Source organism: Amaranthus tricolor, chromosome 16, assembly GCF_026212465.1.
Source record: "Amaranthus tricolor cultivar Red isolate AtriRed21 chromosome 16, ASM2621246v1, whole genome shotgun sequence".
Lineage (NCBI taxonomy): Eukaryota > Viridiplantae > Streptophyta > Magnoliopsida > Caryophyllales > Amaranthaceae > Amaranthus > Amaranthus tricolor.
In genome coordinates, this window is record NC_080062.1 from 3867576 (window position 1) to 3938502 (window position 70927).

A 70927-nucleotide genomic window follows, 5' to 3' on the forward strand; every position below is an offset into this window, starting at 1 on the left:
ATGGTTACTATTTCCGCACGAAGAAATATGCTTCGATTCATCAAGGTTGCCTTTCTCATATCATTCTTCATGCGTGGGGCTAACTGTCATGGTTTCATTTATTTATTTATTTATTTAAATTATTTACGTCATATTACCTTATTGCCCCTTGACCTTTCGCGTTGACTTTGACCTTCGGTCAACGGGCTTTTGCCTGATTTCTCTCCTCCCTTGAAAGGCCCAAAGGCTGTTTACCTCTCAATACCCTAACTCCCTTTTAGTAAAGTAACTTCCCACTCTCCCTCATTGTTTGGCTATCCTTCTTCCAAGGCTAGCAACTACCCATACCTCCCATGATCTTCAACCTCTCCTTTCTGAAGTAACTCCCTTCCCCACCATTATAAATAAGGACTACCATCAGAGAGGAGGGGGACATTTGAAAATAATCCTCCTAAGAATCCTTGCTCATACTCCACTTCATTAGCCTACCAACATTCCAATAACATCACCCACTGCATCTTTTTGTATTCATTCTGTAATCACTTACTCCATATTCTCATATTCACGTTCTAACTTGAGCATCGGAGGGGCTTTCCGAGAGATCACCCCCCAGACAAGGCTAACGTGTTATTTTGCAGGAATTCAAGCCGCTTCCTTCCACGAGTCGCTGCTCTTGACAACGCTTCTGCTAAACGGTATTTCAAGCGTATCTCACTTCCTCTCCAAACCCCGAAATATATTGCATTAATTGTTAGAGTATATAGCATATCATGGGGCCTCAACTATTATCTTAAGCTTTTGGTTGAGTTGGTTTCTTGACATGGTATCAGAGCCAACATGACAAGAGGTCACGGATTCGAATTTCAACCGCCTCCACTTAAAGTAGAATATTCAGCGCTTATGTTTATCGACACTTCTAGCCCAATGGGCTCTCGTGTGAGGGGGCGTGTTAGAGTATATAACATATCATGGGGCCTCAACCATTAGCTTAAGCTTTTGGTTGAGTTGGTTTCTTGACATTAATTACCATAACTTTTAATTTATAATTAATTTTTAATGTAAAAGTATAATTTATACTTAGAAGAGATTTCATTTAATTTATTTCAACACAAAGATTATTGATAAAAAAATTTTTATAGTTTTTTATAAATATTAAAAATTTAATTAATGGATAGGACATAATTGATAAAACATATTCTAACATACTATATAGAAAAGCTCAACGGTCTTAATAGGACTGTTTACACAATGAACATATTACTCAAACAAATAAAAATTTAAAGGGAGTTGCTAAATTTCGCCACCCCTTTTCATTTTATCGCCACCCCCTGTAAAATTACATTTTTGCCCCTGTATTTAAAAAAATTACAAAATTGCCACTATACTTAAAAATTAATTAATAAATGTAAATCACGCTTAATAACACTAATAAGAATTTAATGCGTAAGATTTGTCTATATATATGGAATTCTGAGATGCGTATGAAGTACGAATTCAAACACGGTACTATCTCTCTAAAAACTGGTACTATCTCTCTAAAAAGTGTTAAAGAAGTGGTAACCCGTAATTGGTTAAATATGGCTAACGAAAGCGACTATGAGTCGGATGCGGTACGTAAAGTTGTCGTTGAAAATTAAAAAAAAAAGGCGCACAAATCTGGGCGGCTGAACCATGGTTCAGGCGCACAAATCTGGGCGACTGTGATTTTTTTTTTTTCCGTATTAATTTTTTTTAAATTATTATTATTATTGTTGTTAGTACTATTTTTTATTTTTCATATTAATTTTTTTTATTTTCCGTATAAATTTTTATTGTTGATAAATTTAAATTTTTAAGATTTTTTTATTTACGTAATATTTATATTATTATTAAAATTGTTACTTAATCTTGTCATTATTATAATTTTTATTGTTGATAATTTTAAATTTTTTAGATTCATTTATTTACGTAATGTTTTTAATTTGTTGTTGTTGTTGTCATTATTATTATTATTATTATTATTATTATTATTATTATTATTGTAGTCATTAATGTACTTAATTTATATTATTTATATTTCAAATTTGCAGGAGTTTGAAAACTTTGAAGACAACGTAGACTACTCCAGTAGCTTTGTTACGGATAGAGAATTTATCTCCTTAGATGAGTTACATAGTTGGGCCGATGCGATAGCAATAACAATCGGTTTTCAATTTACACGTGCTTCTTATAAAAAGAAAGAAGGACGTTCTAGAGTTAGTGTCTATTTAAGATGTCACCGCTATGGTAATATTAGGGGTGATGTACATAATCTAGATAATAGTGCCCGACCTGGTTCTAAAAGTAGAAGTTGCGGGTGTAAATTTATGATTGTAGGAAGTAGTCGTAAACCACCAGAAAGACCTTGGACGGTAAGGGTGTGTCCTGGTGAAAAGGGAAAACATAACCACCCGTTCTTGGTGTACAGAGATGGTCATGTAAGGGCAAATAGGATTAATGTAGACATTCGGGAGCACATACGACAGCTTAGTGCAACCGGAATGCAACCGGCCTTTATTATGAATTCTATTAGAGATAATTTTCCTGGTTTTTATGCTAGTATGAATCAAATATATAATATTAGACAATCAATAAGGAGAGAAGAGATGGAGGGTAGGACTCCCCTTCAACACTGTCTTCATATGGCCACAGAACTTAATTATGTGGTCTGGACAGACTTGGATAACGAAGGGCAATTGAGCAGACTATTAATTGCAAATCCTACCTCTATCCAAATGATACGTACGTGGCCGTATGTTGTGCTGATAGATACAACGTACAAAACGAACAAACAAAAGCGGCCACTATGTGAAGTGATCGGAATGACGCCAACCAATCACAATTTCTTGGTTGCGTTTTGTTTGATGCGAGATGAGGCGGCTGTGTCGTATTCGTGGGTGCTGCAGGGATTGAGAGATATTTTCGGCACTGCTCAGACTCCTAGCGTCATTGTAACCGATCGAGACGAAGGTTTATCTGCAGCTATTCGTGACGTCTTCCCAGGTAAAAAGGCTTTGCTGATTCATTATTGTGGTTATATCTAATGATAATGTCTTAATTACGTTCAATGTTTTGTTTAATGTAGATGTGCGGCATTTGTTATGCATCTGGCATATTGGCAACGACGTTGAGAACATGGTGGACAAGTTGTGTGGCGGCAAGAAAAATCAACAAGGGCAGGTATTCAGGAAAAGTAGATGGAACCCCTTGGTTGAAAGTTCTACGATCGAGGAATATGAAGATAAATGGCAAGTGATCGTCAGTACGTGGTCGGTTAGGAACAAAAAGGTCGTTCGGTATTTGACTGGAACATGGATTCCACTGAGAGAGAAATTTGTCCGTGCGTGGACGAATGATTGTTTACACTTGGGTAACCGGACTACCAGCAGAGTTGAAAGCCAACACTCGTCTTTTAAGTATTACCTTGGTAGCGGTAATAGCTCATTCGATACCCTTTTCAAAAGGGCGCACGCACATATTACAAATCAGCAAGCTAGAATCCGACAAGCGCTACAGGAATCCATGTCTTCTGTACCAAGATCGATGCGACAGCATTACTTTAGACCTCTATATCGCCACGTATCTCTCTATGCCTTGGAGCAGCTCCAGCTTGAGTATAACCGCATGTTAGAACTCGGTGATTTTGTGTTTAACAAATGTGGTTGTGTACTTCAACAAACCCATGGATTGCCGTGTGCATATTATTTACATATGTCCATCGGATCACATGGTGCTTTGTATTTGGATGACATTCATGAATTCTGGAGTACTTTGAGGTACACAGAGGTAGGAGACGAAACTGATGAAGGAGTACGATACCCGAACGCCAATGACAAAGAGTACTTTCAATATCTGGTCGATGAAGTCGTCAAATCTGATCCCGCTGTTGTTCGCCGAATGTCTCAGTTACTTGAATATGAACTACACCCAGATGGCGCGGAAATACCTGAGCCTTACGCTAGTCCACCGAGAAAGGGAAGACCAAGCACAAGTAAAAACATGAGAAGGAGAAAAAGTTCATTTGAATATAGCAGATCATCTTCTCGCAGATCAACATAATTAGGTTCAGCCTCAAAAGGAACAGAAGCTCGACGAAGTCCCTGCTCAACAAGGCGGGCACTATAGGGGAACCTAATCCATGCCTCCAAATATACAACAGAAGAAGGAAAGGTCACGTAGTAGGTACCGTGTGCCGGTCGGACAGCCTTGGCTGGTCTAATAGGAGCGGGAGGAATAGCCTGCACGAACCCAATCTGTCGCAATGTCCGCTCCGGCAAATACACCTCCACAACATCAAAGCACGTGATACCCCCGATTACGGTGGTGCGTGGGTGATCATTCAGCAACGCACCAGTAGCAGAATTGTAGGGAGTCCATTCAACCTGCATACAAGCGAAGTTCACAAAAAAATACTATAAATTGAAAACAACATGCATGACAAAATGTAATGTACAGTACCTGAGTCTCCGTCATTGAATCAAGAACCTTGTGGCAGTCCCTCAACCTGTCCAGCTCACGACATGGTTTTTTCGGTGTCCACATCTCCGCCCTAGTCATGTTTGGCACATCTTCTCGGCGAGCATGAGGGCGGAAAGCGGGAAAGTACTCATAGATCCATGTCTGGAGCAATGTGAGGCATCCAGCAATGGTCTTACAACCAGCCCTAGATGCCATTCCGAGCTGCCTGTACAAGAACGCCAAGGTCACCGCACCCCAGGCCACGTCCTGCTGATCGTCGTTCACGGCAAGTATCGGGTGAGGTCGCATGCCAATTCTGGACTTATCCGCCAACAAGGTAGAGCCGATGACAGCCATGTAGTACGCTGTCTTCTAGGTATCCATGGCCTGCGACCTATGACACAGCCGCATCAATTCAGCAACGGTTATGCATCCGCCGGTGAATGAACCTTTACGCCGAAGCTCAGACAGAGGCTCCCCGAACAGATTGGTGATACCAACCTCCCACTCCGCCTCCGAAGGCTCAGCCGGCAGAGAACCTTCAATAGAAATACCCAATATGCGTTGCACGTCGTGCAACATAATCGTCATCTCTCCCCAGGGCATGTGGAAGGTGTTCGTATCCGGCTGCCACCTCTCGACGAACGCAGATATCAAAGCACAATCGATGTGCTGGTGCATAATGACCGGTAGTCGGCCGTGGGAAGTGGCAGGTAGAACATCGTTTAGCGCATCGGACATATCCTTCAGTCCGATGATGGACTCCACCGGTCTCTTCCTAATACGGCAATCTAGAATCGGAGGCGTACGCTCGGAGCCGTCATAAATAAGTTTAGCTATGTGCCCGCCATAGCTAGGGATCAGTCGCGTATCTGTCGGCCCACCGGGCTGGGGTGATGTCACTAACCAGTCCGTGTTAGTGGACTGTGAGGGCCTGCTCTCCTGTGGCGGCTGATTATCTACAAAACTACGTCATGCGCGCTCAGATGCGGCAGAAGAACTCGGGCCGCCCCGGGCAAATCTGCCGTCGGGGCCGCGAACAACAGCCCAGTCCAATTGGCGAGACTCAGTAGCTTGGAACTGAACATCATCAGCATCATTATCATCATCACTATAAACCCCCCAACTACTCTGGAGGCTGTCAGCCTGGTCATCAATAGGAGTACGCATTTGGTTCAGCGTACTCGACCTTTGGGCCTCACTGTGTCTGACAGCCTCTTCATGCCTAACCCTCCTAGCAAAACCCGTCACCCCCCTCTCATGCGGGTCCCCTCTAAGTAAAGTAGGCCTTGAACTATTACCTCTCAACAATTGCCTAAAAAAACCTTTTCCTTTTCCTTAATTACCAGCCATTTTCTACAATTTTTACAGTTTTATTCAAAGATAAATAATAATTTAACAACAAAAAAATTAACATACAAATTTACACTAATAACTTATAAAACAACACATGAACATATTTTTAATAATAAAAAAAATAACAATCACATTAATAATAACATAATTAATTATAATAACATTAACATATATTTAATAAAAAAAATACAATCACAATAATAATAAAAATAAAATTAATAATAATAACATTAACAACAATAATAACATACTTCAAAATTTAAATTAATTATTCCTAAATATACCGGAAAAAAAAAATTAAAAAGGAGGCGCCCAGATCTGGGCGCCTCCCTTTCATTTTTTTTTCTTTTGCATTCAAAACAATATATAAAATTTACTAAAAAATATAAAAATTACACATTACAACATACAAATTTACAATAATAATTCAAAATTTATATTAATTAATCCTAAATACACGAAAAAAAAAAAATATTTCAAAACAGTCGCCCAGATCTGGGCGGCTGTACCCCGGTTCAGGCGCCTAATTTTGGGCGCCTGAACTGGGGTCCAGCCGCCCAGATCTGGGCGCCTCCTTTACATTTTTTTTTCTTTTGCATTCAAAACAATATATAAAATTTACTAAAAAATATAAAAATTACACATTACAACATATAAATTTATAATAATAATTCAAAATTTATATTAATTAATCCTAAATACACGAAAAAAAAAAAAATTCAAAACAGTCGCCCAGATCTGGGCGGCTGTACCCCGGTTCAGGCGCCTAATTTTGGGCGCCTAAACCGGGGTCCAGCCGCCCAGATCTGGGCGCCTCGTTTTGAAATTTTTTTTTTTCTTTTGCAAGTAATTAAATTAAAAATAACTTACCTCGATTAATAATTTGGGGATTGTACTTAATTTTTGCTCCGAGATTTAGCTTTAGTGAGTTGTATTTAGTTGTAGTGAGAATAATTTTAGTTGGAGTGTGGTATATATAGGAATTTTACCCTTAATGGCAATGTTGTTAATTTTTTATAAAGTAAGGGTAAAATGGTAATTTACTCAGAGGTGGCGATAAAATGAAAAGGGTGGCGGAATATAATGATTGGGAATTTAAATGATTAAACTGATAAGATCGTCCAATATCCATTTGATCAGTGATAGAACTTCTACCGCCCCAAATTTAATTTTATGTCGTTGAGTTTATTTAACACAAAAAATTAGGAACCAAACACAAAGAATTATTGTAATATTAATTATTTGCTTGCTCTTTCACCTTCTTTTGAAGAAAAACAGAAGTCAACACATTTCGATTTTCCATAAATGCTTTTACTATTGCTAGTCCTTGCAAACACACACAAGACACAACGCTACAAAATCCAAGTATTATTTTTCCGTAATGATTATGTTTGTAAATTTATTTTATTTGCAAAATTTTAAAATGACTAAATTTAATATTTGGTAAATTAAAAATTTAAATATGAATTTAATCTAATATTAATTTTCAAATTATATTTTAAAAATAATTGAAGCTAAGAATTTAAGAATGATCCAAATATTTATTATTCTCAAATACCTTGTTTATAATATTATTATTAAAATTTATAATTAAAAAGGAATTACTTATTCGAAATACACCCTCAAAGACTTTATAAGAAATTTTATAGTATTTGGTTTGTACTATTTGTAGTTATATTTCAAAACAAATATTGATTTAATTTGAATTTCCATCGTTTTAAAAAGTAATTTGCTAGTATTTTTGAAACTTTGATTCCATTTTGATAATCGTTATTATTTAACTAGACTTGATAAACCCAAGAAGCTAATAGTTGTGCAACATATGATCAATTCAAATAATTATTACTATTTACTCCGTATTTTGAAGAAATAAAAGTACTACTTAAGAATAATTCAACTATTAGATAAGGTAGCTAATTTAAATAGCACTATAACAGTGTAAAAATCAATTTTCACAACGTTACTAATAATAGCTTTATTTTTGTATATTCAATTTCAGATCAGATCAAATCCAATTTAATAGGCGAGCTTAGCCCACTTTCCTTGTTTAGTAAATATAATAATTTAAAAAAACAGTTGTTTTAAAAAAAACTGCTGTTTTTTCAAAAAAAATGTAGAAAATTGCTTTCTTTTTGGGAAATGAAAAGTTTTTTGATTAGTTGTCTATTCCTAAGCAACATTATTAGCAATAAAACAGATTTTTTCATTTTTTAAAAAAAAATTAAGGATCATTATTGGTGGAAAACTGTGATATTGAAAATGACAATTATGGTTAATTTTTATGATTTGGGTTAAAATAATATATTTGGGGTTATAGTATAATATATTTGGGTTATAACTTAATATATTTGGGGTTATAACAGAATATATTTGTAGTTATAACATAATATAATTAGGGTTATAACTCAATATATTTGGAATTAAAACTTAATACTAACATAATATATTTGCTTGTATTATTATAATATAAATTTTGTAGTATTATATAACAAATATATACTGTTATAAACACAAATCTATTACGTTATAACAACAATTATATATTTTGTTTTAACCCCAACTATATTATGTTATAATATCGTTATAACCCAAAATATATTATGTTATAATTACAAATATATGATATTATAACTCCCAATATATTATGTTATAACCACAATTGCTTTTAGTAATTTCCCGCAAACAGTAGACATTATTGTCTTCTTCAACATCATTATTTACACTATTGATGAAGCTTAATTTAAAAAAAATTAGAAAATTGTAAATCCAACTAATATATAACACAATCAACCCCAAAAAAATGAAAATAAAAGCTTTAAAAATGAAAATGATGAAGTATAAATACTTAACTTTGATGGTTTTGCAAATGTTGAAGAAGATAAAAAGAGAATAAATAGCAATAGAGTTTGAGAGAGGAAGATAGATATTGAAAACCACAAATAGAGTTTGAGAGAGAAAAAATAATTTTGTCAGGAAAAAAAAAAACTGAAAATAAAAGTTAAAAATATTGTTTAAAAAGTTTAGTTATTTTTTTTTTAAATTTAAAAATTAAGCTGGTCAAAACTTGAAACAACTTTTGTAACAATGGTCTCAAGTAAAAATTTGTGTTAAATAAATTTGTTTAAATAAATGTTGATAGTTGGATAAATAACAAATACTACTAAAAAATACAGTATTTGCATGTGGACCATTTTGAACTTGTTTCTCCAAAAAAAATTGAACTTGTTTGAAGAGCATTTCTATAGGTTTTTTTAGTTGCAATCAAACAATTTTTATGCTTTATTCACTGTTTATATTTAGAGTTATATACAATTAATAATTAAAATAAGATCTCAAATGACTATATTTTTCTTATATAATAATCATAATTTGTAAAATAAAAATAAAATTTCAATTAAACAAGTTAAATTGGGTGAAGTGAGTGAGGTACAAATAATTAACTCTTGTCATCTTGTGGACCAACTTGAACTTGTTGCTCCTCCAAGTAATCCAAGTCTTTGACAAGCGACATGACAAAAGAGACCGACAAGGGCTTAACTTCCATCTTATTTGTCACCACATATGCTGCACCACCCCATCTTATTTGTCACCACATATGCTGCACCACCCCTTACATATTTTGCAAATGTAGACTTCAACATGTTGGAAGTTGTTGGACTTACATATGCCGCCATGGAAGTTAAATGGTCATTTACGGCATATAATGATACTCTTTTAAGTTATTTTGATTATTAATGATAAATTGATTCAAATTCAGACTTTTAGTTTTTCAATATAGTGAATTGATTTTACAATTAATTAATTTACATTTATAATGCTTAAAAAAGCTCAATTAGTAAATTGGCTGTTGGAATTCTCCCTGAAACTCAATCTTTTCTTATTATATATATCGACATAATTCAATCTTCAACAATCAGCAGTGAAAAATCAAAGAAAAAGAAAAAAAATGGAAGATGAAGAGAATGAAACGGTAATTTTAAAGCTTCTGATTGATTCAAAAACAAACAAAGTATTATTCGCAGAAAGTGGGAAAGATTTTGTGGATTTCTTATTCCATATAATGTCTTTACCAGTTGGTACTATCATCCGACTCTTAACTGCCAAGGGCATGGTGGGTTGTCTAGGATCGCTTTACAATAGCATCGAGACTCTCAGCACTGATTATTTTCAACCAAATCTGAACAAAAACACTTTATTGAAGCCAACTGTATCTGTCAATGTTCCTTTACTTTCATTAAATGGTGCGAATACAGCATCCCACAAGAAAATGTATCTGTGCTGCTATTGTCGTCGAAATTATACAGACTGTTCAGGGGTAAAATGTAAGAGCTGCAATCAGCAAATGTCGACTGAGCTGAATTATATCGCGCCCCCAGCGGATTCTCAGAATGCGTCATCAAGCATTGGGATTGGAAGTGATGGATATGTGAAGGGAGTGGTAACTTATATGGTTATGGATAATTTGGAGGTTAAACCCATGTCTACCATTTCTAGTATTACTCTTATGAATAAATTTGGTGTTAAGGATGTTTCTCTTTTGGTTGAGAAAGAAGTTCAAGTTCGCCTTAATGAGGTAATTTTTTCATTTAACAATTTTTTAATTATGTAGTATTCTTTCTGTTTTTTTTTCTTTTTTGTTTATTTTTTATAGTTTATCAAAGTAAATTTTAAACTTTTCATAAAATTTTTTTAAAAATACATAGTAAAACATTAAATATATGTTAAAGACGAATTTAATAAAATCTCATATAAATATTTCTTATTAGTTATATATGTTTTAAATCATAATCAAATTTCTCCCTTTAAAATAAAATATTAATATTCTATTCTAATTATGTGTTTAAATAATCCAATTGTCTACTCACTTATTTGTGATGTGTTTTTATGGTTTTGTATGTAGGGATTAGCGATGTTGAAGGCGTCGATGGAGACCAACATTGTATTGACCACTGTGTTCCTTCGTAAGAAGCGTTCCATCTAAAGCTTTGATCTTCCGGTTATTTTATAGTAGCAGGCAGCACCCTAGCAGGAATATATTACTCTTGTAATGCTTTTATAAATTGCAATTGAAGTATTATTATTATCTACTAATTAATTACAAGTTTAATTAATGATCATGTATGATGTAATGAACTATCGATATGAATCCTATATATTTTACAAATTAAATTGTCATGCAATATATGATCTTGGATTTCCTTCACTCCAACTTGCTTCTTCTCTTTGTGTTTCTTTCCCATTATTTACTTCCTCCTTTTATTTTCATTTCTTTTTCCCATTTATCTTGTTGAGATTTCAATGTAAATTTAAAACTTAAATAATTTTAATTATGAGTTAATAAAAATTCTATAAATTTTATATTTATATTGAAATGAATCTATCAAGATCTCAAATAAATATTTTTTTTATATATTAAATAAATTAATTTAAGTAAATTAATTTGATAATATCCTAAGGTTACAAAGTTTGTGTCTTTAGCAAAAAGTAGTGTTCACGAATCGTGAAACAACTCGCGGCTCGCGAGGAAGGAAATAAAAAGTTAATGTTTGAGGGAGCAGCAGGTTGCGGCTCGCGAGTTCCCTTCTGTTTTGTTGATTTTCTTTTGCAAAGTTAGTTTATCCGTTTTGTTGTTTTTAATATAACTTCCAACGGTTAAATATGGTTATATTAACCAAATATATTGGGATTGTTTGGTTCGAAGACGACATTAGTTCGTGAACCAATCTTGTGTTTCATGGAGTAACATGTTGCTTCGTGAAGTGGTGGGAGCTATTTTATAAATATAGAAGGCTTGTGTGATTTTTGGAGACATCCAAATTTCTGATTTCTTTTTTCTTCTCGAGCACTTTATATAGAGAACTTGCAATCTTCGATTGTAATTTTCCGTATCTTTTTTCATTTAAGTTTTCCTTACATCGTTCTAGATTCCGTGTGCTAGGAATTAGTATACTTATTTGTGTATAAATTTTAAGTTTTATAAATTTTATTTGTGTATAACTATAGATAAAAAATTAAAAATAATCGGATAAACATATTAGACTGCATAAAAATTATATGGGTGCAAGTAAAAGAAAATCGGAGAAAACATGCGACAAAACGAAGAAAAATACTCTAAGTTGAGTCTAATTGAGTCTTCGCAACTGCGGAACATCAAATGTATACGAAGAAAGATCGCAGATACTAGAACTAAATTAAATATTAAGAATTATTTAATACTTATAATATTCATACGTATTTTAATGTAAATTTTTAATTTTAAGGAAAAATTAAAATTAAAAATCCAATCTTTTAGCTATCTATCGTGAATAATTTCAACTTTAAATTATTTTTTAATAATTTAATTTTTGCCTTTGATTTGCTATCACCATACTAATAGAGTATGCTGATAACAAATTAAGGGTAAAAATTAATTTATAATAAAATAAATGTTTGTGTTGATAGAAAACTAAGAGCAAAAGATTAGATTATTAAAAAGGGAGTTATTAAACATCGACACCCTTTTCATTTTATCGCCACCTCTAATAAAATTACGAATTTGCCCCTAGACTTAAAAAAATTACGAATTTGCCACTGGACTTAAAATTTCTTAACAAATGTAAGTCGCACTTAATAACATTATTATCACTTTAATCCCGAACATTTTTAATGTAATTCGAAATTCAAAAAAAAAAAAGAAAAAGAAAAGAAATTAATTATTTTATTTTTTAAGTTATTGTTATTTAATAAATGTTGTAATAAATTATTTTATTTGAGTAGATTATTATATTATGATAATGTTATTATAATAATTAGTGTTGAATTTAAATAATTTGAAAATTAAAAATAAATAAATAAATAAAAATTTAAATAATCTGAACAAAAGATAAATGGGAAAAAGAAATGAAAACAAAGGAAAGAAGTAAATAATGGGAAAGAAACACAAAGAGAAGAAGCTAGTTGGAGTGAAGGAAATCCAAGATCATATACTGCAAGACAATTTAATTTGTAAAATATGATTCATATCGATAGTTCATTACATCATACATGATCATTAATTAAAACTTGGAATAATTTAGTAGATAATAATAATACTTGCAATATATAAAAGCATTACAAAAGTAATATAGTCCTGCCAGGCTGCTGCCTGCTACTATAAAATAACCGGAAGATCAAAGCTTTAGATGGAAAGCTTCTTACGAAGGAACACAGTGGTCAATACAGTGTTGGTCTCCATCGACGCCTTCAACATTGCTAATCCCTACATACAAAACCATAAAAACACATTACAAATAGGCGAGTAAATAATTGGATTATTTAAATACATAATTAGAATAGAATATTAATAGGCGAGTAAATATGATTTTATTAAATTCGTCTTAACATATATTTAATTTTTTACTATATATTTTTTAAATTTTTTTATAAAGCGTATTTAGATATATTAAAGTTTAAAATTTACTTTGATAAACTATTAAAAAGTAAACAAAAAAGAAAAAAAAAACAGAAAGAATACTACATAATTAAAAAATTGTTAAATGAAAAAATTACCTCATTAAGGCGAACTTGAACTTCTTTCTCAACCAAAAGAGAAACATCCTTAACACCAAATTTATTCATAAGAGTAATACTAGAAATGGTAGACATGGGTTTAACCTCCAAATTATCCATAACCATATAAGTTACCACTCCCTTCACATATCCATCACTTCCAATCCCAATGCTTGATGACGCATTCTGAGAATCCGCTGGGGGCGCGATATAATTCAGCTCAGTCGACATTTGCTGATTGCAGCTCTTACATTTTACCCCTGAACAGTCTGTATAATTTCGACGACAATAGCAGCACAGATACATTTTCTTGTGGGATGCTGTATTCGCACCATTTAATGAAAGTAAAGGAACATTGACAGATACAGTTGGCTTCAATAAAGTGTTTTTGTTCAGATTTGGTTGAAAATAATCAGTGCTGAGAGTCTCGATGCTATTGTAAAGTGATCCTAGACAACCCACCATGCCCTTGGCAGTTAAGAGTCGGATGATAGTACCAACTGGTAAAGACATTATATGGAATAAGAAATCCACAAAATCTTTCCCACTTTCTGCGAACAATACTTTGTTTGTTTTTGAATCAATCAGAAGCTTTAAAATTACCGTTTCATTCTCTTCATCTTCCATTTTTTTTCTTTTTCTTTGATTTTTCACTGCTGATTGTTGAAGATTGAATTATGTCGATATATATAATAAGGAAAGATTGAGTTTCAGGGAGAATTCCAGCAGCCAATTTGCTAAGGTTTTTAAGCATTGTAAATGTAAATTAATTAATTGTAATCAATTCACCATATGGAAAAACTAAAAGTCTCAATTTGAATCTACAGAGATTTTACAGTTTTAAATTTTTACACTTTATTAACGATACTTTAAAGTTTTTTCGATTATTAATGGTTTCTTCGTGTTATTGGGCGTTTTACAACTGTAACATTTTAAAATTTTTTCAGTTTAAAATCGTTCAAAACCATTAATTTTTTTAATGTTTTGGAGATTTTGGACAGAAAAAAATTAAAAATGTTACGATTATAAGACGCTCAATAATACGAGGGTACCATTGATAATCAAAATAACTTAAGATTACAATTAATAATAAAGTGTAAAAATTTAAAGTTTAGTAATTTACGCATGAAAACAAAAATTATTACATCCACAAAATTAAAGCAGCAAACAAATGGTTCGTTTTCGTAGATTAGAGTATTGTGAAAACTGAAACGTGTAGAGAACAGGCAAAATGGACAGTCGCCAAAAGTATGTTCTTGCAATTGTATGTGTAATAAAAAATTGTAATAATTATAATTATTATTATATATTAAAAATCTTTGCATTAATATGAATTATATTAAATAACATAAATACTCCTACATATTATCTTCAATAAATATTTGAAAAATATAATTAATTTTTTTTTTAAATTGAAAAAAACTTAAAGTGAATAAATAAAAGAGAATAAATAGAAAAATTCCTATTGACCAGACCATATCATGGTAATTGGCTTCATTCGTATGCACCCAAGTGCGATGAAAGAATTTGTGTAGATATGTGTGGTCAATCTATAGTCTTCACAAGTAGTGATGGGCGGAGTGTTATAACTGGTATTAGAACAACCCCGCGATTGTGGCTATTATTGTGTTAAGTGGACCTAGCAGGGAAAGATCCTAAAATTAAGGTGCAACGAGGACATTGCGTTCTTAGGTGAGGGTGATATCTGAGATTAAGTTTGAAAAAAGATTTATAGCCTACACATCTCAACAAGATGGAACTTCTTTTCAAAGGACCAATTTGTTAAGAAATCTAAGTTAAACGTGTTTTCCGGGGAGTAATCTTATGATAGGTGACCTCATGAAAAGTTTTTTCGGAGTGCGCACAAGTGAGGTCAAAGTTTGCTCAATGTACTTGAATTGGAATTCATAATTATTTAAAATGCATATTTAAAGATATTGAAATTCAAGGGAAAGAACGAAGTAATAAATCGTATCAATTCTTTGGTTTGTCGGACGTACACAACTTTATTTTTGTTAGTTATAGGTTGTCAATTATTAACCTTTAGTAACAAATACCATATGTAATTACAGCCTGTCTTATATGAGACCGTCTCATGGTGAGACGATTTCAAAACAAGAGCCCATAAATTAAAAAATTTTATTATTAGACTATTAAACCCAAGTATGAAGCATGTTTCACAATAAAACCGTTTTATACAAGAACTTGCGATCTAATTAACATAAATAAAAAGTGAATTTAATGTATTGCATCGTTCAATTTTATCTATTATAATAAATAATAAATAAATAAATTAATTAATTATATATATTTTTCCCATGGAAATAAAAGACGGAACAAAACAGTATTTTTGTTGGGTACTTGTTTATTTGTTAATTAAAAAGTCATAATTATATGATTATTCCCTTAAAATTATCTTAACCAACAAGGAGATGCAACCATAGGGCTTGAACTACATTCGATAATCGATACCTCTTCATTTTCCAGTCCCTTCCTTCACCCTCCTTCCCCTTCCCCTTCCCCTTCCCCTTCGGAGAAACAAAAATGGTGAAGGGTCGTCAAGGAGAACGAGTCAGGTATTTCTCTTTACTCATTTCACTCTTTCTCTCTTATTTATATTATCCAATTATAACATCTTACATCTTCTTTTTTCATTTCAGGCTCTATGTCAGAGGCTCAATTTTAGGTTACAAAAGGTAATCCCCAGTGTCTTTCTGTCATAGGACAAATAGGAGAGTTTGTCCAAGAGACTAGCCTATTAGGTGAGGGGCTCATTTGCCTATAAACTCCACACTAATTGCACTTTACAACTGTGGTGAGACAAGCCCCATACCTTGCAATGGACCATAACACTTTCCCCTTTAATTGTATTGGGAAATTTCTTTTTTTGATTTTGGTTTTAAATTTGATCTATTTTTAACTGTTAAATTAGGTCAAAATCAAACCAGTACCCAAACACATCTTTGATTCAGATCGAGGGAGTTAATACCCAAGAAGAAGTTGCTTGGTATTTGGGAAAGAAATTGGCTTACATTTACAAGGCCAACACTAAGAAGAATGGCTCACATTATAGATGCATCTGGGGTAAGGTTTGTAGGCCTCATGGTAATAGTGGTGTTGTTCGTGCTAAGTTTAAGTCCAACCTTCCTTCTAAATCAATGGTATATACTTCTCTCTGTTTCTTTATTGTTTTGTTTTAAGGGCTATGATTATTTGGTGTAAAGTTGATAATGTTTGGATTTTTGTTTGTAGGGTGATAAGGTTAGGGTTATAATGTACCCCAGAAACATTTAAGGTAACTCTTGCTTTCATTTTGATTTGTGATATTCCATTTGTTGGGTGTAATTTTGTAGCTTGATTGATTTTGATCTTATGATCTATGTACAATTGGAATTGTGATGCAGTATATACAAATGTGATGGTTGCATTTGTGATAATTTACCCATATCTTATAATTCGAGGAATTTTAGTTTGGGATGATTTACTTTTACCCTAATGTTCTGATGAGGAGCAGTTGTTGACTTGCTGTAGCACAATGTTGCCCAGATTTCTCTGTAGTATGATTAAGCTCGTTATGTCTGTCAATGTTCATATGGAAACTCTAATGCCATATTTGGTTGTGTTATTTTCTTTGGGTTTACAAAGATGGAACAAAATGTTGTAATGTTTATGCTAAGTCTATGTCAAATACTCTTGAGTCTTGATGCTTGGTGAGAGCTTGTTAGGATTGAAAGTGTTGGATATTGAATAATTCACAAGTCTTTTAAATTGGAGTGGGGCTGCTGCTGAGTAATATTCGTAAGTTTTACTGTAGTCAGATGTTTTGCGTACACCCTTTGTCCCGTAACTTTTGCTATAAATACAAATTCTGAGCAACATAATGAAAGAGAGGAAATTTCTTTTATGGGAGTTGATAGAATGTGTAGAAGAGATGAAAAGATCAGTTAACTGTGTGGATTTGAATGTATTAGTGTTTAGGGGCCTTGCAATACCTTATGATTTGTTAAGGTAAACACTAACGTGACATATGAGTTCCATGAATACGAAGTTATACACTGAGTAGATAAATGAATTCCATCTAAGAACCTTAATGACCAGAAATCCAATATTAATAGAGATCAAACAAGAATAATATTGTTTGAATTGTAGATATTACTAGAATATCGGAAATATTTTTCATGCTATCTCAAAAAAAAAAAAAACACAAAGAGTACTTCATTTAAAGTGAAGGAGACTCCAAAATTTATTCTGTATTAAAATGAAGCTTTTGATGAAGGGAGAAAAACATGGAAACAAGTACAACTGTAACAGTTACAACTAACAAGTCATAAAAGTAATTATGCTGACATTCCTTCCTGGAAGAGAGGGGTAGTGTGCAAAATCTAGAGATATTTGGAGCAAGGAGAGTGAGAAGAGGAGGCAAGAGCAAAAAGAGGCATGAGTTTAGGTTTAGAAAGACGAGATGACGCTGGCATGTCTAAAGAAGTTGAATGATAGATTTGAATGTGATTTGAACGTTAGGTTTTGTTTTGTTTGGAGATACAACTGAAGGTTTATTGTTGCCTGAGAGTTCATTCTTCATTTTTTTGGGGATTGGCCCAAAACTACAAGTTCTTTGTTTTTAAAAGCAATTCAAACAATTTGAATAATCTGTCATCTTTATGAGTTCTGTATATTCGTATTCGTATGTTCGAATATTCGATCCGTATATCCGAATTCGAAAGCTTGTACAAAATATCCAAATTTGAAAGCATGTATGAAATATTCAAATTTGACACCACATGATCCAAAAAATATGAATTTTAAAAACAGGTAAGAAATTTGCTGCCAAATTTGGATTTGATAGTGGATTTTTGGGATCATTGCACCCTCCTAGTTTTGTTAGTCCTGCAATCTGCATTTGTGTGCTTGAATTATATACTTATTGTTACCTCTGAGCCTGCTGTACTGGTTTCAGATTGTGCATATCTAAAGTATCAATTTTGAGTTGATAGTACGTCTAAATTTTTTTGCAGAAGCTACGTATGCAAGTTGGTAAACCGAGGAATTTGGAGTAGACCTATTCACCGGAGAGCTACAAGGAGCCATTTTCTTTTACTTTTCTGGCCTGTTGTAAGTTGTATCTTGGTGGTCATTTTTTGTTCTGAAACCCGAAATTTTGAATCTTTTTTTCTATGACGAATGTAATGCTGGTTTGTCTGTCTGATATCAAACGGTAATTTTCAATTTTTCGATGGTTTTCTGCAATAGTCTCAAAATGTTGGTGTTCATATATCTTAATTTGTTACGATACAAATCTACAGTCTAGTAATCATAGTTTGATGTAGAAAAGAAATTGCGATTTGATGAGAATAATGATGAATATGGCTTGGCTGTTGAGTTCGCACCACTGTGAAACTATATGGATTTTCATACGCAACTGATTGAAATTTCAGTTTTGTTTTTCGGGTTTCAAAGAGGAGCACGGCCATTACTTCAGAAATCCGAGCAAAAAGGTTGGCTATTGTGGATTAACATTTGATTTTTTTCATTGTCCATCGTTGCTCACTTTGTTGGGGGAGGGAGAAGAAACGAACTTGAACTATCTCGAAGAGTTGCACTCAAGATGGATTACCAAGGTTTCATTTCAGTGATCATTTGCATGAATTCATCTTTTTCATTCATTTTGATTTTCTACTATCTCGACTTCTACTCGTATGCATTTCAATTTGTGTACGGTTTTTCTTTCTCTCTTTTCAAGTCTCCTGAGTTTTGCGTTGTTATTTTTCTTACTGGAACAATCTTAAACAATTTTTTATCTTCTCCTCAATATTAGATCGATAAAGTCGAAATTTATGCGGACGAGCCGCAGGTTGGAAAGTGAAGATGCAAGTACTAGACCAACGGTACAATTGGTACAAATGGCATGAATAAATGTGTAGTTAAATAGTAAGCAGCTCATTAATATAATGTGCATCTGGGTTAGTTGTTACGAATAGCACGATTATAAATTATATGCTCACCATTTTGCGTCATTGTGTATTTGTTGTTTGTGCACATTGCATGCTTTTCTTATCCTTACATGTCACTAATTGCATGCTCTCCATCATCACTGAATATAAAGTGCGACTAACAAACGTTATTAGGTAGTGGATGACATAAATTTGAATTTTCTGTGTGGATTATACGTATTTTAACTTAATTTGTGCGATAGGAATAAAGGTGTTTAAAACAGATGTAATAATTTAATATTTATTAGACTTTGTAACTAAATTTGACTTTAAGTTGATTTAAAAATGAAATTAAAATTATGTACACACTAATGTGGACATAAGATTCGATTTTAAACCCATTCAAAATACCTAATTTAAAATTGTCATGATGACCAAATGAAAACCTTTAGATACGAGCCGAAAGTGAAAGTAAACGTATTTGATCAAAGCATATACCTTATTTTAAGTTATTCCCTTTGTTAAAGTGATCTCAAGTTGGCATTTATTCTATACATAATGTGAAGTAGAGCATTTCTTTCGTGTACTATCGAGTATTTTTCTAAGGAACTTCGTACAAATTATTATGATACCATGTTTTTTTACTCAATTTCAAGACCATAACTAATTAATGAAACTAAAGCAAATGTAAATTATCTTTCAAGCTCTTTAATTTAAAAAGCTATATTGATTGGAGCGCCTTTTTAATGCTCAAAACCATGATACTTGGTACTTTTATATGTTATCTTTATTTTTTAATATTTACCACAATTTTGTAAAGAGTAGGCGATAGACTTAAAAGAGAAGTTCTAGAAGTATTATAAAACAAAATAATCATAACGTAAAATTGCTTTAAAGTTTATTTTGTTACTTTTATTGAAGAGATTAAGGGAGTAATAGTGTAATAACCAAAATCTTATATAATGAGCTAGTGAGCTATCCCATTAAAAAAATATAGTTATAGACTTACATTGTTTGATTAACATTTAAATTTACTAATTTAGATATACTTTTTTTTTTGGAAATAACTTTTCTCATGAAATATCTAGAAAGTTGATTTTTGTATTTGGCAGACCATAAAATATGCAATTCACTCATTTCCAGTTAACGAGGTATCTTGGTGATTATATTTTTAGAAGTTGTATGAAAGTAACATTCATCGAAATTTTAAATTTCTGTATTAATTGCTAATTAAATAAAATTTATTTTGATATTTTTTTAGAAAGCTCAAATTCATGTGCTTATTAGTGTTAACCAAATAAGTTATGAAATGGATAATTTTGAAAAAAAATTTAAACATGGTATATTTTTTCCTTTTAATATGAGTAAAGTGCATACTTAACTTTGAGTGGATATTCATCTTTGTTTCACATGACTTTATTTTATATTAATAATTAAGGTAAAATCTCATTAAAGCAAACAAATTAGTTGTAAACTCACATGGAGGTAGACCCAACCCAAATCCCTTAAGGCCTTAGATAGTGGAGGAATAGTAGAAAATTTAACCAATTGTTCAACTACTTGGTTTTTCAACGTGAAGACTAATCGCTAATTTGCTCTGGTTAACTTTTATCAACGTTATATTTGAAATTTGATTATCTTTTTTGAATTGAGTTGTGATAAGCTTATTCTATGTAAAAACAATCATGAATTAGTCTAATTTTTATTTTTCTCTTATTTATAGAAGATAAAGCTTTTGCCATTCATTAAGCTATACCACAATTTTAATAATATATTATTATAATAATTACTAATCTAATCTCTTTTATTTAGCTAGGTGTCTATCATTTGACATCATATATTGATCGCGATTAGTATTTATTTTAAGACAAAGTCAAAAAAGCTTATGTTTGATTCATCTCAACGTAAATTTTTTAATATCAATTTTTTATAAATATTAACAAGCAGATTAGCTATGTACTCCCTTAGTCCCACGATTTTACAACATTTTTTACTTATTCTGTCCCATTAAAATTAGAACTCCCTCCGTTCTTTTTTAATCTTCCACTTTGGGTTTTCACACATATTAAGGAAGATAGAATCTTTGGGTTGTAGTGGGTATTATTTTAATTAAATAGTAGTGTGAAGTAATGATTGTATTGGAAGTATGAGGTTGTAGTGGGTATTATTTTAATTAAATAGTAGTGTGAATTAATAATTGTATTGAAAGTATGAGAGTGAAAATAATTATAAATATACTTTTTACGAGTAAAACTTTTATCTTATTTCAGTCTTTTGTATAAAAAAAGAAATACAATTATAAGAGATTGACTTTCAATGAGATAATTTTAAACAATCAGCTCATATTTTGATAATATGTATTACATAAATTATCATATGTAGGATGTATTTTACATTGTAATCATATAGTAATTTGTGTAAAAAAAAATAAGTGTGGACAACTTAAATGACATACCTAAGCTAAATAAAAAAAGAATTTTATTAGAATCGACCGACGAACCATCCGCCATTGATAATGTACATTCTCAGACACACATACACTACAATTTGCACACATATACTCCCCTCCAACGCGCTTTTTACCTCCCTATTTTCTCTCTCATCTTCCTCTCAATTCCTCCATTTTAACGACCTAAGCTTCATCTTCTTTTTCTCAAAAATCCCCAATTATCAAGTTCAGCAATTCTTCACTATCATTTCATCTTAATTATAGTTATTTGTGGGATACGATCCAATCAATCAAAACTTCTCCCCAAATTGCACCAAAATCCTCTTTGATTCCCCATTACAATTTCTCAATCCTTTAGTAATGTCAGATCTGGGGGTTTAAATCCTTAATTTACCCCATTTCCCCAACCAAGAAATTAATTTGGGCATTTAACTCCAAAAAAAAAAAATGAAATCGTCGAGTAGATTCTTCACAATAGGGCTAGTAGCAGCATGGTATTCATCAAACATTGGGGTTTTATTGTTGAACAAGTATTTGTTATCAAATTATGGATTTAAATACCCGATTTTTCTCACTATGTGTCATATGACAGCTTGTTCATTGTTAAGTTACATTGCAATAGCTTGGATGAAGATGGTACCTATGCAAACAATTCGATCTAGGGTTCAATTCTTGAAGATCGCAGCTTTAAGTTTGATATTTTGTGGTTCTGTTGTTAGTGGAAACGTTTCGTTGAAATATCTCCCTGTTTCGTTTAATCAAGCAATTGGGGCTACTACGCCTTTTTTCACCGCGGTTTTTGCTTATCTTATGACCTTTAAGAGAGAAGCGTGGCTTACCTATATCACCCTTGTTCCTGTTGTCACTGGTGTTGTTATTGCTAGTGGGGTAACTACTGCTCTTTACTTTTGCATTAATATAAATGGTGAATTGTTTTTTCTTTTTTGTTAAATGGATTTTGATGAATGTGTGTGTACTGTGTAGTCTTTCACTGATTATGTGCCTTGATCTTGATTTGCGAATCTGTATTATCAATTTTATTTTTGAATCGGGAGAACTCATAAGATAAGGAAGATACAAAACTTGGGGGATTTAAAGAGAGGGCGAGGGCCGAGGAAGACCAATGATGACCCAAAGTGGAAAAGAATACCCAATTTTTTCATATTTATAGTTGAGATTGTAGATAATCGATATGAACGGCGATTCATAATTCATGTGGACCATTCTGATCGATTGGTTTATGTAGTCAACCTTAATCTTTTGTGATCAAAGTTTTGGTATCGTTGTTGTTGATGTCTTTATATTGATTTGTCTCATATTTTTCCAAATTATTGTTTTTTAGCATATTTTACTTAGTTTTTAAATTTGTTTTCTACAGATTGTGGCTTTATATTTTGAGAATTCTTGGCATTTTTCCTTAAATTGGGTGTGTAAGATTGATTTTGTTGCTTAATCATGCAAGTTTTAGTGCTTGTTTTGAGCTTTGAGTACAAGTTTTTTAGTTGGGATCTGAAGTGTATAGTTGTGCATAATTGAGGTTAATCAGATTATTCTTTGCTTAAAGCTCCAAGTTGGTGTTAATTTTTGTTTGTTAGTGAATTAGCTAGTTTTTTGTTGGTGTTAAGTGACTTGTTGCTGTTGATGTTTTGAAACTTTGAGTTGGTAGTGTGTTCAAAGAGACTCTTTCAAGTGCTTTATAGGAAGCACTCTATCTGGTAGTTGGAGTTGTTTTTTCCATTTATGGTTTGCTGATAAGGAATTGTTGGTCATGCTGTTGGTGCTAATGTATCTTTTATTGCTTGTTTTGAGCTTGTTTTAGAAGTTTTAGTGCTTGTTTTGAGCTTTGAGTACAAGTTTTTTAGTTGGGATCTGAAGTGTATAGTTGTGCATAATTGAGGTTAATCAGATTATTCTTTGCTTAAAGCTCCAAGTTGGTGTTAATTTTTGTTTGTTAGTGAATTAGCTAGTTTTTTGTTGGTGTTAAGTGACTTGTTGCTGTTGATGTTTTGAAACTTTGAGTTGGTAGTGTGTTCAAAGAGACTCTTTCAAGTGCTTTATAGGAAGCACTCTATCTGGTAGTTGGAGTTGTTTTTTCCATTTATGGTTTGCTGATAAGGAATTGTTGGTCATGCTGTTGGTGCTAATGTATCTTTTATTGTTGGTCATGCTTTTGGTGCTAATGTATCTTTTCTTTTCATTCACTATTGTAGGGTGAACCGAGTTTCCATCTTTTTGGATTTATAATGTGTGTGGGTGCAACGGCTGCTAGGGCTCTTAAATCTGTGGTTCAGGGTATTTTGCTGTCCTCCGAAGGGTAATGATCGTGTCTTTTTGCATTCCCTTATGCTATGTTTGGGAATAGTGATTTCATTTGACAATATAGATTTGACTCAAATTAGTGTTCGGCAAACAAGAGAATTCAAATTTGGATTTAATGAAATCCACCATTGTTATAAAAGTGGTTAAAAATGAGGATTTGAGAATGACTTCTCAAACCTTGTCATTCTCAAATTCTTCATTAGTGATTTCATTATTGAAATCTACAATCTAAAATGAAATGCTTGTTCCCAAATGCAACCTTATAGAATTCCCGAGTTCAAATGAAGTATATGGTTGATCAGTTGTGCATTAGTTCCGCTTCATTAATTATGCACTTTATTGATGTGATACTACTTGAGTAATTAATAATTAGGACTTAAAATGTTTTTTCAGGGAGAAGCTTAACTCTATGAACCTCCTTCTTTATATGGCTCCAATGGCTGTTGTTTTCCTCCTTCCAGCAACACTGTTTATGGAAGAAAATGTGGTCGGTATAACTCTGGCACTTGCAAGGGAAGATGTTAAGATACTCTGGTTATTGTTGTTCAATTCTTCGTTGGCGTACTTCGTGAATCTGACCAACTTCCTGGTCACCAAACACACTAGTGCTTTGACTCTCCAGGTATGCAAATGAACTCTTATTACCCTTGTTTGATAGAATGTTGTATTTTGTGATGTGCAGACTGCAGCTGCATAATGTGATTCCTTTTGTTGTTGCCCTACATTTATTATTATAAACCCTCATTACCGTTTTATAATATATATTTATCCTTCTAAAACTTTTTTCTGTGATAGTCGAAACAACAAATTTAAAAACACTGATCACTGGTCTGGATTATGAAAGGTACAGATGTGGGATCTTAAATCATGCAGTGGTTATATTCTTTAGGCAAGCATTTGGTATTTTGGTCATTAGCTATGTTACTCGGACTCTTAATTTTGTTTCACATACTTGTGTCCGATCCTTGATGCTCGGACATTGGTATGGCTCTTAGACACTTCATTTTAGGTGTGAAATTGAATATTTAGACATATCCGACACTTGGACACATACCAATATCCGACATCAGTACCCGAGTCCAAGTAACATAGGACATTAGTTTGTGAACAGTGAAACTTTTGCGTCAATGAAAATGATGACGGCTTAGTTTCTTCATAGGTGCCCGTCTAATCTATAGTTTCCACATTTAGCTAGTTTTATTGTTTATTTTTGTTTTTATTTTTGATGTACTGGACTTGCTCCTGGAGTCCTGACCCTTCAGTTGAGGGATATTATCTGGATTGCTTTGAATTGTTTATCTAGTTGAATGTCAGAATTCATATTGAGTCAGGCAGTCAGCTATAGCTTCTTTCCGTATATTCAAAGTTAGCCTGTTTTCTTGTTTGTATTCTTCATTGTGATTTACTTTTCTGTCCCTTCGAGTTTGCACCATATGACTTAGAAAGCTCTCACATATTTAAGTCATATTATGCAAGCTACAAACTCAAAGGGACAATAAGAGTGAGTAAATTGTAAAAAAAAAAAAAAAAAGAGTGATCTCAAAGTTGGGCGTTTTGGGATTGCAAGCACTGTGCGAAGATGTATACTGGAGCTGTCTGTGTCATTCATGTTGTCAAGTAAGAGAGTGAGTCATTCATTGGTAGTTTGGTGGGAACTTTTGTTTATTGGTATGATTGATACTTTATATAACAAGTAGTAACTTGGTCATGCTCAGGTCCTTGGAAATGCAAAGGGTGCAGTCGCTGTCGTGATCTCAATTTTGATCTTTAAAAACCCGGTCTCAATCACCGGGATGCTTGGTTATTCTCTCACAGTCATTGGGGTCGTCCTCTACAGTGAAGCCAAGAAAAGAAGCAAATCAACGAGCTAAGGGAATCGATAGGAAACCATTTCTCTATATTTTTATACCTGTGAATCTGTAGGAACATCATTGACTTGCCATGAAGCAAAGGGTTTAACAAAATACTGGAAATCCTACCCCACAGGTTCTGCATTTTGTAACGCAGAATCTCCCCTTTAACGCTTGGGGTCGATTTTTGGCGTGTACGAGCAACACCAAATATCAGGTAATCTAAATATTTAGGGTTTAAAAGTAAAAAAAAAAAAAAGCAATTACAATAATCTTCTGTTTCTCTATTCTTCTTAAATTGGGGGTTTATAATGGGGGGACATTTTGTATTCTTTTAGCAAAAAGGTTGTAGAATTGCATTATACAGTCTGTCCTTTATTAACAGTTCAATACTGAGTTATTAATGAAAGATATTCTTTGTTAGAAGTTTGTTCCATCAAGTTAAAGAGGTTATCCTCTACCTAATCTACATTGTATTAATTTCTTAATTATGTGTATACAAAGTTTCATTTTAGGACACATTCTAATGATTGTAGTAGTATCTGCTTCATCCCCAGATGTAAGAGCTTTTTTTTTTTATTAGGGGTAAAGGTATTTGGGTCTTCAGTCGGACTTTGGATCAGGTATTTCAGGTCGGTTTAAAGTCGGGTTGTTTGTCCATGTTGCATTTTACAAATCAGATTCAGTTACAAGATCGGAAAAATGTCAGGTTATCGAGTCTATTTTGAATACCTCTGATTATGGGTTTGGAACGTCAAGAAATTGGTGTCGTCTCGGGAATGCATTTTTCGTGACTATCTTCCACGCCTCTGTTTTCGCTCATGTTTTCCATTGCTTGTTCTATCAAGATAAATCAGGTATTCATTTTTTCTTAGTTAAAGGAAACTTCCTATGAAGAAAAGTCTTCTCCAACAGTCCTTAAATTGTAGTATAATTGGAAATTACTGGTTTTTAAAGATGTGACGTAAAAGTGTGGCCGTTTACACCGTCTTTCCTGAAATATGCCGGCATTGCTGCAAATGCACAATTTATGTCACTCAAGAAAATATCGAACTTTCTAATTTCTCCCAAGCTTGATTGCTTCTTGACAAAAAGCTCAATTCATTATATGTATTATTGTTACATACTCATATTGTTTCAACTTACTCCGCAAAAATTGCTCAAGATCCGTTGCTAAATACTCCAATCTAGTCTAGATTTTGATTTAGTAACTCGACACCTCTGTTGATGATCAAGTAACAGAACGAGTATAGAAGTTCAGTAAGTTTAGGAAAAAACCCAAAATTTCAAATGCAAAATTACCGATTTACATCAGAACAGATTCCCGTACCATGATCAATAACTAAAATGTTAAATGGTCTAACATGCATTCATGAGATCGATAAGTATTATGCGAATGACGAAAAGTGCAACACCTCTCAAAAACCCCTCTAATTGACCTTAGTTAAACGAATCTACAAGCCTTATGGGGGCAAAGAGAACACCATTAGTGTCAAATACAAAGTTCTGCCATTATTGATCATGCCAGTATCAGCAATTGAAGTAAGACTAGAACAAATATTGGAAAACTCTATCGATGGCATTCGAACAATGGTATCGTATTCAGCATCAGGGATTTTGAGGTAGAGGAGGAGCAAAGATTTACGAATTTTTTGACGTCCCTGTGCAATCTTAAAATTATGATATTTTTCTGACAGCTTTGTATCATTAAATATTTAGCATATACAACGTGATTTAATATTGTGACTCCTAATTTCTTTTAAGGCCCTGTGTTATTGAACATGTTGAACAAGCTCTAAAACTCCATGTTTTGAGGTTATCATTGTCTATGTACGTCCATCAATGTCAATATCGAAATGTAATATCTTATCTTGATCTTCATAAGAAACACTATTATTGTTAGTCAGTTCAATATTGATCATATATGAGATAAACACCCATTCTGAGCAAGGAAAGCATATTGTTTTTGTAACAGTACGAAAACCTTAAGAGTCTTGAAATGAACTCCAAGACCAATGTGGAAGTGATTGCTTAAGACAATAGGTAAGAAGAGAAATAAGAAAAGGGAGAGTGAGGAAGAGAGATTAGAGAAGAAGAGAGAAATTCAGAATCAGGGAGAATGAGAATTATGTGATTATTATTTATGCCATACAAACTGATTACAAAGGCTTATTTATAAGAGTCTAAGCCATAACAAACTTTCCCCCCAATTCTAACAACATTTTAAAAAGCTACAAACTCAACTAAAAAAACTAACAAGACATGAACTATACAAAGCTGAATTATGCACGTGACCATTAGCTGCTGCAACAGTTTTAAATTTTAATCACAAGCAAGAACACAATATTGGTTCACTTTTTATTAAAATTTGTGTTATTTATATCATTGCTTTGTCAATTAAAACTCAACAATGAGGAAGACTATTTTGGCAGCACTAAGATAACATATCTACTGAATATTATGGTGTTGGGCCGTTCAGTAGACCTGTGCAATGGGACAATATGTGCTAGGCCGGGCTCAAATGGACCTTCTCGGTATGCTTCAATTCGCGCCCATCCCATTAAGGCTCGTGTAGAATCTATGTTCTAGCCTAAATAAATGGTCCATTTGAAAATCCGACCAATATAAGATCTGATTTGTCTAAAGTTTGTATATTTAAAGGTTAGATCTGAATTTAATAGGTCCTATCTCATTGCACAGGTCTAATAGTAAGTTCAAGCCGCAAATGATAGTTCAGTTGAAAAAGGCTCATAAGCATCTACAGTCGATGGAAACTCATTTTTACGCCATGTTTTTAAAATGCGAATTACTTTTGTAGTCATCATGGTATCTAATCTTATCTCAAGAATTTAGAGTCATCTTGAATATTTATGGATTATTTTCAATTCTTAAGCATGCCTTACGACAAAATTTACAATCCCATATTTTGGAGAGTATTTTTAAAAATGAAGTGGCTTTTTCAAAATACTTCAATAATAATGTTTTCAAATTTTCAACAAGAACATTATTGATAAGTATATCCTGTTCATAAAAAAACTATGACCAGGGTCTGAGGAGGGAAGAAAGACGATAACTCATATCCATGAAGGAGAGTGCAGTCAAAAAGTCCCTCGGATCAAGAAAAAAAATCTTCAATGAGAGTGAAGCCTGCAACTTATAACATACATTTACCCTTAAAAATAAATAAATATATAAATAACTAAAATAAAAAATAAAAATAAAAATAAAAATAATAATAGAAATAAAAATAAAAATAAAATAAAATAAAAATAAAGGTAAAAAGTACTCAAATTTTTTTATGTCTATGAAATTTGTATACAAGAATTATAAATTTATATACAAGAATTATAATGGTAAAATTTTTAATAGCAATATTTTATATCTCTATCGAATAACTGAAAAGTACTCAAATGTTATTTATTGCGATAAAAATTAAAACTATGAAACTTATACTCAAATTATGATAATTCGTAACTTATATTTGATTCGAATTCAATTTGGTGATTCATCTTATCCCAACATTTAACTTATTGCTTTAAAATCAAAGCTTACATCCGATTTAAACAAAAAAATCAACCCGAAAAAGTGATTACTACTTTTCTATCATATTGCATTTTAAGAAAAAACTTTTATTATTAAATTTTAGATTTTAATGTATGTGAAAATAAAATAAAAATGTGAAATGTGTCATAACTTGGATAAAATATTAGAAAATAAATGAAAATTTTGATGAGAATTAATAAGAATAGATTCATTATTTTTAAAAGTTAATTTTCATGTCCATTTTATATTTTCTTCTTTTAATTAACTCCTTAACCAGCCATGGCAGCCAATCAAAAGTGCCACGTCATCCGCCCAGAAAGGAAAAAAAACCTAGGGATTCCCCATGAATCCCTTCTATAAATACAAGCATTTTATCCCGCCTTGTAAAAGTACCACAGTTGCTATCTTACTACTACAAATTCCATTTCAAGAGGGAGAAAGGAAACGGAAAAGAAAATGCAGATATTCGTTAAAACTCTGACAGGCAAAACAATCATCCTTGATGTTGAGAGCTACGACTACATTAGCTACATCAAGTCCAAAATTCACCTCAAAGAAGGTCTTTCCTCATTTCTTTGAGCTTTACATTAGCTGATTTTGAATGAGCTAGCAATGATATTTATTTTTGTTCTTTTTTGTTTCTTAAGGAATCTCTCCCGAGCAGCAGCGATTGATTTTCTCCGGGAAACAGCTTGAAAATGGCCGGACTCTTGCTCACTACAACATTCAGAAAGGTGAATATCTGTTTTCTCTGTTTTTTTTTGGAACCAATCGTTTCTTACTTCTTGTAGTAGGTATTGTTGTTGATTTCTCCGTTTTTATCGTTTTCATTTTCATGATCTCTGCATTTCCAATTTTGGTCCATTTTACTTCTTTTTGTTAAATATATCCGTTATCTGTTTTTCTTCTTCATTATGCTTTTGTTGCTGTTGATGATGATTTTGAAATGATATTTCTTTTTTTTTCTTTTCATTTTCATGATTCCTCCATCTTCACTTTTTAACCTCCTTTTCACCCCTTTTATCCCTGTTCTTTCACTGAATTATTTTCTGTATTTTATTTTCTTATTTAGTTAAATATGGCTTTATTTACTCCAATATTCGTTCTATGTTTTTATTTTTCTACTTTCCTTTTTATTTGCTCTTCTTCATCTTTGATTTGTAATATTTTGCATTTGTGCGTGTTATTTGAGTTTGTCGTTCAACCAGACTCTACGTTACTCCACTACGTTTGGCATCTCACTGCATCTCTGTCGTCTCTTTCTGCAGTCTTCATTTTGCTAATAGAATTATTTTTCTGTTTTAGTACTTTTTTTATTTTTGATTCAATCGTTTCTTACTTATTTTTGTTGCTGATGGTTGTAATTCTAAGGAGAGATCTTAAATTTGTTTCGTGTTCTTTTTCGTGATTTTTTCATCTTCATTTTTGAAAACCTCTTCATCTTTTTTTGTCCAACCTGTATTATTCTGTCCTTTCTCTCCAAGTATCATTTTCGACATTGTTTTCTGTAAATGTTTGGTCCATTTTATTATCAGTCCTTTTTATTCTAGTCTTCTAATAAATTCGGCTTTGTTTACTGGTACATTCATCCTCCGGTTTTCCTCTGTTTTGTTTATAAACGTTGTTATGTGCTAAAGTAATTTCTTCCTTTTATAATAATGCATGTGTATATTGTTAAATTAGGCTTAACTTATTGTGAATACTATCACGTTAATAAGGAGACATGAGATACACACTTATTAAACCAAGGAGATATATATCATTTCTACGTTGAGAGTCAGTTTTTTTAATTTATTAATTAATTAATAATGTCAAATCTTTTTTCCTAAGAATCAACAATTCATATGGTCCTGAGGCTGAGAGGAGGAGGATACGGGAGTTTTACCTATGCACCGGATATGTTGGAGTTGGCTCGTAAGTACAGGCAATGGAAACAAGTTTGCCGCAAGTAATATTTTTCGACCTTTATTTCTTTTGTTTTTATTTTGTTTTTCCTTACTTTTTCTTAATATTGTTATTTTGCTTTATTTATCTTAAATAAATGGATGAAATTTCGAATATTTACCTTCGTATACCTTTATAATGTTAAAAATGGAGTAAACATTAATGACTTTAGTTCCTAGCCCGTAATTAATTATTAATGCATTTTGATCAACCTTCTATAGAAATCATAACAAAATTTCCCTTTTACTAAAAAAAAAAACCCAAATTTCCCTTAATATATTATATTACATCAGATTAGTTTTTTTTTTCTCCAAAAAAAAAAAAAAATCTGACATAATATATAATTGAGCGAAATTTTTTAGTGATTTCTATAGAAGTTTCATCAAAATGCATTTAGCGTTAAATATTAAGATTTATAATTATTATATTTGAAGTGTACAAATTAATTACACTTTTCGCTATATATAATTAAAATACGCTAGTTGTTGGACTCAAACCTTTTGTCTGAGTTTTGCGTAGAGTTACTTAAGCTGTTGAAATAGCTAGTAGAAACCTCATATAAGTTAATTTACAATTTCATTAGTTTGATTAATTTTCCAATTCCAATTTTTTTTAATAAAAATAAATATAGCATATAGGTTTTCAAAAACTATTTTACATTTTTTATCCGTCCTTGCAGATTAGGCAATTCAATGCAACAATTTGATGTAATCATGAAATACATTTCAATTTTTCTATGCTTACCGATTTTGATATTTAATGATAGAAATTGGTATATATTTACTAACTATAAATATAATTATAGGTGCTACGCTCGTCTTCCATTGAGGGCTACTAACTGTCGTAGGAAGAAGTGTGGACACTCCAATCAGGTTTATCATATACACCATTTAGTTAATTTCTTTTAAATTCCGTCAGTTATTTATGGTTTTTCCAAAGGCCGCCTTAACCTTAACACAAACAAATATTGTTGCAGCTAAGGAACAAGAAAATGTTTGCACCAGCCAAAGATGGCAAAGGCAGGCGAGGCTGAAGACTGGTGGATTTGGTGCCTGTGTGTGGTCACTGGTCAGTAGATGAAGAACAAATGATGCTAACGTACTGCTATATGATCTTTCTTTAGCTTATAAATAAGGAAACGTAAATTAAATCGTAGATGGAGTACTATGGTTCTAAACCTTGATGCTTAATTTATGAACAATATGTTAAATATTTCTTTACTTGGTTTTGGGGAAGTTAATTACGTATTAGGACGTACTGCGTTCAATGTTTTGCTAAAAACTACTACCACTATGGACTATGGTTTGAATATATATGAGTTTGCTTAGAATTTGTGGATGCCTAGTAAATTTATTACCAAACGAAAATTTAGTCTTCCAATTTATTAACCAAAAAGATACTTTAATATATGTATATAAATCATTTTACATATTCAAAAGAATAAACAATTATCAATATTATATTTTAATTAATTGTGCTTAAACAACACTTTTATTCTAATTTTATAAAAGTATAAATCAATAAAATAATCAAATTCCTTATAGAATTAATATTATATTTTAATTAATTGTGCTTAAACTAACATTTTTATTCTAATTTTATACTAGTATAAATCAATAAAATAATCAAATTTCTTATAGAATTAGTGTTGAATATTAATTAGGTAATAAGGTTTCATTTTGAATTTATTCCGCGTAGCTGCTTGTAATTGTTTTTACTTAGAAAAAAACACTACGAAAGTTAGTATCAATGTTAAGAAATAATAATATATATACTTCTAATTTATAGTAGATTTCAGTGTTTGCTATAATATTTGTAAAATTTTAAAAATAAATTTAAAAACTGCTTTTAATAAAAATCCACTAAAAAAGCATTTAATATTTTTTATATGATTTTGAAATATTATTCAATTCATTCAATATCAATTCAACAAGTGATAACTCATGATAAAAATCAATGAATCAAAATACTATGACAATCATTATTCCTCCATTTTATTTTGTTCATTTCATTATCCCAATGAAAATTTGTGTTATTATGAATCTTTTTACTTTGAGACATTTTTTAACATTAATACTTCCTCCTTCATATGAAATTGGTTTAACTTTTCTTTTTAATTCGTAATATTAAGTTTGTTCTGTTTTTATTTTTGATTATGACCCATGATCGTTTATTTCTCAATTACATATTTAACTTATTTTTTTTATCTCATCCACATGTATATTTCTCTTACTTTTTCTTAAAATACACTTTTACTACTTTAAAATTTTTCCTATAATTATCAATGAAATAGTTTTGATGGGACAAAGTAAGTATCAAGTATGTTTTATTGTGAAAAATACAACACAAATCCTCAAGTGAGACAGTCTCACGATAAGACTATAGTCTTTATTAAAATGATCCAATGTACACTTATAAATAATTACTTATCACTTTAAAATAATTATTTTTTAAGTCTTAAAATAATGATATAACCTTAAAATAATTTAAAATGATCAATTTAAAAAATTAGTCTCACACTCTCATGCAAGTGCCCTTGAGTATAATTCTATGACCATACAGTGCCCAGTATAGGTATTGTCCTTTTACCACAGACGGCTTGTTTGTTGGGAGCGTTTATTTAGGCAGATGTCAGTCTGTCACAAAACGGACAAACCTGGAGATCCCGAGTCCCCACTAATACTGCAGCGTAATTGTCTTGAAAATTTTATACCATGCCGTCCTTTACCCAAACCTCCTTATTATGGTACAGCCATACATACAACATACTGATCAGTTATCGAATCACTGAATGCAGCTCAAGCTAGCAAAGTACTAATTTGTGATGGCCATTGAAATTAGATGGCTGTAACATTTTCTTAAGCCTCAGTTGTGAAATATTTATACATACATCATGATATCTGAAAAGGATACAACAAGATTAAAGAAGTATTACAGATTCGACGAGGCATAAATTAGCAGAAAAATAAACTTAAATCCCAAGGAATTACATCGAATAGCAAAGACATGTTTCATTCTCAACGTATCCCCGATAAAAAAATGAGAAAAAGGCATAGAAACAGATATTAACCTTTTGAGATGTAGTCCGCGAGAGTATACTGTATACAATCATCGTCAAATTATTTACCTGCGAAATTCAGACGCTGATTCTCATTATTGATTCCTTAAAATCGAAAACTGAAAAAAAAAAAAAACACAAAAATCAACACACTTTGATAAGTACATAAAAAAACTTGAAATCTGGAAAAAAAATGTTGAAAATAGTAGAAAAGCAGTACGAAAATGTAAGAGTGAGAAATAACCTTTAACAGTTTACTGACATTGTTGAAGTTATTCTTTGATGTCGTTAATGGAGCCGTTAATGAGAAATATTCAAGCGAATGGGAATATCTGCAGTTTTTTCTCTTGAAGAGGAGGTTTGGGTAAAGGACGCCATGGTATAAAATTTTCAAGACAAAACATACCTCATGCTTTTGACCAATATTTGGTATTATGATAACCACATCACTCTCATTACCGCATCATTGCTCTGTTGCACGATCACCATTGATACCGCATTTTTGCATTATGATTAACAGTTTAACTCAGCTATATGCAACGCGTAGTGGAAAACCATCGCTAACATCTCCTCAAATGAATAAATCTCCCCATCATCAATCTTAATCGCTGCAACACCTCTAATATCTTCCACAATTTGGTATGGTAAGTAAAACGAATCGATCTTATGCTTGGTGTAATAGTAAGGTTTCCCAATCAAATCACAAATTTGGGCGTAAACTTTATCAGGATACCGAGAGAATAAACCAGCGGATTCTTCACCGATCAATTGAATTCCAGATTGAAATGAGAGTAAATTAGGGGATTTTTCGCTTCGACATTTCATTGGATTGCGATTGAAATAGGAATTTTGACCTGGTTTTAGGTTTACAACAGCAACTTTTAGCCATTTGGAACCTAGATCTATGCAAGTAAGCACTCACCATGGTGCATTCAAGTCACCAAACTCCAACACAAGCTAACATGACTGATTCTCCAAGTTCGATATAAGCTAAAATAATTCACCATACATCTCAACGTCGTCTGATGAAAGCATAGCCAAGCCAACAACCACCTCATAAATCTCCATACAACTAGTGTGCAATGTGTCTGCAACTAGAAATTTATGTATTCCATCCTCTAATTCAATCCAACTATATGCTTTAGTTTTTGAAACTCTTTTCTCCCTCAACATGTTTCGTACTCTTACACTGTCTTGCCATCGTTCTGTATTGGCATATATGTTCGACAACAGAACATAATTACCCGAATTATCAGGTTCCAGTTCAACCAAATTTGTCAATGCCAGTTCCGCGAGTTCTGTATTTGAATAGGTTCTACAAGCACTTAGTAAAGTACCCCATATCACCACATTTGGCTTCTCCATCTGACATATGAACTGATAAGCCTCACTTATTCTCCCATGTCGACAGAAAAGGTCAACTATGCACGCGTAATGCTCTGTATCGGGAACAATATCGCATTGTACGGGCATACTATGAAAGATTTCAAGACCCAAATCAACAAGTCCAGCATGAGTACATGCTGTTAGTAGCGAACCAAAAGTAGCTCTATCTGGTCTTATGTTGGTCTCCTTCATTTTTTCATAAAGACAAATAGCATCCTTAGCATGACCATTCATAGCAAGCCCTGTGATCATTGCATTCCAACATACAATATCTTTGTCTTTCATTTGATTGAAAACTTGCCAAGCCTTATTCATATTTCCACACCGTGAATACATAGTTAACAATGCTGAAGCAACATAAATGTTCGAGTCAAATCCTTCACTTTCGATATAGCTTCTAATCTGTTCACCGGTCTCTTCAGAACCCAAATGAGCACAAGCCGTTAATGCACTTACTAGAGTAACATGATCTGGCTTAATGTTCTCGTTTCTCATGCTTTTAAATAGTTCCAACGCCTCAAAAGCTCTCCCATTTTGGATATAACCAGCAATCATAGAACCCCATGTAATGATATCCCTCTGCTTCATACAATCAAAAACTTGTCGAGCTTCGTGAATTTCCCCACATTTTACAAACATCTCCATCAATGCAGTTGACACTACCATGTCAGAGATCATATTATTATCATCAACATACTTCTTTAGTCTCCATCCTAAGTCTAAATCACCCAAAGTAGCACAAATGGAGAGCACAGTCGCTATAGTAGATCCATTAGCCTGACATTTCTCCTCTTGCATCATATCAAACATTCTCAAAGCCTCATGATGATTGCCACTATGTGAATAGCAGGAAATTATGGTATTCCAGGAAACAATAGTTTTTTCAGGCATCTCATCAAACACTTTCTGAGCAGCTAAAACGTCACCGAATTTGGAGTACGCCGACATCAAACAATTATAAGTTATAGGATCTCTATCTAGAATGCCATCAAATACCATTTTCGCAGAAATTATGTTTCCGGATCTAGCATACAAATCCATTAAAGAAGTCTGCACAAAGTTATTCGACTCAAGCCCATAATTAATAATCAAAGAATGAACTTGTTTGCCCAACCCCACCATATAAAATGCAGAACAAGACTTCAAAACTGGAGGAAGAGTGTAACTGCTCATATGGGTTTCTTTAGTACGCATCAAACAAAAGAAATCTATGGCTTTTTTATAAGAACCAATCTTAGTGTAAGCAGAGATGAATAAATTGTACAAGTATTCATCTCGTTGAGGAATTTCATCAAACACCTTATGTGCATAGTTAAAATGAGACAGATAAACCAACTTCTTAACTAACAGAGGAGAAAAAGATATGCCTGTTGTAGTACTTAGGGCATGGATTTGTTTAATCTGGTTAATATGATTGGAAGAGCGAAGAACACCCAAAAGATGGCGTTCCATTTCAGGGTTTCTATTTGGGATTCGATGAAGACAAAAAACAGTTATAAAGAGCGGGACCTCAGCCCTCAATATGCCGAGTGAAACAACTACTAATAAAATGCAACTTCAAATTTAATTTGTACATATATTGATATTTTATTGGTCATATTTTTATTTTTAGGAGAAATATAATTGCAAGTAGAAAAAAAATAGAGAATTAAGGATGAATTAACAGGAAGAAAAACAAAAAAAAAAAAGGAAAATCAAAGGATGGTTATACCTCCTTGAAGAAAAATAGCGACAACAATCAAGGAAACAGATGTTGAATATGTATTTTAAACTAAAAAAATTAAAAAAACATCAAAAACAATAAGAAAATAAAATATAGAAGAAAGTTTTAAATATTATGTCATCTTTACTAGTGCCCAATTAGTTTCCTCATGTTTTAGTCCAATATTACTTAGCTTTCTCAATTCAACCTATGTTCTACTCAAAATAATACTTGATATTTATTTTCAATTTTACAATTTTGAAAAAATTATTAATCTATCAAATGTTACATTATCAACTTCAAAATATATATGACTAAAGACCGCCATATAATTGTACAAATTTGTTAAAAACCCGAATGAGACTTTGAAACGGTGATCCCTATTGACCGCAACAATTGCATTGAATTAGGGACACCACATTGTGATTATCCAATAAAAATTTTGCATGAACACATAAAGGGTTGGTTAGGGTTTGTGTCTGAGTCAGATCCAATCAGATTTATAATTTTTAATGAAATTATGTCTGGACTCGAATTCTAAATAAGACTGAATTTAATTATTCATATATAAATTTTTTTTTGCCTTTTAAAGATTTCATTAATACTAAAATGAGCCTATAATTTAAAAGTTTAGAAGAGACTTATAAAAAGAGAATGAATTAACATCAAAAATAAAAATGTGGCAAACTCAATAAAAGAGGGCATTTAAGTAATGTTGCTATTTGATTTTCTGATCGCCCAAAAACAACAAAAAGAGAAGACAACATTTGCTATCAATGGATTTATTGCTCTAAGGCATCAAACTTTCTCTAATGCTTTGGGTTTTCATTAACAGCTAACCTTTCAATAATCCTACTTGAAAGTTTTTTTAATCACTACATTTCATATTAGCTGTAGCTTGTTTTATGAATTAAAATTCTTTTAAAATAACTTAAAAATTCAAAGAATAAATTCATTTGTCTTATATTGGAAAGAGTGAGATTATTGTCAAAAAAAAAAAAGGTGCAAAATTAATAAGAAAGACTAAAAATAAAAAGTAGTTTGGATTGAAAGAGACAAAAAATACTTAATAATGTTTGGAAAATTTCACGTGGTGACCATGAGTTTTTGGCTTTTTCACAAGGTAAACAATAAATGCACATGGTGATACTGAGTTTCTAACTTTTCCATTTGGTAGAAAAAATGTTAAGATTTTGGTTAAATTAAATACGCATTTCGACTCGATTACGAAATATATGACCTGTTCGAGTGATTGCGACATCTATTTTTCTGAAAAAAAAAGTCATTATGTTTAGAAAAAATAACGTAAAGTTAACAAAAATACTTCTCTTTTGTCTACCATGTAAAATAGTTGGAAGTTTAAGGTCACCATGTGGATTAAAAAAAACGTTTGTCTACCACATGAAAAAATCGATAATTCAGGATTACCAACGCCAAAGGATAAAACAGAATCTAAACATTGCATTCATCCTCAAAAGAATCACAAAACTCTCAATTTAAGCAAACACCAAAAGTCAATATTAAAAGATTAATACAACAAAACAAGGAGGCTTGAGTCTTGTTTTTTTGGAGGGTTAACTTCTTATCACAGTAATCACACAGCAAGAAGGCAATGCCTATCCAAATAATTCAAAAGAAAAAAAAAAAAAAGGTAACTCAAGATTCACGAGGTGGTATTGCAGCAGTCACCGCTTCAGGAACCGGAGCAGCTCCCCGCTTGATTGATGCAGACTTCATGATATGAGCATAGCTTCCTTTCTCTCGGAAAAGTTGGGAGAAATGATGTTTGCAGTATAGGATTCCGTCAAGGGCAGCATAGTTTGAAGGGGTAATCGAGCAGCCACCATGGGAGCACTTGAAACACGACTTGTGATAGAATTGGTTTTCCACCGTCACCTGTGGTGTGTTTGTCAGTCGAATCGATCAACACCGGGAACAGGAAATCAAAACACGAGACAATAAGTAAAACAAGGCCGCATGACATCAAATCGCATCGGCAGTTTTGTAAAGCCTTTCAAAAAAATTAAACCAAGATTTCCCGCATGTAAAAATGTAAAAAAAACCGTGTTATGGGTCATTTTCAGGCATATCTCATGCTTTTGACCAATAAGTGGCGTAATGATAGTCACATCACTCTCGTTACCGCATCATTGCTCGTTAACACGATCACCATTGTTACTGCATTTTTGTATTATGATTAAGAGTTTAACTCTAGGCCGATTTGCCCTTAAAAAACTATCCTACACATGAAAGCAGAAGAGTAAAACATAGGCGACACAAAAGGCGACAGAGGCTTGTGGATATTTTTGTCAGAACTAGATTAAGTTTCAACTATTCCCGGAGTTGGATTAAACATTTGTTCGGTTTGTTTTGTTGATCTTATTCCTTGGAAGATAAAAAAGGATCAGAAAAAATAAGCACGGGTAAGGACTGCTCCAGTTCAATTCACCTCTTACGCATGTTTGGATTAGGAAAAATGCATTGAAGGGGTAAGAGAAGTCGAATTAAGAAAAATCAAGGGGGAAAAGGATGGTAGAGAAGAAAATGTAATGGAGGTGTGAGGAGGGAAGGACGGAGAATTGTTCACCATTACATTAACTTCAAATTGTAATTGGTTTGGAGAAGTTTATAAAGTTCAGATAACCGACCAACCTGTCTTGTATGAGACCGCCTTACGATAAGACGACCTTAAAACAATAAGCCCATAAGCTAAAAGTTCCAATTATTTTGGGCTATTTAACCCAAGTATGCGGCATGTCTCATGGTGAAACTATCTCATACAAGAATTTGTGATAACCGAATTTCAGGAGACAAAAATGAAGCCTAAGGCAAGTCCTCAAACCAATAGATCAATAGGGCTGACCTACAAGCCCATATTTTGCTGGTGTTACCAAGAAGCCTGTATTGAGCGGTAAACATCAGCAAGCCAACACTTTTAAAGAACAAAGATAACATATAGAGCCAAATTAATGCTAAAATAACCAATGATTTATAATCTTGATTCACAAATCACTTCCGGATAACCCTATGTTACTCAGACTTGGATACTTCGGTTGGGCACAGTCACATAGAAATACGTCCAAGAACTAAACCAGAACAATTTAGAAAGATTTCAACTTTTTGTAAAAACAGAGGTTTCAACAGGGTAACATAAACCTCAACAATAAACGAACTTATCTGCCATGTTTCTTATGTTATCTTGACAGTAAAGACAAATTCTTTATTAAGACCGTCTTACCGTGAGATGACTTAATACGGGCTAAGCTAATTCTAATTTATTAAAAAATAGTTTAGAGAAAGTTTTAAAAATTTTTTGTTTAATATAAATGATTTGGGCTGCTTGTATGGGCCCGTCTCCTGATAAGACGGTCTCATACAAGACTTGTTGTGCAGTAAAACCATAAACACTATCTTCAGGGATTAGTTTTATTTTTTTTGAAGGATGAGGGGAGAGTGGTATTGGCGCTACGGTATCCTAAAACAAAGTAAAGCATAACACGACAAATGAAAGCACAATTCAGTAACAAATGAACTACCTTTTCTAGGGGATAGACGGTTTTGGAGCAAGTTGTACATTTTTCTTGAGTCCCGGAAAACATGCTTGCAGCTTTGCTTGGTGACCTTGTCTGAGACAAAATTGTACAATGGGATATCAGAGAAGAAACAATTAGGTCGCCCATATGTTATCAAAGAAGCATGATACTACAGTAGATTTTTACCAACACGGGCTTCATATCAGGCGACTTTTCAGCTAGTAGTTTTGCAGCTGCAGGGGCAAAAAATAGCTCGGTCAGACAGGTAAAAAATACGGGCAGAATTTAACTTTAAAAACAGGTTCAAAATTACAAAAGGATTAATACGGGACTGAAAATTCTTGTTGAAATTTCCCGACTCCTTGAACAACTGTTCAAAGTGAGGCTTGCAGTAAGGGACACCCTCCATTGAAGAATAACTATGCAGCTGCATGTAAGATACGAGATTTATTAGTCAGCATTAGCGACATACACAAATTTCAAGATCAAAACTCAATGCACGAGTGACATGGGTCCCGCACAAAACCTTAACATGTTAGATATCCTCAAAGAAGGCCATAGAAATACATACATATACATGTGCAAATCCAAGAGCTCCATTGAGAACATGGTCGGGACTAATGTAAAATAATTCATCACCTAATACTCCCTCTTATTCACCCTAATAGTCCCATTTGACTGGGTACATTTTTCAATGCAATAATTCTATCATTAATATCTCTAATTGTGTATAACTAAAGTTGTAAAGTTGATATTGATAATCTTTGCATTGAAACGAATCAAACAAGATCCCACTCGACTATGTTATAACTTAATAGATTAAGAATAAAATGTAAAATAAGATTGATTGATGAACAGTGTCAAAAGTCAAATGAGACTAATAACTTAAATAGGATTGAGTTTTTTTTTTTTTTTTTTTTTTGCAATTCGCTCAAAATGCCTCAAAAATAGAAATGGACATACTTTGCTTTTTACCATTTGCAGTTTGTGATTATAAGTCGAAGATAAAGGATAAGGATAGGACCCAAATTCAATCAGTAATCAATTGCTTTATATCTAACACTCACTGTTCTTTAAATATGCAAAAGGTTAAACAAATCATTGGCTCTTGTCTATTTTGTCAAAATGTTGATTAATGAAAAAACTATTTCATGGAGCAACCTACATAATCAATCAATTTGCAAAAATACAATCATAATCTCCAGATAATTTCTTTGTAATTACATCTCTTAGTTCTAAAACAACATCATTCAAAGACTAAAGTTGATTTATTTGATCCGCTTGTGAGTAAAAAACACTACAAGTCAATATCAAGTCATTAATCACCCTTTAAAACAGCTTAGCTAGCAATTATGCATGATGCATCAACATTTCACACAGAAAATGCCCTTAAAGATGGAGCATGCAACTTTAAATATCATGCATACAAAGAAACACATATACAAGAGGGAAGTAGTGAAAACTAAAAATTAGACTGAGCTATATAGATTGTGGCAAAATATGTACATATTATCTTAAAGGGTGTACAAAAAAGTTCATATTATTTACAGAAATATATCCGAATACATACACGTTTTAAGCATATATGCACACCTTTTAGAACATGTGTAACTATTTACAAAATTCACCCTTTTAATTAATTTTTACAAACAATCTTTAAAATTGGGACAAATGCCCTTAAATATATGACACCCACATGCACAAGAAAACAAATATCTTGAATTTCTTAAAAAAGTCCCATTAAAACAACAAATTCTACTTGCCCACATTGCTAATTGCACTAAAGTTTGAAACTTAAATCAGATTAAAAATTTCAATTAGACTAATTGATCAAGATCACAGTAAAAAAAGAAGGAAACTTTTGATTAGAGTTGAAAAAAAAATATTATACCTGAAGCCTGCTTTTGCAGTGATTGCATTTGAAGCAAGATTTATGATAAGCAACACCATCAGCAGAAAGCTGATCCATCAAATAAACAGTCTTATCACAAACCTTACATTTCTGTTGGGTTCCTGTAAACGACATCGTTTCTTTCCTTTTCTTTTCCTCCTCTTTCTTGTCTCTTCAACAGATCTAAGAACCTTCTCCTATCAGTCTGAACTCCTTACGAACTTCCCCCTCCTTTTTTTCTCTACTCCAGCAAAAAACAATGATCTGAAAAAGAAAAATAAAACATGGGTTACGTCAAAAATGTTAAATTAAACAGTAAATTGAAGATAAAATGTTAAAAAGTCAAAATTTTTTGAGTGGTGGGTAAAGTAATGCAGACCTTGAATTGAAGGATCTGATGAGAAAAAATGGTGAAGGGGAAAGAAAAGGAGAGCAAGAGAAAAGAAGGATGAAGTTGAAATGCAGAAGAGATTGATGATTATGATGGGAAGTTGGGTGGTGAAAGAGAAAGAGAGAGGAAGGACAAGAAGAGGGAAGGAGAAAAGGGAAAGGGAAAGGGAAAGGGAAAGGGAGATAAATAAAAATCTGGGAAAGGTTGTACCTTTGGCTGGCTCCAATCCGACTAGATTGACTATTCTAATCAAATCTTATTGTGCCTAATTAAGCTAATTGAAAAAAAAAATTAAATAAATAAATATTCTTCAATCTCACGTAATTAGTTACATCTGTTTATCTTTTTTACATTTTTCAAACATAATTCAAAATTTATAAAAAATATATATGAAAGTTTCATATGTCGATAGTACCTAATAAATCTCACATAGCTATATTTATGTATGATAATATAAAATGGAGAGCATAATTTTCATAGTTTCTTTCATGTTTGATAATACTCTTTTTGTTCTATTGAAAATATAACAAAAGTATTTGACACAAAGTTTAAGGATAGATCGGATGATGTCATTTTTATTAAAGGATATTATATTAAAAGAGAAAAAAAATATATCTAGATAAGTATTTAAAAAATTGGTAGAGACATTTTTGTCATAGGGAGATTCTAACAAAGTAAAAAGGAATGAACGGAAAATGAAAATATATAACAATTTCAAATGATAAGAAAAACACTCATTTTCATTCTTATGATATGTTTGACATATGACTTTTTGTTGGATATTTTATTAGATTTTTTAGCTTTTTTATTGGTTAAACAGTAAAAAATAGTAGGTAAATGTTTTAAGTTTGAATGTTAGTTCAAAACTAAACAATTAGTTTGAGTTTGCTTTTTTATTATTTCTTAATTTATAGTCAATAATAGTTTTTATCAAACATCTTCATAAACACCTTATTTAAACAAATGACTTTAACAGTTAGCAAATCAGTTAACTCTTTTGACTTGCTAAATCAATCAGTCACTCCAACCAACAATCATTTGTCAAACATATCCTTAATTTAGGTTGTTAAGTGAATGCAAATCTATATATGCACACAAACTATTACTTCTATTATTCTCTCTATTTTTTAAGTTTACATTATATGATTTAAATATGTAAAATTTAATACGGCATAAATGCAAAAAAATTAGAGTACTTAATTGTGATGTATTAAAGTTTAATTTTGTTATCCATATTTTCCTAATTACAAAATCCTCCGATTACAATGAAGATAATTAAGGGGTTTTGTCATTAGTGTATCATGTAGTGACTACTAGTTGAACAATACAAGTACAAATAAAATGGACAAGAATTGAATATATAATTGGATCAACTCATGTGTGATGTCTACTTTTGTTTGAGGTGAAATGAGGATCAATTTATTCAATTCACATGATAAAATCACCAAGAAAACAGCAATTGGACCAACTTAAAGTGTCATTTTAATCATTTCACAAACACAATTTTTCTCACGGTTTAATCTAACTTTTTAATCAAATCTACCAAACCCACATAATTACTATTTCCACCAAAATTAGCGGCTTTATAATGAGAATAATGGATTAATATTAACAAGAAGATAGTATCCGTACTCTCCACGACAGTTTTAGAGAGAGTCTTAATACAAGACTAATAATATAATATTATATTGTCTTGAAATGAGTCTTTGACATCTAAGATTTACTTTTAAGAATTTTGTGAATCATGAATTGAGTCTAAAAATAATGAGTAAAATAAGAAATAATAAAAAAAAATGGATAAAGTTTGTGAAAAATTGGTGTGGTTACTATGAGACGATTTAATATGGGCTGACTCAATTCTAATTCATTAAAAAAAAATTAGCAGTTCAGAGATAGTTTTAATTTTTTTTTTAACAGTAGTTTTAATTTTTTTTTTAACAGCTAGTCTTGGACGAGACAGCCTCATAATAAAACCGTCAATTTGGGCCGGCACAATTCGCGCGTGCAACAACCTGGGCATTTTTTTTCATTTTCTGGGCTTTTTTCAATTTTGGCTATAAAGGTATTAATTTTCAAAGTTGATACCTTTAAGGTCAAAAATTAATAAATGTCCTGAAAATTAAAATGTTGTTACACGAGCGAATTGAGCTGGCCCAAATTGACGGTCTCATAATAAAACCGTCTCGTCCAAGTTTTTGTGCTTTTTTAATAAAAATTATTTGGATTGTTTGTATGAAATCGCCTCACGGTGAGAAGGTTTCATACAAGACTTGTTAACACACAAACCTAACACTTGATAAAAAAATTATTTAATATTCTTTTTCTTATTTTGTAAAACATATATTTGAAAGGAAGAGAGTATATTAAAACACCTCTATAAATTAAAGTAGACTTAACCCAAATCTTTAAATTGAAGGAGTGCCGAGTGCATCACCAATTGTTGTGGAAGTGGAAGCATTTTAGAAAGGAAGATGAAATTAATAAATAGCCAAGTCCCAAGTCAAAGATATTTACAGGCTAATATTTAGGATAAAAATAAAGATATTTTGCAGGCTAAAAGAATCAAGGAATGTTTGACATCTTTGCATGTCACATTTTTATTCCCCACTTACATACTTTGTGGTATGTGGATACTACATATTTATTTTTTATAATTAAAATAGAGAAGAGCATAAATGTTTTCCAATTTTTATATCGAAAACTTTTAATATGCTAATTTTTATTTTTAAAAAAATACATAAACAATATTTGATAAATACTATCTATATATGCTATCAACATAGAATGGAAGTGAGGATTTCACTTGTGAAAGATGCACCCATTTGGTTGTAAGCTTGGCATCTTTATGATTGATTGATAAAATTAGTGGGGAAGACATGATTAATTTTTCCATTGAAATTTCATGAATTGCTCTAATTTGTATTTTATTCTTAATTTATAATTTAAAATATAGTCAAATAAAATTTTATTTAATTTATTTAAATATAATTTTTAGTAATTATTAATTATAATTTTTATCCATACACAATTACAGAAATTTACGGCTACATCGACAAAAATACAAAATGAAATATGACATGAGTATTAGTTAGGTAATGGCCCACTTATTTTTATATCATTAGTTTGATTCTCTATATATAATTACATGTAAACATGTTAATCTTTTTGTCAACTTCTTGATCATTTTCACAAAAGAAGAGTAACTAACATTCTTTTTTCCACAACAGCCCAGAGGGAATCCTGAGGATGGAAAGTTCCACCTTAATGGTGTTATGACTTATGAGTAATATTATTAGCAGCTAGTTTCTTTGAGAGACATATTTTAAGCTCAACTCATTAAAGAGTAATGCCTACGTATCGTATTTTTAATGCCTTTTTACATAATACTTAATACTTACTTACTGTATTCTTAATGCCTACTTTCAATATCTTAAATGTCTACATATATCATTCTTAATGTCTACTTACATCATTTTTAATGGCTACTTACATCATTTTAAAAAATATATAATGGGCCGATTCAATTAGAAATGGTCTCTCAAAAAGACCATCTCTTATAAGAATTATGTATTATTAGTAGTATAGTAGTATTTCACAAGATTTTGATCTCAAAAAAAAAATATATCAAAGTCAAAAATATCAAAGTTTACTAATAAGGGAGAACTAGGTAACAAAGACAAATCAATAATGAAAATCGTGTCTTGTCTATTAATAATTCGTTTGTACCTTTAAATTTGATTCGACAGATAAATTGAAGTGAATGCCTTCTCTAGTTCTCTTTGTAAGCCCTTATATAAACCTATCATACCTTAAATAAGTCAAATAGGAGTACCTAAGAAAGATTAACTTTAGTAACCTTTATTTAATCTTAGCCCTTAAATAAATTAAAATTCCTAATAGTATAAGTTATAGAAAACATGTTCTAAATACAATTGGGCCTTATCGGTTGGATTTACTTGCTGCCTTATCGGTTGGATTTGATAAAAACCGAAAGAAGATCGCTCATCCGAAAAAATTGGAGTCAAATTCTTTCCAAATTCGTAAGAGGGACAAATGGGAGTAATCTACATCAACAAATTCTTAAAGCATTGCTCATCGAAACAGATTGGATTCAAAAAGACGGTATCTATAAGTTCATTAGAATTACCAAAACTTAAGAAAATAATAAGAACGAAATAAAGAGGAACTTCATGAGATCTGAATGAAACCATCTGGTCGTTCACATTTTTTCTCTGCCCCAAGTTCCATATTTAAAGTCCTACCAGATTAAGCTCAGATGTAATCTATGGAGCTTCAAATAGTTCACTTGAAAAATTCAGCATTTAGCCAGTCCCTACAAGAATAAAATTCATTTAATTCTTAAGATTAGACTGTTATTCTTGGCAGCTTAAACGAAGCAAGAGGAGTGGAGAAAAACGTACTTGCTGACGTCATCGAGGTGTTCATCAAAATCTACAATGTCTTCCCATTGTTGAGTTGATATATAGTCCTGCAATATTAAGTTCGCTGCAGGCTCCTTTATTACAAGACGGTTACTCTCCTCTAATTTCCACTTAGATCCATCTCTTGAATATAGCTGTAACGGAAAATAAGAGAGGATTACTGAAATGTTATACAGGTCTAAAGACTCAAATTAATCCTCTATGGTGAGCAAGCAATGCAAGAAAAGGATGTGCCAAACACATGATAACTACTATATCATTCGGAAATTGTTAAAATGCAAATTTCTTTTTACTTGAACTTAATTATATTTACTTGAGCTAATTCCCGGAAATTTTGCGAGTATACTATCTCAAACCCAATTATTGCCAATAAACCCTGAGGAAAATGACCTTATGACCTCCGTTTCCACTTCTCGCTTCACCTCCGGACTTTGACACAAAAATTAATCCTCTTTCTCCTACTTCAAAAGTAATAATTTCTCAAGGGCATTGAAGGAATGAAAGAACCTGAGAAAACATGAAATTCATGATCAAACTTTTTAGGAGAGTATAGGCAATGAACTTGTGGAGTTCACAAAAAAACTTTTAATCTCCACCCTCACCAGTTCGTATAAATCACTCTCACCCTCATCCACAAAGCAGGAAAACCTTGAATAGGTTTACCAATCTAGACTAAGGCTCATCAGTCTCATCACAAAATCACAAAATTGTAACAAAGTTGGCGGTTAAAATCTCATCTCCTATCTGTCATATAAAAAAATTAGCGTCAATCTTGTTCGGATAATAACATCAAAACCCTGTACTCCATCTCTCAATCTGGCTGTATTCTCAAAACGCTCAATTAAGATCATCATAGCTTGTGTGTGACCACTACAAATTATTAACGGAAAGCACTCCAACTTCCATTCCCGTGAAAGGTACCTTATCTTTTTCGGAGGAACCTTTACACCTTCCCTACATTTCTTGTCTTTTGTCTTGGACAACTTCTCTCCTTAGCCAAAGAACACATCAAAAGGAGAATCATCTTCACTGATCATTCTATATACCTCTTTCTGTTATTGATAATTTAAAACAAGAGCGAGCTATCAGTTATAGGAACCTAACAAGGTTTCGATCTATCACACAAAATAGGCACATAAAATAAACTCAGCATCATTCTGAACAGGCCAGCAAAAGATTTTGCTTCTCAGAAAGCAAACTCACACTCCGAATCTCGGTTACAAGATTACTAGTGTTTATCCAGTTCTTTAGCCAAGCAATTCCAAGGTACTTCATGCAAGGCTTATCTTCAATTACACACATCCGTTCTCAAAAAGATAAACCCCATCAGAGCTAACTTCATCAAGGGTCACATATCCTCATGGAACCTGACGTGCATTGCCGGGAAATAGATTTGCTAAACGTAAGTCTTATAGGGTCTGGGCCTCTTACACAGTAGCAATTAAAATGATCTAGGTTTCATGAACCTGCAAGAGTTTTGAGAGATAAATACACTGACTGAAGATTAAAAAAAAAAAAACTCCTCCCGTTTAACAAACGGTAATTTCCAGAAAATCTCTGGAACAGTTTAGTCTAAATTTTGTCCTTGAACGCCAAAAAGGGAGATGAAATCAACCTAAGGCATATATGGTTGGGTAATGAGAGGTTTTAGGTCAAAAATCTCAGCTTTTCTTCAGTGAGGGGAAGGTTCCCTTAGAGTGGAAATCTGGAGAATACAGGGCAAATGGAAGTCCGTAACATTTCCAATCTATCTTTCTACCTCCCACATTCCATCTCTTTCCCAAATCTTACAGAATTGTGCGATCGTGTGAGGAATGGGAAGACTTATAAATCTCCCAATGGGCTATAGGTCCTTAAGTCAGAAAAATGTATTTCTAACCCAGACCATTTCATTGAACATGAATCTGCTCCAACTGATTGGTCAGCAACTAACACTAAAGCTCTTCACTCTATTCACTATGCTTATCAGTCATCAATAAGTATTAAGCACTTTCTACCCTAAAAATATAAATAACATAAACTAGAGATGTGGGTCAACTGAGATAAACCCCATGGTCGAAGTATCATCATAGAATTTGACGCCTTATGTTTTCCTACAACAACCTATTCATCAAACAGATTAACATAAACACTGAGGCAAATTTCAACATATTCAGTTCAAAGAAGCGGACGCTAAAGCAAGCAAATTGCATATTTGAGCAATCAAATCAATATGCAACATGTGGTTGTTGAGAAGCATTCCCATAAAAGTCATATAATCCTTCCTAACTTCAACTGTCCCAACTCCTACTTCACCAAACATGTGTAGAGATCAGCAGCAAAGGAACAGTAGTAATAGCCTAATAGGTAACTGAACACTTGGGCAATCAAATCCTTAAAAATATGAACTACGAAAAATATTTTGAAACAGAACAAAGTAAAAACACGAGGATGAAAGTAAAATGTTGACAGTGTGCATATTAATGCACAAGTTCCTCAAGCCATAGTGTCAAAACGAGGTCGCAACGCATCATGTTGCTGGAGGTGTAAAGGTTTTCAATTTGATACTACCCACATTGAGATGGTATAAAATACCACAATTTTCGGATGGACTCTTAATAATATCTTGTGGGCATCGGTGATATTTGACAGTTCAACAATGGCATATCTGTGTTACCGTCACCATGCTCGCTACTAAAGCTGCAATTTAGAATCATACTCAGAGTCCTGTCACTGTATAATGTCAAGGCTCACAATTAACTGGGCTTCTACAGAGTCACGGAAGAAGTTGGTTCATAGAGTAAAGAACCGACAAGAAACTCCGATAGCAATAGAGAAAAATGCAAAGAAAGGAAATAAAAAAAAGAACCACAAGTGTTCTATATAATGCAAGGATCAAAATAAGTACCTGCATCACGGGGCTGCGATCTTTCACTTTGGGCAAAGATTCCAGTTTCCTATTGTCCAACTATGCAATCAAAGAGTATGCATCAATGTTGACAGAATAAAAGTGATTATTACTTCATCAACACAAAAAAATTTCGAAAAAAGTTCAGAATATGTTCACTTTGCATACCAAAAGAATTCCAGTCTGGGGAAAGTATCGACAGAGATGATCCCCAATGTTCTTAGCCACGTTACCCAAATCATAATCATTAGATCTTTCGTTTGCATGGAAATATCCCACCAAGCTCAAATCTTGACTAGCATAATGCTCTTCTATCTAATTCAGTACACAGCTGATCAGTAAATTGTACGTTTTTTATTTATACAGCGAACGAGAACATCATTTCTCGGAAAAGAAACAGTTCTATGGAACATAAAACTAAAAGCAAACGACTCCCTCTGTCCATGGCTTTTACTACAAGTACATATCTTGTGCAAACTAAGGAAAGGGAGAAAAGGGGTAAAAACACAGTGATTTATGGGGAATAGAAGAAATGTGTGGATGAGATGAAAAGACAGTCCTACTGGTTTAGTTCTATCATGGATAAGCATGGAAGGATGAGATATTAAATCTGATTATAATCTTTATATAAATTTGCTAACTGCAAAATTTGCTGGACAAGACAAGAGGTCACGTCATCTGGAATCAGCTTCCAAACATAATCCTCCAAAACACCGATGAAAACCCCATAAATGTACTTATAAAACCTAGAGTACAGAAGCAAGCATCATATTGAAAAGTCTACTGCAGGCTAACATGTCAAGCATACTATAATTGTATGGCCTAATATTTCTTGAAGATGTACAGCATTCACATCAGAAATCTACAATGAAAAACGGGTATCGCTTAATCCTCACAGTTGTAGAGAATGTAAAATGCTTCTCATAACAATCAAAATACATTTAAATTTTCATAATTACTATGACCAAAGTGTTGTCTTTCCTCCTAAGCAACTATATAAGATAGTTTGTAACTTTACTAGATTCATTGTCTTTGTTCTCCAACCCAATCTGGATTACCAATGAATGCACAATTCTGTTCCATGTGGATCCAATTTAGAGTTGCCCGCATAGGAGCAATTCTTAAATCTTAGCATGGCCCAAAAACTTTAAGTGCAAATACTTTTAGACTCTCAAATATAGACACCTCATCAAAAAAAATCTTTCAGCCAAGTACGTAAGCCCCGTAATCTTCAACTTATAACTTTAAATTATGTTCAATACGAAAATTTTCAAATCAGCACAATACTTCTATTCATTTAACTTCACAATCAGCACTAATAAGTTCAGCTCATTTCTATTCAGTACTTAATCTCTCACACGTTCACTTCATTGAATGCTATTCGAAACTAAGTTCAAATCACTACAATCAACTCAATTTAAGGCTAACAAGTTCAATCCAATACAGTCCAAGAGAACATGCCCTTAGTACTTGATGTAAAGTATTCCCATCAAATTAAAGAGCTCATTAAATTTGCTCAAAATGACACTAGATAATTCAATAACATTAGCTAACTCTTCAAACATCTTTATCAAAAAAATTTTGCTCAAATACTATCCAGATTTGGCATACTAGCATACAAGCAAAAGCAAAACATATCATTTGCAAATAACAATTCAAACAAAAATCAAACATACAAACCCCAATGAAAAGAAAATGGAACATACTTGCATCAGAGCAATCTCTAGAGAAGGGAGGAGACCAATATTCGAATGAGAAAGAGGGATAGCATCAGAAATCTGGACAATTCCCTTGCTGGCATCAAAGCGACCAACTAAAATCCCATTAACCGAGCTCGCCTTATACTTCAAGGCATGTAGCACTGACTTTATATACGCATTCTGTCCGATTTCATATGTCAATTCCCCCATAATAATGAACACAAACGATCACCAATTGACTTTCAAGTAATTCAAATCAAACCTACATTAAAAACACAATAAATTCATTGTCAATTTCCATTGATTCACTAAAATCTTCCAGTCAATTGAAAAAGAGAAAAACATTGAAAGCGAGATTAAAAAACCCTAAAAAGTTGATAACAATGAAGAGTATACCTGCAAAAAGGAAAGGTGAAGATCACGCAGAGATGCAACCTGTGACACTTTGTCTCTCACGTTTTTTTAGCTGTGGAAGATCTGAGTAATTGATTTTGGAGAAGACGATCCGAAATGAAGAGCGAAGACAGAGCGTTTTTTATTTAAAACCCTTTTTTCTTTAGCTATCAAATGAGATTATTTATTGAGTTGACTTGTTAAATAGGTTAGCCAAAGTTTAACAAATAGTTGCTAATCGGAAGCAAATGAGAGTGCATGATTTAATGAATTGATTTTATTAATTAATTTGACTAATTGAGTTTGAGTATGTTGCTAAGAGGTCAGCTTGTTGAAAATAGCAAGTTATTTATAACTAAAAATTGTTTAAGGAAAAAATGATTTGATCAATTAATTATCTATTTGTATTGATATAAGCTAAAATTTTTCAATATATTATTTTAACGAACAACTATATACTGTATAAGCATATTTCATCGTGAGATAAAGTTTATTTATATTTACTTTACTACTTGACAAATTAATTTTGAATTATGGCAATCTTTTTGATAAAGTTTTACTCAAAATAATAAATATTTCAGGGTCATGTAAAAATAATATATAAAATAATTTAGGTCAATGAAAGAATATAAAAAGAGGGCAATAGATGAAAATGGATAATGAATGGTATTGAAAATATTAATATGAAAAAGTAATATCTACAAAGTGAATATTGATAAAAGAAAATAGGATGTGGATTTCATTTTAGAAATTTACTTTTAAAAATCACATATTTGTGTGATTCTCTTTTAAAATCTTATTTTTTTAAATTTTCTTTTTAAAATCGACATTTGCTATCAGTTTTCTTTTAAAGGTCCAACGGCCTTCAGCTTACTAAACATGTTACTCTTTGGACGCCACCAACCACTCCAACGACAGTCCCTGCCCCTATGAACACCACCCTTCACACTTCCACCACCACTGTACCCCTAAAAATCAAAACCCATTTCAAATTCCTTCCTCACCCTACCATCGCCCCAAATCTAGTGGCCCCGCTTGCCTGCCCCTCAAAACACGCAAACACTTAGCCTTGCCAACACCAGCACTTAGCTTCTTGAAAACTAACCCAAACACCAATGTCTCGCCATTAGCCACCAAGACAAACATCTCTGGCCATCCTCCATCCCCAATCCTAACCACCTACAAAGCTCTAACAATGCCAGCCTTCAATTGTGGGGTGTTATTAAGGATATTCAGAGGAGGGGGAGTCACAGAGAGGATGTTGTAAGGAGTAAGGGTTAAGGGGTGGGGTTTCAGGTGAGGTTGGGTAGCAAGGAGGGGGCTTTGGGGATGAGCGGCAACGGGTAAGGTTCGTGTTGGGTAGGATGGCCCTAGTTGTGGTGGCTAGTGGACTAAACTATGGGAAAGGTTAGTTGGCTTTTTTTTCTTTTTCTTTTTTTTGATTAATATTTTTATCTGTATTAATTAAACGAAAACAAATTAAATTGTGAAAAGTGGTACATAGGTTCAAATTGTTTTCTTTTCTTTTGGGAAAAAAAATCAGTTGTAGCAGCTGATGAATATAGGAAAGTCATTTAAAAAAAGTTGAGGCCAAAGGATGATTTTTTCAAAATTAATCAAAATGTAGAATTTTGAAAAAAAAAAACCACCTTTTAAAAGTAAAGTTATCTTTGTTTTTTATTTTAATTTTCAGAGTAATGTTGGAGAATGGAAAATCCTCTATAGACAAGAAAAACAAAGAGTAGCGATAAAGTCTTCGTTATTAAGAGATGAAAAACTAGAGGAAAATACTAGCTTAGGTAGCAATGGTGATGAGATACATCTATGAAAGGTGGTAAGATTGTTGATGAGAATCCATCTATTAGGGATGGTAAAATCATTGAGAAAAATCAATCAAAAAATGGTATCGAAGAGAAAATTAGAGTCAAGAGGGCAAGAATGAGATATAGGGATAGAATGTGCTATCATTGTCACAAGAGAGTCTACATCCAATACACTTGAAACAAGTTGAAGAAAGACCTACCAAAATTAAAGTTTTGAAGGAGATGAAGAAGCCAATTAGTGATGGAAAGAAACTCAAAAAGAAGAAGAAAAAAGTTCCATTTGAAAAGTTGATATAAATGCAAGAACTTTGATCAAAGGAGTTACAAGGAAGAATGAGCTCCCGAAGTTAGGTGATGAGGGCCACATGTGATGATGTAAATGATAATCAAAAAACCAAATCTCATTAGCAAAGTAACTAACTAGAGCTAAAAATAATTAGAGTATGTTTGATAAAAAAGTAAAATAATTAAATTAAGATAATTAAAACTATATATTATATGTATAGGAAAAAACCCTTAAAATATTACTTCTTAGTTCTTAGTGATGTAGAGAAATATCAACTAAGAAGAGCCAAAGCGAAGCTAAAAATACAAAGGAAAAATTGACTTTAATATATTTAACCTTCAACTTACCTATCTACTACGAATAATTTCCTTTGAATTACTTTTTTATGATTCAATATTTGTTTTTTGTTTGTTATCAAAATACCCTTTTATTTTTTAACAATCTAACATTTATTAGCTTTAGTTCTATTTCAGCATACTAATAGAGTATATATGGTGGCAACAAATTAAAGACAAATATGGGATTGATAATAATTCAAAAGTAAAATTATTTATAACGGATAGATGAAAGCTTGAATTATTAATGTTACTTATAAAAAAACATAGGCAGTGTCATTCTTGATAATTCTTGGGCTCTAGGCGAAAAATAAAAAAGGGTCCTTATATAAATAAAGTTTCGGTTATTTTTTGTTCAACTATGTAGTTCAATAGTCATGCGCTTAACAGAGAAACCTAATGCTGCAAGTTCGATCCATGCTACAAGCTACTTTGCAAATACTAATTATTAATTATAAGAACTAACTTAATTTGGGCCCCTTCATGAGTTAGACCATAGGCGGTTGCACCTCAAAATTAACCTTAGAAATGGCCCTGCAATAAAGGATAAAAAACAGATTTACTATCACCTTCATTAAGTATGTATGATCAAGTTTCTCGTTTTTCTTAATGTTATGATTTTTAGGCTTTGACATTGTTGTTTTCGTGATTTTTTAAGTGTATTAAATTCGGTTGTTGAATTTTGTTCAATCTTATAAAGGAATTCAAGAAGAGGATGATGATGAGAGTTTATGTTGTGAGAGTTTGAAGCATTCTTCAAGGTTTATGGCACTTCCAAGACCTAACTTGTCAGTTAGGGTTAATAGACTTATGAAAGGTATCAAAAGTCTGTTACAATTATTCAGTAAGTACTTTATGATTATTTTCATGTTTGCTATCAATTGTCAGTAGCAAAGAAAACTTTGTTATTACAAGGATAAAATTGCGTAGATACTCTTTAAATCCCACCTAGGTGGTATCTTAATGGTGAACCTCATCTTTTTCCCATTGAAGATGTGTATGTATTTCTGAATTTCATGTTTGCTACTTCTATTATAATGATACAATTTCTGAAATTCATGCATTTATTTTTCATAGTCATGTTTCAAGGTCATGTGTAGCGAGGGAATGCAAGATTGTTGCTTAGTGCGAGGGGACCTGAGGTTGCGTTCAGGTAGTTGCTTTCTTTGTTGTTGTGGTGATGTTAGCTTCATATTTCAGTGCTGAAGCTGCCCAAGCAACAGTGGCTATGAAAAGGTGTCTTTCAACATGGTAGTATTGTAGCTAATGTTGTATCTACATGGGCAGGGACTAAAGCTTTTGCATCGAGGGACTACAACTCCGTCTCAGAAGCTGGTACTGAAAAAAGACAACACTGTTAACTAGTTAAAGTGTTCAGATTTTTTGTCTAATACGTTAGTGTAATAGATGAAATGATTGTATAGAGAATAGTTTCTAATGTACTATTCAATCACTTGTTCTATATATATATATATATATATATATATATATATATATATATATATATGATACAAATAAGAATTTTTCTACTAGTGAATTGTGAAATAAACATCAATCAATCAAGTTTTGTAGTATGGATTATTCAAAGAAGGAAAAGTTGAAATAGTGACGGTAAAATTGCGATTACATTTGTCCTCGCGATTTTCTGACAATTGCGATGATTTTTGTGATGGAATTTGAAGTCGCGAGTTTTACAATATTGCGCGGAATTGCGACGAAAACATTGTCATTGCAATAATTTACACTAGTGAGAGACAAGTTCGTCGCCAAATTTATCGTAAATTCCATTAGCATTATGGCAATGACAAATTTCGTCCCAAGATCCATCGTAATTTTGAATTTCAAATTTGCGACGGATTTGTCTGATGCAAGGTCGTTGCTATTTTCAAAATTTCCGACGTGATTTGGCTCATTAAATAGTGTTGTTTTATACGAAAATTTACAAAAGTTCTTTGATTTTGGTTACATTGTCATAGGAGGTTTTTAGACATGAGTCACCCCTATAGGAGAAATAGAACTAATTTCAGGTACATATTTTTAGTTTGCTTCAATATGAATAAATTATTAGTGATAAAACAATAGACAAATATTAATTTTTGTTTCAGGTTCGGTGTTGTAGAAAAAAGAGATTCCCCTCCAATTCATTCAGGATATGAAATGTTAGCCGAAATAGAACAATTTGGTTTTTTGAGAATGCATGAAGATGCGATAGAACATAACAAGGAATGTAGTAAGTACTCCGCTGATTGGAAAAAAAGAAGCATATTTTGGGATTTGTCGTATTTGTTTTTTGAGATAGGAATTTGCCATATTGGAAAAGCAACATGATTCGTCACAATTGCGATCTCATGCACATAGAGAAGAACGTATTTGATAACATTTTTAATACGTTGATGTGTTTGCCATATAAACAAAGGATAATGTTAGAGTAAGACATGATTCACGTGATCTTGACATCCGTTTAAAATCGCATCCTTTAGGTACGCATGTGATTATGTATATTGAATAAGTGAATTTTGTTGTGAATAATCATTGACGTTTAATTTCTTCAATGTATAGGTGCATCTATTCCGAAAGTTGCATATACATTGAATGAACAACAAAAAGATGCTCTACTTAAATGGTTAAAAACTTTAAGATTTCTCGATGGTTGTGTGTCCAATTTAGTAAGGAACATCGATATAGCTAAGCATTAGTTGCTTGGCATGAAAAGTCACAATTGTCATGTTTTCATGCAGTGCTTAATACCGATTGTGTTTTGTGAGTTGCTGCTATTGAATGTTTGGAAAGTTCTGACCGAGTTGAGTTTATTTTTTAGAAGTTGACCACCACAAAAGGTAACTTTAGACGACATGAAAAAGTTAGAAGAAGATATTCCAATTATCTTATACAAATTAGAGATGATATTTCCTCCTACATTTTATGATAGCATGGAGCATCTTCTTGTCCACAGTCCACTTGGAATTTGAGGCTAAGTTTGCTGGTCCGGTACAATACAAATGGATGTACCCATTCGAGAGGTATTTTATAAGTGAAGTTCATATAATAATTTGTAGTGTAATTTAATTATTTAAGTTTTGACTAATGATTGAAATTAGGTAACTGCGACATTTGAAACTCAATGTAAAAAACAAAGCGCACGTTGGAGCATTAATATGTAATGCATAATTGACTGAGGAAGCATCACATTTTGTTTCCTATTACTTGATAACAAGATTTTCACAGTCGTCTATGCTAAACCTTGAACCAAACAATACTTATAACAACCTACGCACTACACAAGTATAGTGGGGTAGGGGATCGAACCACGATGATAAAGGTTGACAATAAACTCTGCGTCTCAACATAACGAGGCTTTGTAGGTTAAAGAGCGTCTAAAACTAATGACGAAATTGACAAGCACAGCTGATTAATGATATAAATCAAAGGGGAGAAAAAGGGGTTGAGATTAGATTCACCCTAGGAAGGTGATTTTAAAAGAGTATATATTAGGTCAGAGGAAATCAAACAATAACTAGTCTAGACACCCAAGAATGCAAGAGGAAGTTGATGATTCCACAAATCACAACGAACGACCTATAATCGCCCTATGTCTCCGGAGGAGTTACAAGACAAGATTTGCATTGGGTTTCAAGGACTAATCATTATCATCTTTTCCCTAATCCTAAACAATAAAGAGCATTGCCTTTCCTAGGGTTTCACTAATCAATCCCCAAAGAGAACTACTCACACATGATTGAAATGTAGGAAACAATGATAATCAATGGAACAAAAACCATAAATAATAGTCATCAAAAGAAACCAACAAGAGTAAAGATAATGTAGAAATTATTCTAGATAAGCAATAAATTGGCAAGACAATAAATGCAATAAATGAACTCAAAGTAACGAGGAGATTGATACTTACAACCCAATTTTGATTCTACAATAAGGAGGTGGCAAAGATTCAATAATCAAGATTAAAATCCAAACTAGAAAGTAAAGACTTGAAATACAAAAGATTGAGATAATAAAACTATGAAAAAATAAGGTTTTATCCCCTAAAGAAAGCTAAGTAAATCAAACTATATTAGAGAATGTATTAGGGCTTGCCCCCTTGTTTCTACAGAAAGTAGGGTATTTATACCCTCTAAGCAAAGGAGATTCGAATGCCCAAAAATACCCTTGGGTTTGGCTTGAGAAGAAATACAGTTCCCGCAGAAAACAGAGCTATTCGCCCGAATCTTGATGTTTGAAATATTTCAGGAACTTCGCTGGGATTGATTCGCCTAAATGAAGAGTCCATTTGTCCGAATGGAGGGTCATTCGCCCGAACGTTATTTCATTCGCCTATTCAAGCAGCTTTGGTGAATCTTCTTTGAGAAAACATAGGCCATTCGACTGAATGACTTATCCATTCGGCCGAATGGAGTTTGCTTCGGCTGTTTTCAGCTGCTTTGCCTCTTAACTTGAGCATGTTCAACACCTATTGCTTAGATGGTGGTTAGTCTAAATGGAGTAACAATTAGTGATTAGAGGCTTCCAAGCTCAGTGTGCTTTTCGGGAAAGCTCTCGATTGCGTGCCCAAGTCTCACAATGCGTCGATGTTGACCTTTTTTTTATTATTTTTTTATTTTCTGTTGTTAACTTTTTTTTTTTTCCTTTTTTTTGTGGCTATTTTTAGGTTTTGGCTATTTCTTTCTAATTCTTTTCAAAATATCATTAAATAGCATCCTAAGCATGCATTAGGCTGATGAAAGTTGTCTCTTGAGCATGTATTACCTATCTTAAAGTAAGCAACTATGTTTTGGTACCCTTCTAGGTGATGTTCAAAACATGAATATGTAGCTTTATTTTAACTTTGACCCAAGATAAACATGTAATTAGAGATGACAATGGATCCTAGACCCGATCCAAATATGTGGATCCGAATTCGTTTTTGCATGTCTGGGTCCTAAAATTTTGTACCCGTTGGATTTGGGTTGTGTCTGAATCCGTTTTAAAATGAGGGATTTGGATCCGGGTTTCAAAGAAATACCCAGACTCAGACCCTAGAATCCTAAGGACTGGTTTTTATTATCAGAACTAAAACCTTCTTCTGTTGATCATCCTGCAAACACCATTCAAGATGAGTCTCTTCAACCATATATCCAATTTTGGTATGATGTACTTTTTTTTATTTAGTTTCTTTGGTCATTTCTTTTGAATAGGTAAAGTAATTATCATTCAAATTAAAGCATGGAAATGCAGGGTTATTTAATTTGGTATAAGTGTTGTGGAGATTTTGGCCCTGCACTTGTTCTAGTTCATGGCTTTAAAGCTAATAAGTGATTTTTCTTTTTTGGTTTGTCTTTTTTGGAGCTAACATGTAATTTTGGATGATTAATAGTGCAATTATATATATTAGTATTATCATTCAATGAATATAACTTTTTAACAATCTCAAATACGATGCAAAATTTAGACAAAAATGCAAAAACAAGTTGGATCCATTTTGGACCCGAATCTAATTCTGGATCTACAGTATCCATGGATCCGGAACTGGGTCCTAAAAAATTAGACCCGTGGATCGGGATCGGGATTTGGGTCTTATCTATGAAAACGGATTTGGATTCGGATCTATCTGGACCTGATCTAGATCCGACCTGTTGCCATTCCTACATGTAACAAATTCAAAATTGTGGGAAAAAGAACTACTACCAAAAACAACATGAACTAAAGTACTAACTCATGAGATCATATATTTGTTCTTGGATCATTCTCTCCTTTTGAAGAGTTTGTCCTCAAACTAGAATCATCCAAGTATGGTGACATATCTCTCAGATTGAAAGTAGCACTAACAAGTAACATCCAACAACTCATTTGGAAGTTTAATCTAGTATGAACTATCATTCACCGTCTTAAACTCTTTAAATGAATCGTCCGAACAAGGCACAAGCTTATTTTTGCAAAGCTTAGAAAATTTCTCTTTTCTGAAATGAAGCCAAACTCAATCCTTAGGGATAAAAATTGGGATATTTTCATTTTTGTTGGTTCGTATTTAGTAATTTTTATTCATCTCCGTATTTTTTTTCTTTACTTGCTCATATGTTCTTTGAAAAGCTTACATTCTCTTAGTTACATCTTTTTCCACAATATCCACTTTCAACATACAAACAAGATTAACAGGCACTAAAGGATTCATTTCATACACTACTTAAAAAGGAGAAAAATTAGTTAGGGAATGAGCTATATTGTAAGCCAACTCCGCATGGGCTAGTTTTATGTCCCTATCTTTATAACGATCTAAGTTAAGATGACCCAGAAATTCATATGTAAATATGAAGTTCGGTTGTTACATCGTACCATCCATGGTTATTAGGATCGAGATTCTACCCAGGATCTTTGAGGGAGTAGGATCGAAATAGGTAGAATATGATCGTAGGATCGTGTGATCCTACAATTCATGCATTAATGTGCTTAAGGTTATTAATTATCAATTATATTTGTTCATTTTTAAGTCTAAGGTGTAAGTAAAAATTTATTTGATTTATCTATTAAGTTTTGAAAAAGAATACTATTAATAATCAAATTAAAACTATGAATTAAGAAAAACTTGAACTTTATAGTGATATTGATATAATTATTTTAATATACATATTTATACATAAGTGAAATTTGGATTATATGAAAATATTTTACGATTGAAACTACCCTTGTAGAATCAAAGTGTTGGATCGTAGGATCGTAAAATCGTGATATAATTATTTTATTAGTTAGCGGATCGTTTTATATTCTAATGATAAGAAATAACTAAAAAAAATAAACAACCTCAACAATGGATAATAAATATACAATTTGAGAACCAACTGGCCTCTAAAATAACACCAACACGACATCAAATTTATATAATTCAAATATGTGAAACAAAATAAATTCCAAGATAAAGTTTAAAAAAAAAATGCAAAGGTGTCCCCTCTTGTCTTTGTCACTTGTCATTTCCCAACTTGAAGTTAAACGGCTAGTCGTCAATATGACAACATCATTGCAGGTTCATAAGGACAAACTGAACAACATGTACACGTGAAATTCATAATACATGATATAACACCTCTGAATTTCCAACCCTTTAAATGAAACCAAAAATCGTGAAGGAAGGGAGGAAATTCGGGTGTAACATAAAAAGAAAAGGGAAAATAATTTAAATAACGCTAAAAATTAATTAAAAAGGTGAGTGAGTGGAAATTTCGGCAGCATCTCGGTTAAAAACTGAGGATGTGACAAGGATATCTAAATGAATAACATAACTAAACTAATCTGAGGCCTTTAATGCCTTTCAAAAATATATCATGACGGAATGAATCATCGCCGGCTCTTCAAATCATCAACTCCAACGAGGAACATGGTTCTAGTGTTAACGCATCGGTTTGACGGATACTAAAAGAGTATTCTCACTACTATACATCCAAAAACTACGCAGCGAAACTATGGATCATACAAGGAGTCACATGGCTCCATACGAAAAAATTATACAATCCTAAAAAGGAAACTTTATAGGTAATGTAAAAGCTACAGGCAATAGGCAACTTGTACATAATGCAACGATCGTACTCTACTTTTTCCCCCAATGATAAGCAAAAGAAGCTCCTATACCTGTCATGTCAAGCTATGATCCTCCTGCTGCTCAACATAATGACCATAGTCAAATGTGTCTAGTAGGAACATTATAGGAAGTCATGAACAAACAACAACAAACACATACACGTCAGTAATCGATGAACTTATAACAATTAGAGTCATTGAACAAAACTATAGACAACGATATAGCATGGCAATAACGAGTCTACTCATCTGTCTAAACACCTCTATTTACTCATAATCTCTCTTTCAAACTACTAATCCCTCGAAGTATATTCAAAGGTAGTGGATCTTTTCTCTATTCATGGCATAGTGACACGGCCAAGGGCGTCCTAAGTCATCCGGCGCCCATGGCAAAGTATGGGCTCATACCCTCTCCAGCTGACCCTCTCGGGTCCTACCTTCGGGAAAAACTAACACACTGGGGTACTAAACCAGTGAAGAAGCCACCATATTGGGGTTTGCAAGGCCCGCATGGTAACACCTCGGTCAATGGGCGCGAGCGGTATCGGCCCTCCGACGCCCAATGACAAAAGAATGCTCATACCCCCCTTACGGTGATCCCGTCGGATCTCACCTAGGGGACTACTAAATCAACCGAACATAATCCAGTTGAGTCACGCCAACTAATCATAATCAAGGCTCAATAAGTAGGAAATCACTTCAATACCACACACAACCATGGTGCGTTCTCTACTATATAGAAATATGTTCACATAGCCTCCTAATACTTTCATTCTACTTGCCTATATCACTATTATGACTATATGCTAGCATAGTTTACTTTCTGGCGCTCTATAATTCTAATACAATGCATATAATCATGAAATATTGATAATACTTTGAAACGATGAATATGATAATTAATTACTGCGTATACGTATCTACAAGCATTACTGCACGACCAAAAGTTACAAAAATCACCCAACTAAGGTTCTACTTTCCTCTTATGAAGTGGGCACCTATATAAGTTATGAGTAGAACTAATAAGTCCACTTATCTACTTTGTCATACTAACCAAATGTCAAATAATCACTATCATCCATATAAGATCAGTTTCCAATTACTTTAGCATACACACATCTCATTCACTACAAGTCGCAATCACTAGCTCAACAATAATATAAGTCTTTCTATCAATTTAAGAGAAAGAGGATCGTGTGAATCGTTCCTTTACATCAACCAAATTTGAGTTATATCGATCCACGTTACTTCAAGATAACATAGCAATTAACACTTAAATCTTACATTGTTAATGTAGTGCTAATATGACGACAAGGACGAATCTTAAGGTTATCACATCGCAATATCATTTATTATATTCTCCAAGGTTAGAAAGTACTAAAATCAAGACATCATAACAAGTAACTTTAATAATTCTCAACAAGTTGACACTATGTTCATAACCTTACTAATATTATTTATTTATAACTTCGATAACCTAACACGAGTACTTGTAATCAACATTAATAATTTCTTTTACTTCAACGAGGCCAATTAAGATTACCATGCCTAACAAAACTCCCACACTCAACACAAATAAAGTTACTCATGTACTAAGACACCATCAAAATAACACACAACCATTATTTTCATTCATACTTCAAACTCTAAGTCATAAATATGTTAAATTCATCAAACACATTCTTACCCACAAAAAAGATTCAATGACATTAATACAAAGTTCAACACTTTTCATTCATATTTCAAAAACACAATTCATAAGTACATTCAAATCATCAATCAAATTCTTATGCATAACAAGATTCAATGACAATCATACAAAATTAACAACAAACATATAAACTTAGTAAAATTCTAATTAGATACTAGGAAGATTATTTAGAGTAAACTTGAGAGGCTTACAATGGGGCAATTAGAAAAGGAGTGAAGACTAGGTCGTTGTTGTGGTGGTGTGGAGCACAAAATGTGGTGGTGCTATATGTGGCGTTACAACAGTCTGCTGCCGTTGGGGGACAAAAAGGCGGTCGTGGCTACTGCTAGGAGGGAGGAAATCGGCTGCTGTTGGCTGGTTGCGAGGAGGGCTGTTGGCGGTTGTTTATGAGGTGTTGGCGGCTGTTTGCTGGTGGGGAAAGGAGACGTGCCTGCTGCTGGTGCTGGTGGTCACGAAGGAGGCGGCAGATGGTGGTTCTGTGAGCCGTGAGGGAGAGGGGATTGAGAGAAGAGGAGAGGAAAGAGAAGGGATTAGGAATGACAGCTATGCTTGAACATTTAGGGTTTTATAGCTTTTTATCCCTGTTGTTGTTGTTATTATTATTATTATTATTATTATTATTATTTTGATTCAAACCCCTTTATTTTAGAAATCGTAACTATATTTTTAGTATATATATATATATATATATATATATATATATATATATATATATATATATATATATATATATATATATATATATATATATATATATATATATATATATAAGTTAACATTTAAATTTCGTATATGAAAGAAATTTATTAAAACTAATTCAGAAATAATTTAATATAATTGTAAAATTTTAAAAGTTATTAAAATATTAAATAATTACGTTATTAAAATCTTTGGGTGTTACACATGAGCAATGAAAAGGTTAAGCAAATCAATGAGTTCATCCTAGCATACAAAGGCTCCAGTCTGATCATAACATCTCTAACTTTAAATCCCAAACTTATGAAGTTGCCCGTCACGTTTGAGTTGCCAAAGTGTTATATAATTTAAGGAAGCATTTAGTTGGAATCGGTAAAATTGTTAAACTCGCCCAATTTTACTATATTGATTGCGATTTTAATAACATTGGTCATGCGGTCGACCCTTAGATTTGATAAGCCTAGGGTTAAACAATAATTATGGGCCTCTAATTACTAAATATACTATTATAGGCCCCTAACTATTCTTATTAAATATTAAAGCGTTATTTTTTTTAATTTTTTAAATGGATTCGAGGCACAAGCCACTCTTGCCTGCTTATAGGGCGGGCCTTGGGTGTAATGTGAGCATACACTCAAGTAAATTTTTTTTTCTCCTTCTAAGCACAAATTAATCGATTCTATAAAATTAAATGGAAAGATTACCGTGAATAATACAACATTTCGTTAATATTCCTACAATAATACTAACTATTGATTAACTATGAATAATACCAACTTAGGGGTATTTTTCGAGAATAATACCAACTTTAGTTTATTAACTAATATACCAATATTTTTTTATCTTATAATCACCTATAGTTTCATTTTTAACATGTTAGGGATTTCTAAGAAAACACCCTTTTAAGTTGGTATTATTCATGGTTAATCAATAGTTGGTATTATTATAAGAAAATTAACAAAAAATTATATTATTCACCGTAATTTTTCCAAATTAAAATGAGCTAGGTCATTATGTTACATTTATATATTAGAACGGATTTTAGGCTTGTCGTTCCTTAATATGTTGATTAACATGTGATTTGAAAAAAAAATATATGTCTGATATAAGTTGTTACTCTATCATACTAACTATTATTTTCTAAAAATTCTATTATAAAATTTATTTATATATATGTTTTTTTAAAAAAAAATAGATACATTTTGAATTCTACGCTTACCAATGCACAATTTTATCAATTAATAACTTGAATCATCAATATGTAAATTATACAGTAAAGGTATATAGATGAATTTACATTTCTGTGACGAATCCAACAGGATGTGGGGTTTCGAAGTGGGATTGTTGTTGATGGGTTTTATCGTGGTGAAGTGTTCGCAAGAGTCCATCGTCTCTTTGTTCTTTTTCGAAGTTCAAGAGAAAATAATACAACTTTCAATTAGGAAAGAGAGAAAAATTATGAGGAGGAATGAGTCAAAAAAGTTAATAAAATTACAATCTCCCTTCTTTGTACCAACGAATATATTTTTTTAAATTATACTTTTTAACACAAAACATTATTATAGTACTTGTTCGTTGTTAGCAACAACGATCTATGATTTACTTGACTTTTTGACCAAATTTTCTATTGTTTGTTGTTAGTAACGAACAAACCTAGACCCCACATTCGAACACATAGAGGCTTACTTTAGAAATTACTTTAACCTCATGCTTATTTTGAGTTTTTTCACTTAAAAAATGCTCATTTTTTGAATTTTCCACATGACTCTAGGCTTTTAAACTCAATTTTATTTTCCTTTATTAATTTAATCGCATGCAATTTCATAATTAATTATGATTTAATCTTTCACTTATAATTAAAACTTTTAATCAAATAATTTGTAAATTTCCTAATTAATTACTTAAGTTGTTTTGTATATTAATATAAAGATGGCTAATTTTTCCTAAGTAATTAATAGCTTCAGTGTTAAGTGTATTAGTTAAACAATTGATTGAATATCCTAACTAATTAATAAGTTAAATTGTTATATTCATTAATTAAGGGAGGGCTAATTAATTTCTATATAATTGAATCATTTAAATTGTAAGTTTAATGATTAAGAAATAGATATATCCTTAATCGAAATCGTTAGTCACTAGTGTATTATTCTATAGTTTAGTCACTTGATCATAATGTGTGAATATGATTGCAAATCTTTTTTGATTTAAGTGGTTTAAAGTCAACGTATAGTAATTTTTGAATGTAATTAACAGTATTAGTAGTAAGATCTTTAGATGATTTTTTTTTAATAATGTAAATACGTGATTCTATAATTGACTTGTAACAGTAACAGTAGTAAGATCTTTGACTTTTCCATTGTGCTTTGCTAGAACATGAACATAATTGACTTGTTGATTTATGATGGTGGGCAAACTCTAAATAATCCCAATCAAATATGCTGGAAATTGAAAAATTTTATAAGGAGTTGCTGGGGTCATTTACAAACATCTTACAGGGCATTGTCAAGAAGGTTACTTCTTTTATTTCCTTAGTTAATTCTCTTGATCATGTATGAATAGAGGCTTATGTATTTCTTTACTAATAATACAAACAATATTCCAAAATCCTAAGCCCTAATCTCAACTTTATTTTCAGCATTTAATCTTTTCATGGTACCAGAGCCGTAAGGTTTAGATTTGAGATCAACCTTTTTCAGTTCTTATCATTAACCCGAAAACCGCAATGATAGACTCATCGAACAACTCTAACCATACCAACTGATTTCTATGGAGAAAATGGAGCAAATGAAGGATATGGGGGAGGCCGATGTGATCTTAGGTATTAAGATATACAAGATGGTAACCGAATCAAGTTAAGTCAATCTCACTATGTTGTGATAATACTTAAGAGGTTTAGCATGCTTAATAAGGCACTTGTCTCTACTCCCATGAAACCTAGTATGAAATTTGCAAAACATACTGGACAACCAATTACACAATTGAAGAATTCAAAGGTCATTGGATCTTTGATGTATGCTATGACCTATACAAGGTTAGACATTGCATTTGCGGTTGGTGAACTGAGTAGATTTACAAGCAATCCAGGTCTCCATCATCGGATGGTGACAAGAAGAGTATTAAGATATTTGTTGCGTACCATAAATTATGGTATTACTTATAGTGGTGAAATCCTGTTTTGAAAGGTTATTTCGATGCTAGTTGGATCAATAATGAAAAAGATAACTCTTCAACTAGTGATTGGGTTTCTTTTTATGGGGGAAGTGCTATTTTATGGTCCTCAAAGAAACAAACACGTATACGTGTGTATAGAATAATCCTAAAGATCCTCATCACAACCACAATCTTTGACTATAAAACATAAGTTAACAGAGAGGAGTCTTCATCACCAAAATCACTATAGCGTTCGACAAATCAAGCAATACCTAAATACAAATTGAAACAATTCAATGAAAAAAAGACCTTGACTGAAAGTCCATTGCGGAGCGGTGAAGTTGTGGTCGTAGATGTCAGGCTTGCCGTCTCTTGTCAGCCTGGCGTTCGACGAAAACGAAATGACGTGTGTACTGAGTTTTGTCTCCAGAGTGTGGTTTCAGCACGGGTGTTTGGCGAAGTATAAAATTCGGTCAACGGTTTAGACTTTTGTCAAAATCATATCAGATCATATTTAATTCGATTTAAAATTTTTCATACTAAATCCAATCCTAATTTATTTTTGAATCAAACTGCATAAAATGCAATTTAATAAATCAAACCAAACCCTAAACTCTTAGAATGAAGTTTTATGGAATACATAGCATTGAAACACGAAACATAAAATACAGAAACGTTTGCATGAACCAAAAAATACAGAACAAAACATAGAAAAAAAGTTTGATTCGCATATCAGTCCCAAAGAGGTATACCTTGCATGATTGTTAAAGTCTGTTGGATTTGTAGATTGAATTATAAATAACCACCACAAATTGTATAAAAAAAAAAAAAGCAAAATAAACGAAAACAAAAACACAGAAAGAAAAAAAATAAACATGGATTTTATTATAAAAACAATAATAAGAAAAAAATCCAAAGCAAATACAAAATGGAAAAAAATGAAAATCAACACAAATTAACCAAATACAACACGAAAAAAAACACAAATAAGTAACAAAAGATAACAACAAAAGCCATGAAGATAAGAGACCTGAACAACAATCCAATTAGGGTTATGCGTAGAAACTTAATTTAAATTGAATTAGGGTTATGCGTAGAACAACAATCGAATCAGGGTTATGCGTATACTATTAAAGAGCCAAACTTAATTTTAATCGAAAAAAAGAACAAAACACTACTTAAAAATCAATAGACTAACCTTGAAGAGTAGGACGAGAGATGAAAGGTGAAGATGAATAAGCGGCGCTTGGAATTATGGTTTGGCGTTTGGAGGAGATGAATTATGATTTTACAGTTTTATGAAGTTTAAACCTGGGAAAAAAAATTTAAAAAGGGGCCACTATAGTCATGTTTTAAACCCTATTTTCACGGATTAAATAATGAATAATAAATGCTGAATAAACACGGTCAACTATCATCATTATTTTACAACTATTTTCTTTGTTCATGTTTTATTTGCTTTTACCAAAATTTTTAAGGAAGCTTAATATCTAAAATTATTTTTTATATTTAAAAAAATCAGTATACCGATTTTAGGATTATAATTGGGCCATGTTGAATCAAAATTTCAAAAATTTAACCATAAATGTTGTAACTTCTAATAGAAATTAAAAACAAAGTAAAACGTTCATTTTGGATTTCGGTCAAATTTAACCCAATTTTTTTTTTTCAATTTTTGGTGTCGAATCATTTTCAGATCAAGCGAAATGTCAAATTATGAACTATGATTCTTTTTCGGTTGAGCAATGCATTTTTGATGAGGAATGCTCACGGCAATGATATTATTATTATTATTATTATTATTATTATTATTATTATTAATTTTTTTTTCTCTTCTTTTGTTTTCTATTACCTTTTCACTACAATAGTTTATGAATCATGTGTTCTTTATCCATTAAATTTACATCAAGCAAGAGATAGTCAAAGTTGAAGAATATTTTTTGCGATTTTTATACTTGGGTTAAAAAAATTATTTATGCAAGGCTAATCATGGATTATTATTTTCTAAGGTTATTATTTATTATTCTTTTTATCTACTCTAATTGAAATCCATATGAAGGTAACAAGTTTACCCTCTCTTTTCTTATTCATATTGAGTGTTATTTTTAAAATTATATTTAAAATTAGACATGAAAAAAATTATATATGCAAGTTAAATTTTGTTTTTAGAAATCGCAATAATACATGTAAAATTAGTCTAATTAAATTTTTTTTATTGTGGCATATGAACTTAAGGAATCGTATAATTCGAACTGTTGGTCTATTATCCTTCTACAAGTGGATTAGTAATTTAGGGGTAATTAAAAGTAAACCTAATAAGTATAATTAAAATTAATTATTTTGTTAATAATCCATTTTATGATTAAGATTAATCTTAATATAGTTTTCAGATGAGATTCGTGCAAATATATATATATATATATATATATATATATATATATATATATATATATATATATATATATATATATATTAGGTAATTGTACGAAAAAAAATAATAAAATAAACTACTATCGTAGTTTTGAACAGTAGCGTAGTATAACAATTTCGAGAACAAAATATTATAATCTTCTCCAAACTTAGTATGGTTAATTAATTAGAAAGGTCGGT

The 70927-nt window shown here is 32.2% G+C and overlaps 8 protein-coding genes and 1 long non-coding RNA gene across 12 annotated transcripts; 5 read left to right on the forward strand and 4 right to left on the reverse strand.

The window, feature by feature from the left end:
- Positions 1–9401: 9401 nt before the first annotated feature.
- Positions 9402–10982, forward strand: LOC130802995 (uncharacterized). The gene is made up of 2 exons (XM_057667135.1): positions 9402–10384; positions 10712–10982. Exons 1-2 carry the CDS (start codon positions 9758–9760, stop codon positions 10790–10792), a joined length of 708 nt encoding a protein of 235 aa, XP_057523118.1. The 5' UTR covers positions 9402–9757; the 3' UTR covers positions 10793–10982.
- Positions 10983–12763: 1781 nt separating this feature from the next.
- On the reverse strand, positions 12764–14008 carry LOC130802997 (uncharacterized). The gene is made up of 2 exons (XM_057667136.1): positions 13339–14008; positions 12764–13048 (listed from the first exon to the last, which is right to left on the reverse strand). Exons 1-2 carry the CDS (start codon positions 13963–13965, stop codon positions 12968–12970), a joined length of 708 nt encoding a protein of 235 aa, XP_057523119.1. The 5' UTR covers positions 13966–14008; the 3' UTR covers positions 12764–12967.
- A 1745-nt stretch (positions 14009–15753) lies between these two features.
- On the forward strand, positions 15754–18833 carry LOC130802999 (60S ribosomal protein L35a-3-like). The gene is made up of 5 exons (XM_057667138.1): positions 15754–15914; positions 15999–16034; positions 16271–16499; positions 16591–16633; positions 18354–18833. The coding sequence occupies exons 1-4, from the start codon at positions 15883–15885 to the stop codon at positions 16630–16632; spliced, it is 339 nt and encodes a 112-aa protein (XP_057523121.1). The 5' UTR covers positions 15754–15882; the 3' UTR covers position 16633; positions 18354–18833.
- Positions 18834–21761: 2928 nt separating this feature from the next.
- Positions 21762–26436, forward strand: LOC130802998 (probable sugar phosphate/phosphate translocator At3g11320). The gene is made up of 4 exons (XM_057667137.1): positions 21762–22605; positions 23928–24031; positions 24430–24658; positions 25752–26436. The coding sequence occupies exons 1-4, from the start codon at positions 22165–22167 to the stop codon at positions 25905–25907; spliced, it is 930 nt and encodes a 309-aa protein (XP_057523120.1). The 5' UTR covers positions 21762–22164; the 3' UTR covers positions 25908–26436.
- Positions 26437–29717: 3281 nt separating this feature from the next.
- On the forward strand, positions 29718–32715 carry LOC130803000 (ubiquitin-like). Its single transcript, XM_057667140.1, has 5 exons — positions 29718–29988; positions 30077–30163; positions 31260–31377; positions 32179–32245; positions 32350–32715. Exons 1-5 carry the CDS (start codon positions 29886–29888, stop codon positions 32404–32406), a joined length of 432 nt encoding a protein of 143 aa, XP_057523123.1. The 5' UTR covers positions 29718–29885; the 3' UTR covers positions 32407–32715.
- An 895-nt stretch (positions 32716–33610) lies between these two features.
- Positions 33611–37501, reverse strand: LOC130803001 (putative pentatricopeptide repeat-containing protein At3g08820). Of its 3 annotated transcripts, none has more exons than XM_057667142.1 (3): positions 34676–37501; positions 34444–34500; positions 33611–34273 (listed from the first exon to the last, which is right to left on the reverse strand). In XM_057667142.1, exon 1 carries the CDS (start codon positions 37267–37269, stop codon positions 35422–35424), a length of 1848 nt encoding a protein of 615 aa, XP_057523125.1. In that variant the 5' UTR covers positions 37270–37501; the 3' UTR covers positions 33611–34273; positions 34444–34500; positions 34676–35421. The 3 variants fall into 3 exon arrangements, with proteins under 3 accessions (XP_057523125.1, XP_057523126.1, XP_057523124.1); XM_057667143.1 differs by having other exon boundaries at positions 34444–34550; XM_057667141.1 differs by having other exon boundaries at positions 33611–34550.
- Positions 37502–38960: 1459 nt separating this feature from the next.
- LOC130803002 (LIM domain-containing protein WLIM2b-like) lies at positions 38961–43678 on the reverse strand. Its single transcript, XM_057667144.1, has 6 exons — positions 43323–43678; positions 42944–43207; positions 41380–41479; positions 41239–41285; positions 41056–41145; positions 38961–39415 (listed from the first exon to the last, which is right to left on the reverse strand). Exons 2-6 carry the CDS (start codon positions 43076–43078, stop codon positions 39176–39178), a joined length of 612 nt encoding a protein of 203 aa, XP_057523127.1. The 5' UTR covers positions 43079–43207; positions 43323–43678; the 3' UTR covers positions 38961–39175.
- A 3661-nt stretch (positions 43679–47339) lies between these two features.
- LOC130803003 (ER membrane protein complex subunit 8/9 homolog) lies at positions 47340–52957 on the reverse strand. Its single transcript, XM_057667145.1, has 6 exons — positions 52760–52957; positions 52370–52625; positions 50832–50978; positions 50664–50723; positions 47756–47910; positions 47340–47667 (listed from the first exon to the last, which is right to left on the reverse strand). Exons 2-6 carry the CDS (start codon positions 52571–52573, stop codon positions 47637–47639), a joined length of 597 nt encoding a protein of 198 aa, XP_057523128.1. The 5' UTR covers positions 52574–52625; positions 52760–52957; the 3' UTR covers positions 47340–47636.
- Positions 52958–53583: 626 nt separating this feature from the next.
- Positions 53584–56794, forward strand: LOC130803004 (uncharacterized). Of its 2 annotated transcripts, XR_009039844.1 has the most exons (4): positions 53584–54163; positions 55901–56017; positions 56278–56353; positions 56488–56794. It is a non-coding gene; the product is annotated as an uncharacterized LOC130803004 (long non-coding RNA). The 2 variants fall into 2 exon arrangements; XR_009039843.1 differs by having other exon boundaries at positions 56278–56794.
- Positions 56795–70927: the final 14133 nt, after the last annotated feature.

Coding starts and splice junctions, on each gene's coding strand:
- LOC130802995 (XM_057667135.1), top strand. CDS start 9,758: ATGGAAGATGAAGAGAATGAAACGGTAATTTTAAAGCTTCTGATTGAT. Junction 10,385..10,711: donor TTCAAGTTCGCCTTAATGAG/GTAATTTTTTCA, acceptor TTTTGTATGTAG/GGATTAGCGATGTTGAAGGC.
- LOC130802997 (XM_057667136.1), bottom strand. CDS start 13,965: ATGGAAGATGAAGAGAATGAAACGGTAATTTTAAAGCTTCTGATTGAT. Junction 13,049..13,338: donor TTCAAGTTCGCCTTAATGAG/GTAATTTTTTCA, acceptor TTTTGTATGTAG/GGATTAGCAATGTTGAAGGC.
- LOC130802999 (XM_057667138.1), top strand. CDS start 15,883: ATGGTGAAGGGTCGTCAAGGAGAACGAGTCAG. Junction 16,035..16,270: donor TCAATTTTAGGTTACAAAAG/GTAATCCCCAGT, acceptor CTGTTAAATTAG/GTCAAAATCAAACCAGTACC. Junction 16,500..16,590: donor ACCTTCCTTCTAAATCAATG/GTATATACTTCT, acceptor TTTTGTTTGTAG/GGTGATAAGGTTAGGGTTAT.
- LOC130802998 (XM_057667137.1), top strand. CDS start 22,165: ATGAAATCGTCGAGTAGATTCTTCACAATAGGGCTAGTAGCAGCATGG. Junction 22,606..23,927: donor GTGTTGTTATTGCTAGTGGG/GTAACTACTGCT, acceptor TCACTATTGTAG/GGTGAACCGAGTTTCCATCT. Junction 24,659..25,751: donor CTAGTGCTTTGACTCTCCAG/GTATGCAAATGA, acceptor GGTCATGCTCAG/GTCCTTGGAAATGCAAAGGG.
- LOC130803000 (XM_057667140.1), top strand. CDS start 29,886: ATGCAGATATTCGTTAAAACTCTGACAGGCAAAACAATCATCCTTGAT. Junction 29,989..30,076: donor CAAAATTCACCTCAAAGAAG/GTCTTTCCTCAT, acceptor TTGTTTCTTAAG/GAATCTCTCCCGAGCAGCAG. Junction 32,246..32,349: donor AGTGTGGACACTCCAATCAG/GTTTATCATATA, acceptor ATATTGTTGCAG/CTAAGGAACAAGAAAATGTT.
- LOC130803001 (XM_057667142.1), bottom strand. CDS start 37,269: ATGGAACGCCATCTTTTGGGTGTTCTTCGCTCTTCCAATCATATTAAC.
- LOC130803002 (XM_057667144.1), bottom strand. CDS start 43,078: ATGTCGTTTACAGGAACCCAACAGAAATGTAAGGTTTGTGATAAGACT. Junction 41,480..42,943: donor ACTGCAAAAGCAGGCTTCAG/GTATAATATTTT, acceptor TCTTACATGCAG/CTGCATAGTTATTCTTCAAT. Junction 41,286..41,379: donor CAACAAGAATTTTCAGTCCC/GTATTAATCCTT, acceptor TTGCCCCTGCAG/CTGCAAAACTACTAGCTGAA.
- LOC130803003 (XM_057667145.1), bottom strand. CDS start 52,573: ATGGGGGAATTGACATATGAAATCGGACAGAATGCGTATATAAAGTCA. Junction 50,979..52,369: donor TAGAGATTGCTCTGATGCAA/GTATGTTCCATT, acceptor GTACTGAATTAG/ATAGAAGAGCATTATGCTAG. Junction 50,724..50,831: donor CCCAGACTGGAATTCTTTTG/GTATGCAAAGTG, acceptor TTGATTGCATAG/TTGGACAATAGGAAACTGGA.